At 43.3% G+C, this 60948-nt stretch overlaps 1 protein-coding gene across 1 annotated transcript; it reads left to right on the top strand.

The window, feature by feature from the left end:
* The first annotated feature begins 17911 nt into the window (after nucleotides 1-17911).
* Nucleotides 17912-31268, top strand: LOC117365109 (mucin-16-like). Its single transcript, XM_033955077.1, has 5 exons — nucleotides 17912-17953; nucleotides 18068-18135; nucleotides 25192-25340; nucleotides 29696-29790; nucleotides 31156-31268. Exons 1-5 carry the CDS (start codon nucleotides 17930-17932, stop codon nucleotides 31252-31254), a joined length of 435 nt encoding a protein of 144 aa, XP_033810968.1. The 5' UTR covers nucleotides 17912-17929; the 3' UTR covers nucleotides 31255-31268.
* Nucleotides 31269-60948: the final 29680 nt, after the last annotated feature.

The following is a 60948-nucleotide window of genomic DNA, read 5'->3' as shown; positions in this document are numbered from 1 at the left end:
AGAGGTAGAGAAAGAGAGGACTGGACGCTGAGAAGAGGCATGCATAGGACCAATCACTTGGTGTAACTAAGACTTTCAAGATGTGTCTAAAGTATACAAGTCTTAAACAGGAGATAATGTTACCATCCCTCTCTCTCTGCACTTATATAGCTGTTGTCATCTTTTATAGCAGGTACCATAACTGAAGAAGTTATTAACCCTATTACAAATAACCCTAATGAAGGAAAGTCGAATGTCACAATTCCACATACCACTGCTCCAACTACAGCGCCACCCATGAGCATCAGGACCAGTAGTGCAAGTAAGTGCGGCAGCCAAGGGGAAAGTTGTTTACCACTGCCATTGCTGAGCAGTGATCTCAGAATTAGAGAAAACTTGGCTGGAGGTTTTAGTAGATTGGCCAGACAGACATCCCTGCAGAGCAGTGGGGCACCCTAAGAGGCACTGCAGTGAACTTCACATAAAAGGACCCAGGCACACATCTCACCATAACCCCCTTATAGTTTATGGGAAGCACTCCAACACCCATCTAAAACCTACTGGACCCAACTGTATACCACACCGATAGATCTTATGTCTCCAGGTATCATCTACATGTAGGTACAGTGGGATTCGGCTGGATTTTAGAAGGCTCATAGTTTCCACCATAAGTGTAGTAGTTAGAGTGGGATTTGGGCCTGAGTCCCCATCTCTGTGGCTGACTACACCACCTAATATGCTGCTCCACGAATCTGCTTGCTGCTCTACTAGGACTGGACATAACATCAGAAACTATCATACAAGTAGGTGTATACTGTTTCATTCACATCTTTGGGAGTTGGAAGGGGGTCAGTGACCACTCAGAAAGTATGCAATGGGGTCATACATTCATCCCTCCAGTGGTCGTCTGGTCAGTTTGGGCACGTTTTTAGTACATTCTTTGTTAAAACTGATGTAGCCTCAAACGTCTAAATTGCTGCCTGGTTGGCCCGTAACTTCCTCTCCAACATCAGAATTGACGTTAGGGAGAAGGCTGCTGGCCTGTTGCAGCGTCGGAAAACAAAGAACTTGGCAACAGCGGTGTCTGTGATGGCTTGGGGGGCCCAGAAGTCAGCGGTGGGCCTGTTCCCAGACAACAGCCCCGGCAGTGGCTTGGGGAGAAAGAAAAGGGAGACAAAAAAGACAGGGAGACAGACAGGGAGACAGAAAAGACATGGAGGCAGGACAGGGAGACAGAAAAGACGGACAGGGAGACAGAAAAGACAGACAGGAAGGCAGAACAGGGAGACAGAAAGACAGGCAGGGCATAGAAAGAAAGAAAGGGGGGCAGGGAGACAGAAAGACAGACAGATAGAAAAAGAAAGGGGCATGGAGACAGAAAGAAAGAAAGGGGAGGGGGCAGGGAGAGAGGAAGAAAAAGTTGGACTCATGAAAGGTCAAAGATGTTGGTTGGGGAATGGAATGAGGTCTGGAGGAGATGAATCATGCAAGAGGCAGAAAGAAGGGAAGAAATATTGGATGCACAGTCAGAAGAAGAAAGTGCAACCAGAGACTCATGAAATCACCAGACAACAAAGGTAGGAAAAATGATTTTATTTTCAATTTAGTGATCAAAATGTGTCCGTTTTGAGAATTTATATCTGCTGTCTATATTTTGCACTATGGCCCCCTTTTACTAAACCGCAGTAATGGATTTTAGCGCAAGGAGCCTATGAGCGTCAAAAGCAGTGCGGGGCATTCAGCGCAGCTCCCTGCGCTAAAAACTGCTATCACGGTTTAGTAAAAAGGGAGGGGGTATATTTGTCTATTTTTGTATAGTTGTTACTGAGGTGACATTGCATATTTTAAAGTCATCTACCTTGACCTCTGAAAAAAATTCATAATATAAATGATAATTAACATTATCTCTGCATACAGTGTGCTTTGTGTTTTTTAAAAATTTTATTGTTAGTAGATCATTCTGACTTGGTCATTTTAAAAGTAGCTCGCAAGCCAAAAAAGTGTGGGCACCTCTGATATAGAGGGAGGCGCAACCTAATACTGCAAATCCCACTATATTTCTGTTTTTGTTTAAACTTGATATACTACTCAGTGGCATAGTAAGGGTAAGAGGTGCCCCACGCTCCTCCTGCTCTCCACACCCTGCTCCTTCTGCGCCCACCCTGCTCCTTCCCACCTTCCACTCCACACTCATGCTCTCCCTTCTGCCGTACCTCTAAATCTTCGCCAGCACAAGTGGCTTCTGTAGCATGCTCCTCGTGCCAGCATTGGATTTCCCTCTGATGTCACTTCCTGGCCCCGTGACCTAGAAATAATTCAGGGGGAAACCAGGCTGGAGGAACAGGCAGAAGTTGCTTGCACTAGCGAAGATCTACAGAGGTACAGGGTGGGGGAGGGATGGCGTGGGGCGGAGAGGTGCTGGCGCTCCCACGGTGCCTGGGGTGCTTCGCAAACCTTGTCCCCCCTTAATACGCTACTGATACTACTTAAACTTCCTCAGAACAAAGCAGTTTACATTCATAAAAATACATTACATAAAATTCAAAATCAAAACAAAAATTAAAGTATAAAAAGGAATATTGGATAGAAAAGACCTAAAGACTCGCACACTCCAGAGAGAGCGGAAATACAGAGAAGTATATGGCATACAGTACCTATCCACTAAACAGTAAAATAATCAGGGCTTTTTTTTGAGGGGGTGCTGAGTATCAGAACCTTTTCTATTGCTTGATAAAAATGGCCCATGGTTCCCAAATAGTGTACTTATAAAAGAGCTCAGGTTCTGCACACTCAGTGCTGTCTTTTCATGGATTCTGTGGCTGGTTGTAGGGAGCCTGGCTACTGTGGAATGGGTCCCTCGGTGATCACCATCCTAAAAAAATGCTTTCTTCAAAAAGAATTACTAACTAGGTTCTAATGAGAAAATATATAAATGTGAATAGGGAGAAAAGACCTCAGAGACCCCGCTGGAAACCTTGATGAAGAACAAGTGTTTTCATTGGCCCAAAACTCCCACTATATTTTAAACAGTCACTTTTGAATATCCACCTGCAGCATCACAAAAATTTTAAAAAAGGCAGCACTTAGCTTAAGCCCAACGGGGGCTCATCGTTTCACTTCCATGAATGAGCTTCCTCAGCAATCATCTTGACATTTGTACCTTTAAACAAAAAGTGAGCATCCACCAAAAGATGAGCAACTTAAATGCACCCACAGCCTGCATTCACCTCACTCCTTAAAAAAATATCTTCCCACATGTCAAAGTTCTCAAATGTGTATAGTGACTGAAAAAATTCCTATTTGAAAACATTGCATTAAAGATCCTAATGGACCAAAAGCTAGACAATGGGATAGGCTTATTTACTGTTGTCGAAAATCAAAGAAGTCGCCATTTAAGAACTCTGACATATCATTGAAATGAAAAGTGTCAAGAAAAGTGTGGAATAACTTGTAAGTTTCATGGCTCCATGTCGATCTCTTCTTGGCTGGGCTGAAAACTTTTCAGTGGCCCCTTGTATTTTGAAATTAAATATGTGCAAGAATTTTGCTTCCCCCATCCCATCTCTGCTCCAGGGATGACTTGTGTCCTCTGTTGATCACTATACCATTTTGTGAAGCTTGATGCTTATCTACCTGTCCAGCGGGGAAACATTTTGACCTCTCAGAGCAAGGTGGAAATACCTGATAATTGTCCTCTACTGGTTTTAAAGTGTTTTCATATTTGTTTCGTGGAGACAGAGCTCAAGATTAACGAATGAGACTGCTTTGTACTGAGCAAGAGAAACTTCGACTACTATTATGAATTATTCCTATAGTGCTACCAGACGCACGCAGCGCTGTACAGAGTCACAAAGAGTAAGAAAACAGTCCCTCTTGAAAGAGCTTACAATCTAACCAGGCAAGACAGACAAACAGGAAGTCATGGATACAGTTAAGGGAATATAGCATCCTTTCAGAATACTTGTCAACCACAGTCAAAATGATCATGGTGCCACCAGGTTAAGCTATGACAGGATTTTGTTCTTTATTACAGCTGTGACACCAACTAGCTCTGCTCCCGCCTGTAGCGCTAAATGCTCTGACGCTGTTCTGACGTTCATAGGAATTCTATGAGCGTCAGCTCATGTAGTGCTCTGGGCTGTAGTAGAAACCTCTACTGTAGCTTAGTAAAACGAGCCATTAATGTTCTGAAGCTAGGCTCTTAGGTTGGCGCCCTATTATCAGCTTTCAATTTTAAATTCCCCTGAATTTAAGAGCTTAAAAATTATGCTTCTACATCAGGGGTCCTCGAGAGCCGTATTCCAGCCAGGTTTTCAGGATTTCCCCAATGAATATGCATTGAAAGCAGTGCATGCAAATAGATCTCATGCATATTCATTGGGGAAATCCTGAAAACCCGACTGGAATACGGCTCTCGAGGACCGGAGTTCCCTACCCCTGTTCTACATGTAAGGCTACCATTCATTTGTCTAAATTTGATGAGCCTAGTTCTGAAAACACTATGGGGCTCTTTTTCAAAAAAGAAAGATGTCCAAAAGACGGCAAAAACCAGTTCTTGGACGTCTTATTAGGCAAAACATCCAAGTGGGCATTTTCAAAACTGACTTTTTAGGTGTCTTTCTGGTCATTTTGTCTCCAGTATGTCTAAATCTTAAAGGGGTGTATTTGGGGTGGAAATAGCACGTGAATGTTTTACAGCAGCGATTCTTAACCTTTTTTGAGTCATGGACCACTTTAAGAATCTGTTGAAAGCTATGGACTCTCTTCCCCAGAAATATTCACATATACACAACTTTGCATGCAATGAATATAATGTATTTTAATTATCAAGATTTAATTGTCTCATAAATATATGACATACACAAAGTATTATTAAAGTTTAAAGTAAACAATCTAAAAAAACACTCCTTTTTTATGCAAAAAGTAATGGCCACTCATTATCATTATGAAATATAATCCTCTTGTGCAAATTAAAACAGATCTACTACTAATATATTTTCTACTATCATTATTACTACTTAGGGTTACCAGATTTTACCTCAGTAAAATCTGGACCCCCCTAGACCCGCCCAGTTTCATCCATCCACGCCCCGTTCTACCCCAGCTCCACCCTCTGCTCCGCCCACAGCCCCCCCCACCTGTTTGTCAGTCAGGAAGGCATCTGTGCATGCGCAGATGTGATGCGATGACATCATGTGCATACGTGCGTGATGTCACCACGTTGGATCTGTGCATGCGCGGATGCCCCATCCCGATGCGACATGTCTGAGGAAATCCGGACGTCTGGTAATCCTACTACTACTATTACATCTACTCTCTCATTATCTGCAAGAAAAATCAAAATTACCGGACTATATAGTGAATATAAATGCTAATTTTTATCTGACCCTCATGGACCCACTGAAACCCATCCAGGGACCCTCTAGGTCCAGGTTAAGAACTGTTGTTTTATAGCAATAATCAAACATTTTACAAAATGCCCAGGGCACAATTTAGACATTTTGGGCTAGACCTGTTTTTACAGTGAATAAGAGCAAATAAGGTACCCAAACTGACCAGATGACCACTGGAGGGATGAAAATATGGCTCCCAAACACTCCCTCAGTGGTCACTGACCCCTCCCACTAACCAAATATCTGCATCAAACAGTACATATCTGTCTCTGTGATAGCTGCAGATAATATGGCCAGTCCTAGCAGAGTTGCAAACAGGTCTTTGGAGGAGCCTGGTGGGCAGAGAAGGGGACCCAGGCCAATATGGCATCCTAACAAATGCGGGTGGGGGGAGGAGAAGGGGGAAGGGAGGGGCACCTCCATCCCGTGGCGCCTTTCACTCTTGCTACGCCACTGGTGTGCACAGCTCCCATTGTGGAATATCTGGGTATTGTCAGTCACCTGTAAGTTAACCAGGCACTTGCTGATATTCACTGGCACCTGGTTAACTTTAATGCGTAAAGTTAGGGCCGCCTTTTTGCTGTTCTAACTGTATCCAGTTACTTAGCCAGTTAGCAGATTGAAAATTGCCGCTAATCGGCTAAGTAGACACTTCCCACGCACCACCGTGAGCTCATCCCTAACCGAACTGCTTAGGACAGGGGTGTCCAATGTCGGTCCTTGAGGGCCGTAGTCCAGTCGGGTTTTCAGGATTTCCCCAATGAATATGCATTGAAAGCAGTGCATGCAAATAGATCTCATGCATATTCATTGGGGAAATCCTGAAAACCCGACTGGACTACGGCCCTCGAGGACCGACATTGGACACCCCTGGCTTAGGAGATGGCTAGTTAGCAGTGGTATTCAGTGACACTAACTGATTAAGCCCCCTCCCCTTTTACAAAGCCGCGTTAGGCTTTTTATCACCAGCCACGGCGGCATTAGCTCCGACACTCATAGGAATTCTATGAGCGCCGGAGCTAATACCGCCACAGCCGGCGATAAAAAACCTAACGCAGCTTCATATAAGGGGCCTAAATGCCATTCAATATCACGTGCCAGGTCATTCAGCAGGGTTTAACTGGGCAGGAGAAGCTCCTGCCCAATTAAACTCTTAAATATCTGACAGATCATTATGCAAATTTTCAGCTGAAAGCTTAGGATCCAAAGTTTGATGAAAAATAATGAACAAGTTTAGCCACCTAATAAATGCCACCTAATAAATTCTATCATGGGTATGGTTTTATTATCTTCTTTATTGTTGACATGTTCGAAAGGGACTCATAGGTGCCCCTTGTTAAATTAATTTATGGAAAGGAAAATAATCTCATACTAAGTGCAATGTGGTACAACCAGTACCAACTCAGGCTTCTTCTATCCCTCCTGGTGTAGTGCTACATTTGTGAACTAAGAAAAAGAACAACAATCTATTTGTGACCTAAGGCTGCCCAACTCATGTAAGCACCATGTAACATATTCTATTAGAAAATGTAGATCCAATAAAAAAAGGGCCATAGTTAAACATAACATTCAAATAAGATCTTCAATGTAGCACTAATGGAGCTTGCTTTCTGGGATGCATCCATGGGGCCCATAATCGAAAAACCTAGATTCCACAAATCATCCTAAATCAGCACTTGGATATCCTAATCACCAGGATGTTCAGTGCTGATAAACAAAACAATCTTTCTGTACGTCTAGCGAGGTATTCCAGCCTCTGTACATAGTGGAGGCATGTTATGGGTGGGCTTTGGCAATGTCAAGGACGGGTTAGACCAAGGACGTCTTGCAGTGATAATCAAACATTTTGCATGACATCCTGGACAGAACTTATACATTTGAAACTAGACCTGTTTTAGAAAGGTCTAAGTGCCACAAAGGTGCCCAAACTGACCAGATGACGACTGCATCAAGATAAGATACCCCCACCCTCCCCCTGTGCTCACTGACCCCCTCACACCTACAAAGATCAGAATACAAACGTACATACCTGTCTCCATAACATCAGCACCTAGTATAGGAAAAGCCTAATAGAGCTGCACACAGGTGTCTTAAGTAGCCTGGTGGTTGGGCTAGTGAACCATGGAGAGGAGTAGCAAGTCTCTTAAGACACTCTAACCACTACACTTATGGTGTAAAATGTGAGCCCACCAAAAAAAACCCAAAAAACCCTACTCTACTGCCATACAGGTGCCACCTGTAGCCATAAGGACTATTGGGATTGTAGACAGGTGGGTATAGTGGGTTTTGGGGAGCTCACTATAACCTATAAGGGAGTTCTGGTGAGTTGTTTATCTGGCACCCTTTATGTGAAGTTCACAGCAGTGCCCTCTAAGGCAGGAGTGTCAAGCTCAATCACATTAAGGGGCTGAAATCTAAAATACATGCTAAGTTGCAGGCTAGACACCACCCAATCTTTGCCTCAGACACCGCCCCCATAATAGTACTAATTGTAATACCACTTTTTCCATTCAGTTTTCATATACACACACAATATAACTTTATTAACAAGACATAATGGTTAACCACAAAATTAAACTACACAAAGCGCACTGTATGCTTCTCAACATTCATTCCTACCAGAACACAGATAACCCCTATGCAAATACGGGACCACAAAGTAAAAGTACTAATATATGCAAATGAAACCCGAAGATTCAAGACTCTGCATGCAGTACAACCCCTGAGAAACAGAAACAAACACATTTCTTCCTGAACAGTGCAAAATATAGACAGCAGATGTAAATTCTCAAAACTGACACAATTCAATCTCTAAATTTCCCCTACCTTTGTTGTCTGGTGATTTTGTTTTTCAAACCATCTTTTCCCAGTCTCTGGCTGCACTTCCTTCTGCCTGTGCTCTTAACTGTGTATCCAGGGCCACCTTATCCATTTGCTGTTTTTCTCTCCTTCACTTTCTGCCATACATCCATCTTTAGCATTAACATTTAACATTCAACTTTCTTCCATTTTTCTGCTTTCTTCTCAAAATCTATCTACTTTTCCATGTCTTCCCTTCCCATCTATCCATGTGTACCATCTTCTCCCCATTCCCATTAATCCATAAGAAGCATTTCTTCTTATCTCTTCCCTTCCATTCCGTGGTCTGGCATCTCCCTCTCTCTCCTTCCCATTCCAGTGGTCTGACTTCCCCATGCATCTCCACCTCACTCCTCTCCTACCATCATGTCCAATAATTTTCTCTCCCTCCCTCTCTCTGCCCAATTATCTTCTTTCTTCATTTTCCCATGTGCAATCTCTCTTTCCCTCTCTCAGACACCCAATTCTCCCTTTCTATTCCCTCCCTCCATTCTTCCATCCTATGGCTCATGCTCCCCTCTCTCCTTCCCTTCATTCTATGTCCCAAGTTCATGCCCCCTCCTTCTTTCCTTCCATCGTTTGTCCTAAGTTTGTGCTCCCTCCTTCTTGAGTCCCAACATGCCCTCTCCCTCCCTCCATTCTGTGCCTCAAGTACTTGCCTTCCTCTGGCGAGTGTTTACATTCTGGTCGGCTCCCTCCTCCTCACTGCTGCAGTCGTTTCTGTGCACAAAGCCGTGGGCGGTGGCTCCTAAACACGTCCCGCGCTTGAACCGGAAGCCTTCTCTTTGACATCGCAACTTCAGAGGGAAGGCTTCCCGATGAGCTGTGGAATGCGCCGCTGCCTGCAGATTTGTGCACAGAAATGACTGCGGCATTGAGGAGGAGGGAGCCAGCCAGAAGGTAAACACCTGGGGGTGGCAATTAGCAACAACGCCACTTCGCCCTCAAGCTGGCCGCCTGTGGGTTGGACACCCCTGGCATAGTGTAAGGCATACAGTCACTGCGGGTCGCACAAAATGGCCAGATGGACCGGATCCAGCCTGCGGGCCTTGGGTTTGACACATGTGCTTTAAGGTATCACACTGCTCTGTTGCCTTGTCTGGGTGGCTAGTCCATTACAGGACTGGTCTCTCCCATGTCCGAATGGTCTTGTTCTGGGCGTTGGGACTTGGATGAAATTTTGATTGAAAATGTGGTATAAAGATAGATGTCCTGGCGGTCTGGATGTCCCAATGGCCTGGATGTCCAGATAGAGGATTTTCCCAAAAAATTATTTCTAGACATATTGTGGTTTTGTCTTTCAAAAATAGGCATATTCTTACTTCCGACTTTGGACATCTAGTGCTATACATCCAAATTGGACTTAGACGTATGTTTTGAAGATGCCCCTCCATGTTTACAGGTGGATTCCAAAAACATACCCCTGTCAGAATCTTTGATCTTTTGAAACTTCTGCAAATTTGTGATAAATAGGACATCAAACACAAAAGTTATTTGGGACAGGGAACCTTTATTTTCTATGGAATATAGGCTAAAAAAAAAATCAGATTTCACTAATGGTAAGATGAACGATTAGCCTAATTAGCACAACAGCTAAGAACCAGCAAAAACTAGGGTTCAAATTCTACTGACACCTCTTGTGATTTTGGGTGAGTCAATTAACTCTCTTTTGGCTCAGGTACAAGCTCAGAGGCCTTTTAATAAGCTGTGATAAGCAGATAGTATAGGTTTTTACCACTTGATAGCTGTTAATGCAGACCCATGCTAATGACTACCACATCCTTAAATCATCTTTTTAGAGGACTGTTCAGGCTCCCGGATAGACTTTCCAAAACACAACATTTGTCTAGGTTTTGGAAGGCCCTGATGAGCTCCGGCCGCATCTGGAAGGCCTCTGAGCATGTGCAGATGATGTCACACACATCCACGCTTGCTCCAGGCTTATGCTGCCCGATTCACGATTCGAATCGATTCACCGATTCATTTCAGGTGAATCGATTCGAATTGATTTACCCCGCCAAAATATCGGCCTCCCGATTCATTGACTGACCCTCCCCACTCGCCCTCTAAAGCAGGCGCGACAGCGCTGCCTTTTGCTGGCCTTCCACTCCTGCTTTAGAGGGTGAGTGGGGAGGGTCAGTCGGGAAGTGGTTTACCCGCTGCTGTGCTCTCTGTCTTCCCTCTGGCCTCCAGAATCAATCTCCCTAACTTCAGCAGCCTGCAATGAGATCGCTGGCGCTAGCGATCTTTGCAAGCTGCTGAACGGCTTCAGAGTGTCTTCTCTCTGCTGCAGTCCCGCCCCTTTTCTGACATCAGAAAGGCAGTATGTCAAATGTATTACCCTTAAGCATCTGCCCTGTGTGCTAAATGCAGTGCAGGTGCTGAGCAGACCCTCTGTTTTTACTGTACCTTAACTTGCAGAGAAGAGTGTGACATAGTGGTTAGAGCTAAAGCCTCAGCACCCTGAGGATGTGGGTTCAAACCTCATGCTGCTGCTAATGATAATGGACAAGTCACTTAATCATCCATTGCCCCAGGTACATTACATAGACTATGAACCCAGCGCGATAGATAAGGAAAATGCTTGAAGTACCTGTAAGAAAAACCACTTTGAGTGTGGTTGTAAAACTACAAAAAAGGGAGTATACAAGTCCTTTTATTGACCCCATAACTTTTAGCACTTTTTAGCTAGTGGTGGGGATCATTTTGCTGACCGTCACTGGCATTATTGCTGGTTATTCAATACTGGGCTATGTTGGCAGCTTCAGCATTGAATATCTAGTTTTTGCAGAGCTGCCAACACATAACCGGTTAAGTTAATAATCAGAACTTAACTGGTTGCTGCTTAAAGATAGGACTGTGTTTTATGAACTCCCATTTATGTGGTTACCCTGGTCCGTTAAGTGCGGAATATTGGCATTTAAACCAGCCTCTGGAACTCCCCCAAAATAGCTGTTTTTTGCTTAGGTGCAACTGCTCATTTTCAGCAGAAATCACCACTAAAAATGAGTGGATAGCCCCAAAAAAGTGATTTAACTGGTCAATGGCCAGTTAAATCATTTTGAATATCAACCAGTATGTATTTTACTAAAAGGGCCTTTTAGACTGCACGCCTTCATAGGACAGGAAAATATATATTACACTTGAATGTATCTCATCTTGTGCTACCATTGTAAGAATGTCAGCTAAATCTGAATCCTCTTTCCTCTTTAATGTTCACCAGTGTGGAAGTGATATTTTCATTTGTGACTATAGAACCTGGAGCTCAGATTTAATCAGTCAGCTCACCTATTTCCAACAATAGTGAGAGCTGATCCTATGCCTGTAGTTTTAGAGTCAAACTAAAAATCACCCCGTTGCTTCTCTTCTCTTCTTTTCCACAGTGGTGGAGAAACCAATCAACCCTGTGACACAAAATCCAATAAATAATTTGCAACCGAAAGCATTCACTTTAAATTTCACCCTCACCAACCTCCCCTACAGCCCAGAGATGAAAAGCCAACGTTCCGCAGCCTACAACGAGACTAAAATGGACATTGAAGATTTGGTAAGATTTCTTTCGCAACACAAATTAATGGTTTTCTTTGTGAAATGCAAACTTTCAGCAGAAGAATGAACTTGCGGCTCTGCTTTGTTTGCAGCTGTCCCAGATATTCAAAACTAGCAGCATAAAGGACTACTATTCCTCCTGTTCCGTGGTACAATTTAGGTAAGTTGGTTTTCATGCTATGCCCATCAGATCAGTAAAGCTTCATATGGAGCATTCAACGAGCAGAGTAGGCAAAGCTAGCACTACAATATACTTTGCCCCCTGACAGTGGTGTAGCGAGGGTGAGAAGCACCCGGGGAGGTGGTGACTCTCCCCCAACTTCGTCTCCACCTCCCCGCTCCTTCCCCAATCCTGCCTGCCTTGCCCGCTCCTTCTCCAATCCTGCCCCCTCTTCTTTTCACTTCCTTTCCCCCGTACCTCTAGTTGAAGTTGTTGCTCAGGCGGTCAGCAACATGCTTCTTGCGACCTCATCGACTCTCCCTCTGATGTCACTTCCTATGTGCGGCACCCAGAAGTGACGTCAGCAGAAGAGCAGACGGGATCACGAACAGCATGTTGTTGACCGCCGCTAACAACTTCAACTAGGGTTATGGGGGAAGGGAAGTGGGGAACGCACGTGGAGGGGAGAAATGAGAAGAGGTGGGGCCCCACCTTACTACACCACTGCCACCTGATCAGAGCTGGGCAATTTACTTTGTAAAAATAATATATTAAAGTTACTAGTTATTGCAAGGAAAAAGTACAGTTACTAGTTTAATGAAAGTAATAAGTTACTGTGAAAGTAATAGTTACTTTTTAATTCTTTGTAATAAACAATTGTTTTCAAAATTAATTCTAGCAATTGCAAATCCATCCATTCTCAAAGAAAACATCTAAAAGAAAGACCCTGCTTCTATAAAAGACTCATAATGTTAGGGCTCTAGATTGGTGTGCCAAGCCGATCTAGGTGCCTAACTTAACTTTCTTAATTGGCTAAAGCCCTCTTTTACTAAGCCGCGATAGAGATCTCTACTGTGACCCAGAGCGCTAAATGCTTTGACACTGCTCTGACACTCAGAATTCCTATAAGTGTCAGAGCAGTGCATTTAGAATGCCGGACCACAGTTGAAATCTCAACTGTGGCTTAGTAAAAGAGGGCTTTAATCGACGCTAATAATTGAAAGTGCTATTAAAAAACAATTTTTTAAAAAAATGTAAAAAAAATTAATTAGCCATTAACTCAGTTGCACCTACCACAAGTAGACATGATTAGGGACAGATTCGGTGTGGTTTTTGGGTGTGGTGCCCTCATTTAGGCCAAGAAAACCCAGGCTTAGCTAGGGTAGGAGGAGCCTTCCTCTCCGCCACCTGCCCCTTCTGTGCCACTCCCCCACCTTCCTCTCTGCCCCCTCCCACTCTTTCTATGTTCCCACACCACACTCATGCCCTTCCTTCCCACCCCTGTACCTGTTTAAATCTTTGCCAGCAAGAGTAGGTTCTCCAGCCTGCTGCTTACGTTGACTTTGGCTTTTCCTTTGTTGTCCCTTCCTGGTCCCGCAACCTGGAAGTGATTTCAGAAGGAGCCAGGCCTACGCGAGCAGCAGGCTAGAGTAGTCGCTCACTCTAGCAAAGATTTTAAAGAGGTACGGGGGAAGGGGGCAGGGAAGAGAGGGCACGAGCATGGCGTGGGGGGGGCGGAGAGTTGCTGGTGCTCCAACTGAGACAGCAACCTGGGCAGTCTGCCCCCCCTTACTACGCCACTGGCTGATTGCACACGTTTTTATATCTATTTTGAACAGTTATTTGAATGTTATGTTAATTGATGATGTTGATAACAGAGCAGAACAGCCGTGTAGTTTCAGGGATTTCCCCATTTCCTTCTTTCAGTTATGTCTTTCATTACAGTGCTACTTGATTGCTTTTGTATAAACTGATGGGCAGGAGCAGCTCCCTGAAGCAGCTTTTGTACAAACTGAAGGAAGCAGAGTTGAAAAGATGATTGACAGCATTCTGCAAGCAACTCGCAGGTTCAGATTTAAAACCCTAGTGGTCAAGACCACTAGACACATCTACAAGAAAGAAGATTACCGAGGTAAGAACCTAATCATTCTTTTTGCTTTCTTCTGAGTCTTGACAGTCAAATTTCAGTTTTAAAGGTGTCGTTGCTTATCAAACATTGTTATGGGGTTGTTACATGAGTAATGGGATAGCAAAGTTCCAATGTTATTTTTTGCTACTGCTTTTTGCAGGCCGGGCCCTTCAAGTTCTCAGACTGCAGTGGATTCAGTTTGTGTGTTTAAAGTTGACACCGTGATTGAAAGGATTCCTGTACAAGTAGCGTATGATGAATTCAAAAAGAAGACCCAAGGGGGCACTCGCCTGGGAAAATACACAATGGATCCCACTAGCCTTTATGTGAATGGTAAGCATTCTTGTGCCTTCTGGCTCGTCTGAATATTTTTTGGCGGTTCTGTTAAGATCCAAATTAAGCCACGGGAATCAGAATTTTCAGTTAATATTCAGTTTCTGAGTCACAACAGTACAGAGTGTGAAACATATCAGTGGAATGCAGGAGTAGCTTAATGGCTAGTAGCAAGCTGAGATCCAGGGAACCAAGGTTCAAATCCCATAGCCAGTGGTGTAGCGAGGGTGAGAGGTGCCTTGGACAGTGGTGCCCCTCCCCCGCCCTCCTCTCCACACGCTCCTTCCCCGCCCCCTCCTCGCTTCCCTCACACCTTACCTCTGTAACGTCCCTCGCAAAAGCAGCAACCTCCAAGCTGCTGTCACACCAGTGTCGGCTCTTCCTCTGATGTCACTTTATAGGCAGCTTCGGGGGGGGGGTTGCTGCTCACACTAGGAACATTACAGAGGTAGGGGGGAAGGGAAGTGGCGCACACGTGCGGCAGTGGAGGGTGGGGAAGGAATGGGGAGCAGAGAGGAGGACGGGTGCCTGTGCCCTCACCAAGATGGTGCCCGGGGCAGACCATCCCCTCCCCCCTTACTATGTCACTGCCCACAGCCGTGCTTTGTGATCCCTCAGCTCTCCATTGCCTTGGATATGGGCTTGGTTTTTGAGCCCTCTAAGGACAGAGAAATCCTTACTGTATCTGAATACAACTCACCTTGAGTTATTACTGAAAAGATGTGAGCTAAACCCAAATCCCATTCCCCATCACCTTCCCATCAGGGCAATCAACATGACCGGCTGCCTAGATTTGCATCTAGATCCGTGCCATAAGGAACAGGCTAATTCAGTCCAGGCTTGACCGTATCGCGTGCACGAACTTTAAGTTCTCATTTTCTTAGGAAATCAAGAGGACAATCAGAACTTCAAGTCTGCACCTGCGGCAGGTTTAATCCAAGACTGGATCTGTAGGACATGGAGCCAGACCCAGGAAATATTTGATGCAGTCCATGCAAATTTATCGTATGCATGGTCATTGTACATATCCTGAAAACCTGATTGGTTGGATGCAATGGCATAGTGAGAGTGAAAGGCACCCGGGGTGGTGGTGCTCCTCCCCCACCCTTTTCTGTGCTACCCCCCTCCCCTGCCACACATGCGCACCCTTCCCTTCCTCTGTACCTCTTTAACTTTCCCAGTGTGAGCAGCATGACCAACTTGCTGCCTGTGTTGGCACCAGTTCACCCTCTGATGTCACTTCCTAGGCGCGAGACCCAGAAGCGACCTCAGAGGGAAAGCCAATGCTGGCGCGAGCAGCAGCTTGGAGTTGCTGCTCGTGCCTGCAAAGAGCTAGAGGTACAGAGGGGGGGGGGGGAAGTGAGGCGTGCTTGTGGTGGGGAGGTGGGAAGGAGCATTGGAGGGGGCAGAGAGGAGGATGGTGCCCAGGGTGGATTGCCTCCCCCTTACTAAGCCACTGGTTGTGTGTATCCCAAAGTGGTAACACTTTTGGACCCCTGAGGAAGGAGTGTTTCTTCGAAACACGGACCGTGTCGGGTCCCGGTTCATCAACCCCTTTTGGATACAAACTGTTTCATGACTCTATTTATATTTACATTTGTTCATTAAAGATTTGGCTTCTTGTGCACCATCCCTGCAGTTTTTGCTTTTGTTCTTCGATTCAACATTTTACTGCTGTTTTGTTGGATTATTCGCTTGTTGTTGAACTCGTGGTCAAGAACATAGTTGAGATTTATTCCAGGGATATGGGGGTGGGGGGTGGTGGTGGTGGTGGAAGAGGAAACATTGAAACATGGTGGCAGTTAAAAAGGCCAAATATCCCATCCAGTCTGCCCATTCGTTGCATTCATTATCCCCTCCTCTCCTTAAAAGATTCCACATGCCTGTCCCATGCTTTCTTGAATTCAAACACGGTCTTTGTCTCCACCACCTCTACCGGGAGACTATTCCATGCATCTATCACCCTTTTTGTAAAAAAGTATTTCCTTAGATTACTTTCCCAAGGGACCCTCGGTCACAAGGGGGCACCCCCTCAAACTCAGAGGGGGGAAATTTAGTGGTGACACAAGGAAGTATTTCTTCACGGAAAGGGTGGTAGATCACTGGAACAAACTTCCGGTGCAGGTGATCAAGGCCACCAGCGTGCTTGATTTTAAGAATAAATGGGACATACACGTGGGATCCCTACGAGGGTCAAGTTAAGGAACTGGGTCACTAGCACTCAATGGGGTGGGTCAATAGAGTGGGCAGACTTGATGGGCTGTGGCCCTTTTCTGCCGTCATCTTTCTATGTTTCTATGTTTCTATACTCCTATCGCCTCTTAACTTCATCCTATGCCCTCTCATTCCAGAGCTTCCTTTCAATTGAAAGAGACTCATCTCATGCGCATTTAAGCCACATAGATATTTAAAGTCTTTATCATATCTTCCCCTCCCACCTTTCCTCTAAAGCAGTGTATCGCAAACTGTGTTCCTCGGCACACCAGTGTGCCTCCTGAGATTTCTGGTGTGCTGCGGTACACTGGGGAAGAGGAGAGGTGCTGGCGCCGGATGGCTGTCTACAGGACATGCCTCTCACGAAGAGAGGCACATCCTGTAAGCAATCTCCTGATGCCGGCATCTCTTCTCTCTGCCAGCCCTTCTCTCAAGCGCGGGTCTTTGTCTCGGCGCAAGACCCATTTGAAGGGCCTTTGCGCATGCGCTGATGGTGGTGCCAATGCCAGCACACTTCCGGGTGTCTCGAAAGGTTTAGTGTGCCCCGGCTCATAAAAGTTTGCGAGACACTGCTCTAAAGTATTCATATTGAGACCACCAACCATTTTGGTAGCCTTCCTCTGGATTTATTCCATCCTGTTTATATCTTTTTGAAGGTGCAGTCTCCAGAATTGTACACAATATTGTAAATGAGGTTTCACCCGAGGAGATGGGAGAAGGGAGAAGAGGGAAAGGGTAAAGCTTATGCTGCTTTAGTAATAAAAAGAAATAAATGGCTGAAAAAGACAATGTTGTCCCATCCACTCTGCCCAGGTGTGATTCTTCCACTTTGCACACATACTCATATAAATTCCCATAATGAAACCACTACCAGATCCCGAACCCCTATGTCCTTTGCTTATCTCTAACACACCCAGAATCTGTTGATTGACTGTTCTCAACTGGGAGGTCATTTTGGCTGTGTCACTTTCCTCTCCAACATTAAATCTAACACCCAGATCTCCCTCAATGCTGCTATCCATCTGTTATAAGTTGGCGGGTGGGATTGGTGAACTGTATTGCTGATGTGTGTGTTTTATTTGTTTTATGGTGAGAAAATGTAAATGGTGGAAGCCATATGTATGTTTTTTGATGGAGAAGACAGTGAAACAAGTTTGTAATGCTACTGCCTATGCTGTTCTGTAGTGGGATAATGCATGGGGTAAGTTTGTAGTATTTCTACCAATGCTGTACCTATTGAAGAGTAAACAGAAAACTCCATTTTCTCATTTGATTCATCCCATTTCCCAGGCCCTGAATTCTCTAAAGAAGTAATTGCATCTTAGTAATTCCTAAATTGGGGAATGCATGGTGATTTCTTCCCTTTGTACTGTTTTAGGGTATCGTAATTTGGACACAAGTACAACTGCCCCTACAAGCACCACTAGTGTTGTCATTGTGCCTTCACAAGGAAGCCTGGGTTTCCAATATAACTTCAGAATAATAAACCAGAACCTCCGAAATGAAGACCCCAATTCCAAGGAATACCAAGAAATGTTGAAGGAAATTAATGACGGAGTAAGTGGCTCATGCTCTACGTAAACTCATGTGCTCTGGAAGAGTGTAGAAAAGTTATCTAGAGATCTAGAAATTATGGCCTGCAGGGTAATGATGTGCATTTTCTAATTTCAGATGAATAAGCTTTATCGCAAGAGTCCTCTTAACAACTCATTCGAAGTGTGTGTGGTAATTGGGCTGAGGTATGTTCAGCATTAAACATTGTTTTCTTTTATCAGTTGTAATGAGCCTGTAGTAATCTGAGATCTTATCATCAAGTACTTCAAAATTTTATGTGAGTTTAAGAAAAGGCCAGGAGGTACTTCTCCACAGTGTTTGGTCATTGTCTCTGAGGGGTGGATTAGGAAGCATACAGTGGAGCCGTATATAGATGGCTGAGCACCTAGTTTCTACCACAAACTTAAAACTGCACTATGCAGAAAGCTAAATAGATGCAAATTTCATGCGTGCAGAACATGTGAGCTAGTTGGAAGGAAACCTGTTGGACATAACCACACAAAGGTTCGGCAGGAAGCAAGACTTCTTGTGAGCGTGCCCCGAAGAAAATGAAAGTGCTGACTGTTCTGTGCATAAATATTAGCCTCACAAAAAATTGAAACAGCCAGATCTCAACTTCCATTTAGTCCAGTGGTCTCAAACTCAAACCCTTTGCGGAGCCACATTTTGGATTTGTAGGTACTTGGAGGGCCGCAGAAAAAATAGTTAATGTCTTATTAAAGAAATGACAATTTTGCATGAGGTAAAACTCTTTATAGTTTATAAAACTTTCCTTTAACAGTTAAAAGGAAAGATATATAAACTATAAAGAGTTTTACCTCATGCAAAATTGTCTTTTCTTTAATAAGACATTAACTATTTTTTCTGCGGCCCTCCAAGTACTCTATTTTTTCTGCAGCCCTCACATTTAAAGTTCATCTTTTCTTTCTCAAAACTGGCACATTTCAATCACTAAATTGAAAATAAAATCATTTTCCCACCTTTGTTTGGTAATTTCATCAGTCTCTGGTTGCACTTTATTCTTCTGACTGTGCATCCAATACTTCTTCCCTTCTTTCAGCCTCCTGTATGCATCCTCTCCTCCAGACCTCATTCCCTCCCCCAACTTTTTCTTTCTTTCTGTATGTCTGTCTTTCTCTGATTCCGTGCCCCATTTTTTGCATTTTTTTCTGGCTCCCTGTCCCCACCCCACCTTCCTTCTTTCTTTCTTCCTTCCTTCCTTCCTACCCTCCCCCATGCCACCGCCGCTGCGGAATAGGCTGCTGCCGCTGCCGCTATCGGGAACAGGCCGAGATCTTCCTGCTTCTCTTCTGCACGGGGCCGACCAACTCTCGCCGCCCAAAGTCAATTCTAACGTCGGAAAGGACGTTCCGGGCAGCCAGGCAGCGATTGCCTATCCAGAACGTCCTCTCGACATCAGAATTGACATCGGGCCGCAAGAGTTGGTCGGCCCCGCAGGGAAGAGAAGCAGGGAGATCAAAGAACACGGTGCCGGCCTGATCCCCGATGGCAGCAGTGAGAAGGGAAGGGAAGCAGGTTGGGCACCACTGCTCTAGACGAGCCGCACTCTAGGGAGAACAGTGGATGCCCCCCCCCCCTTGGTACGCCACTGGAGCAGTAGCGTGTCTGGCTGGCTCATTCGTTCAAAGCCGCGGGTGGTGGCTCCTTGCGAGATCCGTGCCTGCGTCTGAAGCCTCTCTGATGTTGTGACATCAGAGAGGCTTCCGATGCAGGAGTGGATAGCGCAAGGAGCCGCCAACCCGCGACTTTGAACGAACGAGCCGGCTACTGCTCCAAAAGGAAGAGAATGATCGCTTCCTGACCGCGGGCTGCAAATAAAATCTGGAGAGCCACATGCGGCCTGGAGAGCCACATGTGTTTGAGACCGCTGATTTAGTCCCTAACACAGAATTTCATGCTAATGCATGGAAGGGCATGAGAAAGGGGCAAGGAAAAGACATGGGGACTGTACCTTGCAGTCTCAATAATATCCATCAAATACAAAACAAGTAAATAATGCAGAATACTGGTGGGGCATTTACTACTACTACTATTTATTATTTCTATAGCGCTGAAAAGGCATACGCAGCACTGTTCATTTTAACATACGATAGACAGTCCCTTCTCAGAAGAGCTTACAATCTAATTTAGACAGGACATTTCAGGGTTGGGGAGATTATGGTAGAGGAAATGATACAGTGGGTATAGGTGTCTGACAGCAGTGAGTGAGAGTTAAGAGTTGAAAGCAGCCTTTAGCTTGGATTTGAACACTGCCAGAGATGGAGCATGACGTATTGATTCAGGCAGCCTGTTCCAGGCATACAGTGCCGCAAGAAAGAAGGGACGGAGTCTGGAGTTGGCAGTGGATGAGAAGGGTGTCAGGTCAAAAGCGCGCCGGGACAAAGGCGCGCCCAGACAATTGAGCGCAGCGCGGAGGTGTGCGCCGCTCAAAATTACAGTTTTTAGGGCTCCGACGGGGGTCGTGGGGGGGAACCCCCCCCCCACTTTACTTAATAGAAACCGTGCCGTGTTGTGGGGGCGTTATGGGGGGTGTGGGGTTGGGGAAAAAGTTAAGTTTACAGTAAAATGTGGAGGGTTACAACCCCCCAAACCCCCCATAACGCCGGCGCGATGTCTATTAAGTAAAGTGGGGGGTTCCCCAACAAAAACCCCCATCGGAGCCCCTAAAAACTGTAATTTTCATCGGTGCGCGCCTCTGTCTTGCGCTCAGTTGTCGGCACACGCCTTTGTCTTTCGCGGCGTTGTCTATGAACCGATGAGAAGGGTACAGAAAAGAGGAGGTCTTGTGTCGTTATATGGTTATATGCAATTGGCAAATTATGTGAGTCAAATAAGGATATCGGGTCTTTCCCGTGGAGTTCGTGACAGGCTTCTTACTTTTTTCAATCAATTTGAGGATTTACCAGTTTCGGTATCTTTGTTGCATAAGTGGTGGTGGAATCAACTTCCAAATCGCACATACAGTAGGCTTTTACAAAACTGGAGTGAGGAGTTAGGGATTCAGATAACACTTCCTGATTTTAGTCAAGCAATTAATCGTTTACTTAAAATTATTATGGGTTTTGTATGGAGGGAATGCGCATATAGAGTGATACATAGGGCCTATTTCTCACTAATACAAGCTTTTCATGCAGGACTGGTAAATTCTCCAAAATGTATTAAATGTGATAAAGATCTCAATACATTATCTCATGATTTTTTGGCAATGTCCTTTCATTAAGGGCTCCTTTTACGAAGGTGCGCTAGAGGTTTTATCGCAGGCACCAGATTAGCGTGCGCTAGCCAAAAATCTACCGCCTGCTCAAAAGGAGGTGGTAGCGGCTAGTGCACGCGGCAAATTAGCTATTTCGCACGTTAAGCCCCTAGCGCACTTTTGTAAAAGGAGCCCTAAGTCTTTCTGGTCTGCCATCTTATCATATTTGGGTTCATTGTGGGAAAGTCCTGTGGTGGGATCTCCAAGGGGAGTGCTATTTGATAAAGTTTCAAGTTTATTTAAAATTTGTTTAATCGCTCTATCATATATTCAGGGCGATGTATAATTCTAAAAATATTATGCAGGGGATCAAAAAGTTCATATAACAAATACATGACTTTCAAAACAGACGGGACTAGTAGGGTATCTGACAGCAGTGAGTGGGAGTTAAGAGTTGAAAGCAGCCTTTAGCTGGGATTTGAACACTGCCAGAGATGGAGCATGACGTATTGATTCAGGCAGCCTGTTCCAGGCATATGGTGCCGCAAGAAAGAAGGGACGGAGTGTGGAGTTGGCAGTGGATGAGAAGGGTACAGAAAAGAGGAGGTCCTGGGTCATTATATGGTTATATGCAATTGGCAAATTATGTGAGTCAAATATGGAGATCGGGTCCTTCCCGTGGAGTTTGTGACAGGCTTCTTACTTTTTTTCAATACAATAATTGGAGGCAGATGAAACAATCAAGGAAAATTACAAGAGGAGGGTTTTTTTGTTTTGTTAAGTTTTTTTTTTAAAAAAAGGATGGATTTTGCTTTAGTTTTGGTGTTTTTACGATGTCTAGCAGTCAAATGCATCTTTAAAAAGAAAACGTTTTAACCTACTCTTAAATCTACCAATGTTTCTTTCCTCCCTTAAGTAAATTGGCAAGGAATTCCACAATGGGGGGTGGGGGGTGCCACGACGGAAAAAAATGTATTGTCTTCGTGTATTAATGGTTTTAAGTGATGGAACAGTTAGCAAATGTTGGTCATTAGATCGAAGAGTTCTAGTGGAAGCATAGGGAATTAGAATCCTGTTGATAAAAGCTGGGAGACTTATGGAGCTGGGCCTTAAATGATAACAGACATATTTTGTAAATTATTCTATGCAATACTGGAAGCCAATGAGATTTTTTAAGAAGTGGTGAGACATGGTCGAACTTTTTTGCGTTCATGATAATTTTAATAGAAGTGTTTTGAATTAGCTGTAAACGCCTGATCTCCTTTTGAGTAATACCCTTGAATAAGGCGTTAGAGTAATCGATTTTAGAAATGATCAGTGAATGGATTAATATGTTTAAGGATTTTGGTTCTAACCATTTAGAAATTGAGCGAATTTGCCGTAACCTGAAAAATGTTGATTTGACTATACTGCTAATATGATCATGATAGGACAGTTTATGATTGAATATGACCCTTAGACTTTTGATGGTAGTGACTGTATGAAGAGTAGCGCCTGTGAGTGTAATGGGGTGGTTGAATTTTAGGCCTTCTTTCCATGGAAAAAACATTACATTTGATTTGGATATGTTAAGAGCAAGTCTATTAGTAGCGAGCCATTGATGTATTTGCTCAAGTTTCTTGGTAATTGATATTGATTCTGAAGGATTCTTGGTATCTATTGGATATAGAAGTTGAATATCGTCTGTGTAAGCAAATGCATTGAATCCAATAGATTGACAAAGAGTAATTAAAGGTACGAGAAAAATATTAAACAGGAGAGGAGAAAGAATAGACCCTTGAGGAATTCCATAGCTTGAAGAAATTTTATTTGAAATTGTGTTATTAAATGAGACAGTGGCAGAACGATTCTCAAAATATGAGCAAAACCATGCACAAACATGGTCAGTGATACCAATAGCTTCTAGGCATCCGAGTAGGAGATCATGATTCACGGTATCGGATACAGAAGAAAGATTGAGGGAAATTAGAAGCACAGACTTATGATGATCTATGGTAATGTATAACGGTCGACATGCCTATTAGCGAATGTTCTGTGGAGTGATATTGTCTAAAACCTGTCTGGTTTGGATGAAGGATGTTTGTTTTTTCTATGAATTCAGAGATCTGAGTAAATACTACCTTTTCTGTTAGCTTTGCTAAAAAATGAAATATTAGCAATGGGTCTATAATTTTTTACTTCACTAGGACTAATTTTGCCATTTTTAATAATTGGCCGGATAATTGCTTCTTTCCAAGATGTAGGCAGAATACCTTGTTGTAAACTTTCCTGTGGGGTATATGGTCAAGGGAGATGCCTCTTATTTCAGAAGGCTTGTATGGTGGGTCATAAATGTATAGTTTTTGGCAATGGAGGAACTAATTACATTGTGTAATTTTATTTGAGGTTTGGGAGGTTCGTCGATCTCCTAGACAAATTCGTCTCTTTATGAAAACTTGGGACTCCTATATTCAAAAACTTTCAGCTAGAGCACAAAGTTTGATTCTTAATTAATTAAATTGAAGTTTTTGTTGCATTCATGGTATCCCAAAACCTGGCTGTATTTGTCATCTTCCATCCTGGGAGGGAGGGAGGAATGGGAAGGAGGGAGGAGGGAGGAGGAAAAGGGGGGACGAGGGTTTGTCATATAAAAATGTTTGGAGGAATGATAGTATTTAATAGAATATATGGATTCGAATTTTCTAAATGTGTGATATCATTTGTAATGAATATCTATATGTATTATGTAAATGTATATTCACTTTATTCCTTCAATTAAAATGTTAGAACATAAAAAAACTCATAGGGGAAAATCCCCGATGAGACAGAAAACCTGGAATGGATTTAAACTCTTTCAATCACTGCTCCTTTTAGAGTAGGGGTCTCCGAAGTCCCTCCTTGAGGGCCGAATCCAGTCGGGTTTTCAGGATTTCCCCAATGAATAGGCATGAGATCTATGTGTATGCACTGCTTTCAATGCATATTCATTAGGGAAATCCTGAAAACTTGACTGGATTCGGCCCTCAAGGAGGGACTTTGGAGACCCTGTTTTAGAGTGTCATTTCCAGTTTTTTCAAAGTCTCAATATTGTTTGCTGTATTCCACAGCAAAAACTTAATTTTCAACAGTCTCAGCTGCAAGTGATAATGACCTGGCTCCTCCACTGCCAACTATGATCTTCTACATCGATTTCACCCAGCCAGCCCATCTTCAGGAGCTGCAACTGCTTCAGGTTTTCATTGCAGTATTCCATCATATCATCCTTTATTTTATCATACAGCAGCATCAACATGAGCTTCAAGGTCTCCGCTTCAACCTTCCCACTCAAGGTCCAAAAGACAAACTGGAAATGACACTCTAATTTACCCAGTTGAAAGAACTGGAAATGACACTCTAAAACAGGGGTGTCAAAGTCCCTCCTCGAGGGCCACAATCCAGTCAGATTTTCAGGATTTCCCCAATGAATATGCATGAGATCTATTTGCATGTACTGCTTTCATTGTATGCTAACAGATCTCATGCATATTCATTAGAGAAATCCTGACTGGATTGCGGAGGGAGGGACTTTGACACTCCTGCTCTAAAAGGAGCAGTGATTGCAAGAGTTTAAATCCATTCCAGGTTTTCTGTCTCATCTGGGATTTTCCCCTTTGAGTTTTTATGTAGAGTATGTGAAAGTGTTTAGGTGCTACGTGTGGTTTGTTTATACAATATTTATAAATGTGTGCTATACATAAAAATTGATTGCTTGCATATTCATTAGGGATATCCTGAAAATCTGACTGGCATAAGGTCCCCCAGGATAGGGTTGAAAGCCACTGTTCTAATGGATCCAACACAAATTCTAATGTATTGACTAATTGATGTTTAATGGTACGGGTGAATACTTTTGTTTAGAATTATTAATATTTTCTTTCCCCAATACTGTGGAATTTGTGCGCTGTTGGTAGGAAAATAGGTTGTGCATTGTCTATTGACGTTGTATCCTGAGCTTCTTACTAACTTCTATTGCCCAGCAAAGATCCTACCTTGTTTTCTTTTCTTATAGGAAGGGATCTGTGCTCGTGGATTCTCACTGTTACTTCAAGAACACGCCGGAGGTCAATATAAAAAGTGTTGAGCAGACATTTATAAAGGGAACCCAAGAAGCAAAGTGGCTAGAAAACAAATTCCAGCTACAGGAATTCACAATATCACGTATGTAATGCATGGATAACCCCCCCCCAAAAAAAAATAAAAAAATGGAATAATGGAAATCTGCTAGATCACTGCTGAAAATTATTTCATTAAACTCAGCAGTGGTAGACAATGTTCACCCCCTCCACTCCCATTTTCTTGTGTCCATACTTTCTAGAGCTGTACCTAGGATCGGCATTAGGGGAGGGAAAACAGGGCATCTGCCCTGTTCCCCACAGCTCCAGGGGGCCCTGCGGTCCAGGCATCTCTTCCCCTTGCTAGTCCATCTTCTTCCCTTCTCCTCACCTTCGCAGTCTCCTTTCAGAATCAAAGTTTTCCTTTTCAGAGGAGCCCCGGCACAGCAGTCGTTCTCATAAGTTGCAGGATGCTACCTAGCTTGAAGCTTCCCCTGGGCAGATCACAGCAGAGAGGAAGCTTCTGGCTGAGCAACCACCTGCAACTTATGAGAATGGCTGCCAAAAAGGGAAACTTTGATTCTGAAAGGCAACTGGGAAGGAAGGAAAAGAAGTTGAGTGGTGCTTGAGGTTTATTGTGTGTTGTCAGGAGCATGTGGGAAAGCAGCAGCAGTGACGGGGAGATGAGGAGGCAGATACTCGATGGATTTGGGGTGGAGGGAGAGAGAAGGGGGCAGGATACTCAATGGAATTGGGGTAGAGGGAGAGAGGGGGCAGATAATGGAAGTGGGGTAAAGGGGGAGAGAGAAGAGGGAGGATATTGGATGTCAGAGAGGAGAGAGAGGCGGGAACAGATGCTGAATGGAAGGAGGTCATAAAGAAAAAGGGGCACATGCTGAATGGGGGAAAGAGTATAAAGTTAGTGAGATACTGGAAGGGATGAAAGAAAGAGGTGGCAAGCTGTGGGTAGATACAGTAAAAAGATGGAAAATGAGGACTGGATAGTAAGAAAGAATTTAATTTAGATGTAGGCAGAAAATAAATTGAGAAGGAAGACCAGGAAAGAAAAGGAAAGGGATGTGAAGGGAAAGGAGAGAAAGATGTCAGAGCATGGGAAGAGGGGGGGGGGGGAGGAGACAGAGATACCATATCTGGAGGGGGGAGAAAAGAGAGAAGGAGGCAGAGATACCAGATCTGAGAGAAGGAAATGAGAAGAGAGATGCTAAAAACCATGGTGAGAAGGGAGGGAGAGATGGAAGGGAAGGAGACAGAGATGCCAAACCATTGGGGGTGCAGAGGGAAGAAGATAAATGCTAGACCAATTGGGTGGAGGGGGAGGAGAGATGGAAAAGGGAGGCAGACAGTTTCCAGAAGGGGCATAGAAAGAGAACAGATGCCATATAGAAGAGGCAGCGAGACAGGGTTAGACAGTGGCTTGAAGGAAGAAAATGACGAGAAGATGAGGAATTCAGAAACCAGATGACAAAGGTAGAAAAAAATTCTATTTATTTGTTTGCTTTAGGATAAAGTAGAATTGTAGCTGTGATGATAAATGCTTATAAATAGAAAATATAAATAAGATGGTCCTTTTATTGGATTAATTTTAATACATTGTTGACTAACTTTCAGAGATCAAATCCCCCTTGCTCAGGTCAGGACAAGATACTTTAACAGCTATATACTTTACTGACCTAAGGAAAGAGGTTTTGCCCTCTAAAAGCTGTATTAGTCCAATAAAATGGCATTATCTTATTTTCCATTTTTTGTTTTATTTTTGTTAATTTGTAAAGTGATTTGTTATTTCTCTTTTCAAATTTAAATCTGCTATCTTTACATTTTGTACAATATTAGGGGACATGCATCACTGGTTCTGTAGCATTACACCGTATGCAGGGTCCGGCTTCGTGGTGGTTCAGTTTAACTTTTGTCTATATATTTCTCATTTTAGTTTGTGATTACTTATTCCATACTGGGTGAGGGTGTTTCTGTGTTCTGTGTGTATGAAAGATATGATTTTCTGTTAGCATTGACTGTGCAAGATCGATCTGTACTAATCTGGCTTGTTTGTTTTACATTGGGTGTATTGATATTCTAGTGCTTGCTGCAGCGTGTAAGATGCTGCCTTTTCCTTTTCTTGTGTGACTTGTGAATTACAGTGGAACCTTGGTTTACGAGCGTAGTTTGTTGCAGAAGTATGCTCGTAAACCAAATTGCTCGTATATCAAAGCGAGTTTCCCCATAGGAATGAATGGAAATTCGCTTTGATTCATTCCACCAACCCCCCCCCCCCCACCTGAGGCTACCGGCGCTGCTCCAATCCCCCCCCTTGAGGCCATGGCCGCTGTTCCATACCCCCCCGCGATCTGGCATCCCCCCCAGTGATCCAGCATCCCCCCCCCGCTCGAGTCGTCCAACCCCCCCCCCCCCGCGATCTTACATGCTCCCCTGAGCACCAAAACGATATCCCTTACCCCGATTGGGCACCGGCACCAGCCCAACGCACAGGACGTGCTGGTGCCCGAAGATCCTCCCTCTTCTGTGCTGGGCTGGGCGGTGCATCGGTGATCCTTCCTCTTGCTTGTGCTGGGCTGGACTGGTCCTTAAGCATTTGTGTGACATCATCACATAACACCTGTGCATGTGCAGATGCCCTCCCAACGTGCCTTTGAGCACTTGAGGGGGTGGGGGTGGGGCTGGGAGTATGATGTAGGCAGAATAGGGTGGGGCTGGGTGAAACTGGGCGGGCCTGGGGGCAGGGCCATGGGTCCTGATTTTACTAGCATAAAATCTTGTAACCCTAACATTAGACAATGGTGATTGGATTTAGCTCTTATAAGCAGAGCATCCCAGAAGAAAACTTGGTGCTTGCTGCCCACCTGAGGACAGTTTGCAGTGATTACAGGGGCGTAGCCAGACACCCAATTTTGAGTGGGCCTGGGCAGAAAACCCCCACCTCACAGGCTATTTGGTTTTACCTTTTCCTGCCCGCCATCTAGTCTCTCAAACCCCTCCCCCAGCAGATCTTCACTGGCAGTGAGCAGTGACTGATACACACTGCTTACACCAACCCCACAGCCTTCACTCTGCCGTATTCCTGCCTATGTGTAAACAAGAAGTTGCATCGAGGGAAGGCTGTGGAGCCAGTGCTAGCTGTGTGTATCAGTTACTGCTCACTGCTTGTGAAGATCTACTATTTAAAAGGTACACAGAAGGGGAGAGGAGTTAGAAGTTTTCAAGTGGCAGGGTTTGGTGATCACCACTAGCCACATCATAAATGTGCTGCTACTGGGACCAAGAAAAACAACACAAAAAACATTGAGAGGAGATATAAAATTAGGGAAGAAATACTCCAAGCGGTTGCAAATAAAGGCCCATGGCACCACATTGCAGCCCTGGTTCTAACTGGAAGCCCATAGAAGAAGAAGAAGGGAGCTACCAGATCAAAACAACCAGTGATATGCGGTCAGGGCTTCAGGGAATTTGCTTCATCCCCTAAAGGCCTCGAGGGCACTGCTCTGAATTTGATTGGTTGAGCAGGCAACAGGCAGCTGCTGCTCAGCCAATCAAATTCAGATCAAGGAGGTTCGGAGAATCCGCAGCCCAAAAGCCCAGTTTTTTTTTTTTGCGGGGTGCCTACTCAACAAATCAAACTGCATCAAGCACAAAGTAAGCACAAAGATATAAAAAGCAGGGCTTTAGAGCTGGAGATTCTCCGAATCCCCTGAAAACCCTCACCGAACGCCACTGAAAACAACCAAACAACATCAACAAACCCAACAGGTTTCTATTAATTACCACATTGATTGTTAACAGTAAATGCATCCTGAATGGTGTAGAATGTGGACATATAGTCCCTAGAATGTGGACTATATGTTGAAATTAATCTTTTGTTAGGGTTACCAGACGTCCAGATATCTCCGAACATGTCCTCATTTGAGGACATGTCCAGGGGCCTGGACAGCTTTTCAAAACCCAGCACTTTATACAGATTTTGAAAAGCCTCCTCTTAATCGCATCGCATTAAGGCAATCCGCGCATGCGTGGGTGGCATGCGATGATGTCACACGCATGCAAGTCTAGGATGTCCGGATTTTACAATTATAAAATCTGACAACCCTAGACATTGCACTATTTGAGCTTTCTCCTTCATTTTCCTATTTTTATTATATTACAGGTGGTCAGGGGACTGTGAAGGCTATGATGGTCCCCTTGTTAACCTCGTTTTAGTGATTACACTAAGCTACACAGGTTATAAGGTTCTGAGCACTTCACATTTTATTAAGTATATTATTTACGGTATATTGTTTATAAGAGCTGTGATTATTGAAAATATCTATTGATTCTCATCACAGAGTTAAACTAATTATTCCTCCTGATATATATTTATATAAATTTAAAAACCAGGTTCTCTTTGTGACTAACATGTTACACATCAAATATTTTTGTCTGTTTTCCCTATAGCACTACAGCCGCAAGAACTGCCATTCTGGGCAATAATCCTGATATGTTTAGCTGCGTTATTGACACTTGTTCTACTTTTCCTGCTATGCTTCTTGGTAAGTTCTCCCTTTAACCCAAAGGTTCTCAAACTCAGTCCCCGAAACACAAAATATTTTCTGTGTTAGTAAATTCGTTAAAGCAGTCGAAACACCTCTTCCTGATATACAAAATGGTTCTCCGTGGCTGCTACCGATGGCTCTCCGTGGCTCTGTGGCTGCTACCGATCGTCATAGCCATAGAGAATCCTAAGCTAATGCATTACAAGGTGCTCATTAGTATTCTAATGAGCACTCTGTGTAATGCACAGCAGGGAAACATGTTGATTCCCATGCAAACTTTAACGGCAAGGTCAGAGCTGTCGTACCCTTACTTTCCTATCAGTGCCTGAGCGCTGATTGGTTCAGGCACTGCCAGGAAAGTAGGGCTTGAAAGCTTAGACTCCATACCCCCCCACACACACACATCCTCTCTCTGTACCTCTGATCTCCTCAACCGTTCATAGCCCCCCATTTCAGTACATATACCCCCACCACCACCAATGCTGGAACCCCACCACATCCCACCACACCACACCTCCCAATACCCTCAAACTTAAAAAATAAAATTGGCATTGAGGGATGCCCACTGTCCCTCCTGGCAGAGTCCAGCCCCCTCGTGCCAGGAACCCCCCCCCCCCCAACAACCCCCCTCCATACTTTAAAATTGAGGTTCAGCAGGAGGGATGCCCACTTCTTCTGCCCGCTAGACCTGCCTCTTCAAAATGGTGGGCCTTCCACTTCCTGGTGCATCCTGGGAAGCACTGGGAGGAGCCAAAGACAGCTTCGGGGAATCCTGCTAGCTTAGTTATTGGGGATTTCCCTGCCCAAATCAGCTGAACTGGCAGGCAGGGAGATAAGGGGGAGCTTTTTTTTTTTTCCAGGCAGGAAGGAGGAAGAGCTGTGATAGCGATTGCTCTTCTGAGCAAATGCTAGGCACAGTTCCTCCCCCTTTTACCAGAGATGTTCCCCACAAATAGCATGCTTATAATTTGCATGCTATTGTGCTGAGCATCGCCAGTACAAAAAAAAAAAAAAATTCCTCCCACCATAGTATTTTTTACCATTGTGTTGGAAGTCTGTGCATCCTGCCCACAGTCTTTGATGGCTACAAACTGGTCTGGTTTTTAGTATCTCCACATAACTTCTGTATGCATACATTCTGCATGCATGCATTCTGTACACAGTATTTGGCATACAATGAAGAGAAAGCATGCAAATATACGTATCTATCTCAGGCACAGTTATCGTAGAAGCCCTCAAAACCAGGACCGATTGTGGCCCCTCAGAGACTGGATTTGGAGATCTCTGCTTTAACTCGATAATATTCTCATGACCAGGATTGGTCACTGTTGGTCACTTCTTTTTTCATTTTCTCTTGAACAGCTTGCATTCTGTCGTCGGAGAAGGAAAGGTTCCTACCAGATTCAGCAAGCTGCACATGGCGTCTACTTCCCTCACTTAGACATGAGGAAGACATACTGAAGGCAACTCAGGAGCTACTATGAACTGTGATTTATCACAAATTGATGCCAAAGAGCAATGTTTTCTTCCTTCCACTTCAGGACTTTGTTACAAATAACTCAGTTATGTGAATCGTTTGATTTTAGCAAACATTTCCTGCTTTTTTATAGCAGAGGGATAGAGCGAAATCCTGCCTGGGGTGAAAAGTTCCTTTTCCAGTGCAAGTTATTTTATTAAAAGTGACAACTGAAATAAATCTACTTATGCATGCAGAACAAATACAACTCACAATGCACCAAGGCAAAATGTCTTGCGCATTATGTATGATGTTCAGGGGGAAGAAGCCATACCCATTAATAACAAAATTCTGCTTTTCTCAACAATCAATCAAGTATGCAAGAAATTCTTTCAGATATAATTTGCCTCATATCTTCCTTGGTTCTTATTCCCCCTCCTTCTTTGATAGCTATTAGCACTGAAAAAGGACTTATATCTCTAGAAGCTTCTATCTTCATTTGAATGGCACGATATGTTGCAGGTGATATGAGAATGTCAGTTAGTTTGGTGTTTCGGAACTGACTTCAGTGTGAGCCAGTGCGTCTCATGACTTCCACCTCCCCTCCCAGGTGAAGATGGGTTAAGGTCGCTGATTCCTTCTTATTTTGTTAAAGAAGTAGAAAATGATGATGGGAAGGGTATTACCCATGTTTCAGTTTTAAAAGTTCACTGATTTAGGCCTGAGTGCGATCAAAGTGTTTCTTTTCTCTAACACCTATTGGAAGTCCAATAAATATTACTATCCTCTACTGTCTGCATTTAGAGACAGAGAACAATATCAGCATGTAGGGGGGAAGCATGGGATAGGTAAAGAAGGAAAGGGATTTGTATACCCCCTTTTGTAGTTACACAACCACACTCAAAGTGGTTTACATATACTGTATACAGGTACTTATTTTGTACCTGGGGCAATGGAGAATCAAAGGGGTCTTTAACTAAGGCGTGTTAGCAGATTTAGTGCGTGTTAACCGCAGGGCAGGATTAACCAATAGGCCCAGTAGGCACGTGCCTAGGGCCCGAAATGGTCAGGGGGGCCCGATGAAGGAGGGCATCAACATTGTTTTTTCCAAATGATGATGGGCCCCTCCAGCATCGATCGGCAATGCGGGCCTCCCCCCATCAGTAACACGGGTCCCCCTCGATCAGCAACGCGGCTACCCCACCCCATCGACGGAAAGTAAGACATACAAGCAACATGGGTAAAAAAGGCAATGGGAACTGTAATTTTGCAAGCGGTGCTGCTTGCCCAAAGCTTCCCTCTGACGCAGCTTCCTGTTTCTGCCTGGGTGCATGGTGGGATGGGGCGGGGCAGGGGGCCCAGTGTACTTGTGTGCCTAAGGGCCCTCAATGAATGAATCCTGCCCTGGTTAACCGATTTAGCGCACGCTAAATGCTAATGCTCATTATATTCTATGGATGCGTTAGCATTTAGCATGCGCTAAATCAGCTAGCGCGCCTTAGTAAAAGACCCCTCAAGCGACTTGTGCAGGGTCACTGGAAGCAGCCCAGGATTCAATCCCGCAATCTGTGGGTGCAGTGGTAGCAGCTCGACCGTTAAAGGTCGCTTCTCACCTCAGGACAAGTCAGGATAGGAAAATGAGGGGTGTGAATGGAAAAACATTCTTTCTTTTTCATTTCCTTAGGGAGTGATTGTTTTATTTACACACACACACACACCCTTTTTTTTAATCTTTATTCATTTTCAAAAGCCAACAGTAAGTGCAACAGATAAGCAAACAAATAATACAATAATCAGCACTCAATACAATCAAATAATACAATAAATATATATCACCCCCTCCCATACCCTCCCACCCACCCTTCCTGGACAGATTTAAATTCTTTATTCATTTTATATTTGCATCAAGTGTACAGAAAGAATAACAGATTAACTTAATACATCACTTGAGATATCACAAAATTTCCCCAAACTTTATCCCCTTTCCATCCACCCTTCTATCAATAATTAATATATACAATATAATAAAATCATTCATGCTCTTCATAATTAATACCCCCTTTTCACAAAGCCACGCTAGCGGCTGCCGCAGCAGTAAACTGCCACGAAGCCCATAGGGATTTAAAGGGCTTCAGGGCTGTTTGTCGCACAGCTTTGTAAAAGGGTGGGTTATTTATTTTTTGATTTGTGGGTTTAATGTGCAGTGAACTGCAGAATGTTGTTGATTTTTAGGCTGTTTGAATGGAAAAGGACTCAAAAGTATGTGTTTTGGGAAGATAGAGTGATTGCAAAACAAACTTTCTGATTACTGTCTTCAACGGGATTTTGCCTTGCTTATACCAAGATAAGGAAATAAAAACTATACTCTTCAAGAAATCCCTTAATAAAGCTTAATACCATGATAAAGCTTAACCCCCCTCTTACCATCCCCTCCCTAACCCCAGATCCTACTTTTCCCTCTCTTGGAAACCTTCTCTGATCTAACGTTGTAACCCTTCTTCCATAACTCTTTTTGTAATCCGCTTTGAACCGAAAAGTAATGGCGGAATAGAAATCTGTAATGTAATGTAATGTAATAAGGATGAACATCATTCACACACAATCACGCAGAAGTGGAAAGAATTGCGGTATATAAACAATATTCTGCAAAGCTTTCATCACTAATAATACCTGCATTTTGCCAAAGCCCCAACATTTAGGGGGATGTATCCTCTGTTTTTCTGACCCTGGATACACGTGCCAGATGAAACCATGAATCTTTTGCACTGAATCTAGTAATTATTTTGTACAGAACAAAACTGCCCAAGTAGCAAGCATGACAGCCAGTATTTATTTCTGTAAGAATCCATGGCACAATATTTCGGGTAGTTGTTATCTCACCTGCCAGAAACAAAGTGAAGATTTTGATTAATCTAGGGCGCTCAATTAAGTCTTCAGTGTCAATTGCGTCTTCAGTGTTACTTTATTTCTTCTGTTAAAACAAAATGCTTTTACTGTATAGAATATGCAGGTCTAAGACTTCTTTTCCTGAATACGTATATCATACAAAAAATATAGAAGCACTTTAAAATCAGTTTTCTTATGTCTGCCTTTGAATTTAAAAATATATCTTTAAATATATATGGTAAATATATTTTTTTAAATTTTAGCTAAGTACGGTATTTAAAATTATGCTGAGCTATTTTTGAAATGTTATTTGTGTTATTTTATTTTAATTCTGCAGTTTACAAAGCTAGCAATTGAAACCTACCATCGGTCCTTTTCTTCTTTGTAGAAATACAGTAGCTACGTGTGGTCATCTGCCACCTCACAGACTGCCCATGGTTTGCAAATGTTCTTGCTGTAAATACATAATGCATGTTACTAACATGGCAGAGCCATGCTGTATCTTAAAATTACCGCCAAATAGTGGAGTGGGCATGCAAATCCTCAAAATATTCAAAAGAAGTTCTTCAACAAACTTTTCAAAATACTGTCAAAAACCATTTCGAAAATACTACACATAATCTGCCCCCTTTTGTACGACTTAACTCTGGTGATACTCTGACGATTTAATTTTCATCTAGAATCCTTGGGTTTGTTCTGGATTCCACTCTTTTTTTGACTAACCAAATTAATAATGTATCAAAAAAAAAAAAATGCATTTTTAGTTTACGGATGTTAAGGAGGGTTCGTGGTATTTTTCTTCAACATCATTTTGCTGTATTAGTCCAGGCTATTGTATTGGCTTATCTGGACTATGCAAATTCTCTTTACATCAGTTTAAGTAAGTGTAACTTAGAGATTACAGCTGATTCAGAATACAGCTGACAAACTGATTTTTGGTAAGAACAGATACGATCACGTTACTCCATTACTGAGGGCACTGCATTGGCTCCTGGTATATTGGAGGGTTCAGTTCATGTGTGTCAATGTTGTATTTAAGAGTCTATATGGGATTTTTCCCCCATTATTTCCCCTTTCTTTCAATTCTCATCAACTTCTTTCTACTAGAGGCATACATAAATGTAAATTAGTATTCCCTTCTATTAGAGGGATTTAAACTTTAGGTAGACTTTCATGTTCTCTGGCATTTACCATGGTGGAAATCTGGAATGATCCCCCTTCAGAAATCAGACTTCTTTCCTCTTTGCCATGTTTTAGAAAACCCCTGGAGACGTATCTGTTCAATAAATTTTTAGATGATAAATAAGAGATGGTAATAGATGAATTTTCCTGTCCGATTACTGTTCCCTAATGTTACTTTGAGTAAACTTTTGTTAACCTCTGGGGAATGACCCGGTATATAAGACTAAGGATTGGATTTAATGTACTGGCTGAAAAATAACATCATAATAACCTTGGAAAGTGGAAAGACCTCAGACTCCCCCTTCCCTGCTCACAATAGAACAGCTTGTGATGGTTCATTCAATGGGATATTTTGTCAATCATTGGTCCACCACCTCTCTTAAGTATAAATTAAAGCTGCATCAAATTCAGTTAATGAACAATTAATGGCCATTATTGAAGACGGGGTATATGCAGCAGGATGAGAGCAGTTTAGTTTAGTGCGCCTTCGCTTCCGTGTGGCATGAAATATCACACTTTATTCAGCGTTGCCAAGTGAGTTATGGACAATAATTGTTGCAGATAGAGTTCTATCATTTGGAACAAGGCTGTATGGAGATAATGTGTTCTCTGATCTCCTGACAAAGCTTTAGGGCGAAATGGGCCCCATTGGGATCAGTGTCCAGAAAAGATCAAGAATCAGTTTATTACTGAAAGCTAAGTTCCTGTTTTGATTGTTCATTAATTGAATTTGATCCAGCTTTAATTTATACTTGGGGGAGGCGGTGGGCCAATGATTGACAAAATATCCCATTGAATGGACCAGCACCAGCTGTTCTATTGTGAGCAGGGAAGAGGAGTCTGAGGTCTTTCCACTTTCCAAGGTTATTATGATGTTATTTTTTAGCCAGTATATTAAGGGCTCCTTTTACAAAGGTGCGCTAGTATTTTTAGCGCATGTACCGGATTAATACGCGCTATAGCGTGCGCTAGCTGAAAAACTACCACCTGCTCAAGAGGAGGCAGTAGCGGCTAGTGTGTGTGTGGTATTTTAGCACGCGCTATTCCGCGCGTTAAGGCCCTAACGCGCCGTCGTAAAAGGACCCCTAAATGTTCATGCAAGTATTTTTGAAATGGTTTTTGACAGTATTTTGAAAAGTTTGTTGAAGAACTTCTTTTGAATATTCCGAGGTTTGGTATGCTCACGCCACTATTTGGCAGATGTCTTTTGATGAAAATTAAGTAGAGTAGTTTGTCTTCTTTTTTTGTCTAAGTATCTTAAAATTAAACATAATAAAATCAGGGAAGTATGAAATTCTAAGCACTGTGTCTGTATTTCTTTCATACCTCTACCTCCTGCAACTATAACCCACTTCATCCAGGTACATGCATAGCCTGAATCCTATCCGGAAGTGTCACTGTTGTGCAGTGCATACATTTTCCTTACCTCAATCCCCTATCCTGAGATAGATTTGGGAAAGCCACTTCCTGAGCCTAGGATGGAGTTGGTCTACTCTTTGGAATCGACTGGGTACTTCATGATGACTCATTGGCCACAGTCAGATACAGGAGAGATGGGGAGAAAAGGAACATAGGAAAATAGGGAGAGAAAGGAAGCTGGAGAGAGACACAACAGTGGAAGGGTGAGACAAAACAGAAAAGTAGAACAGGATTCAATAGATGATGGAGGGAGGCAATGTTGACACATGGATATCTGATGCCTTAGGCGAAACTTCAGCCTTATAACTCGCTCCTTAGAGGCAGCTCAAGGCCTTACCCCTCTGCAGTCTGGTATTTCCGCTTCTTTACTTACCTCCCCAGGTGTCTATCATCAGTCCTTCCCTTCCCAATACCTCTCTCATATCCAGCATCTCCCCAACCCTCTAATAGTCCAGCAGCTTCCCTTGCCTCTTCCCTATTCCTCAATTGTCCAGCATTGCCCTTTTCTTACTCCCCCCAGTGCTCAGCCTGTCCCTCTTCCTACCCTCAGTTTCTAGCATCAACCTCTTCCCTATCTTTTCAGTATGTAGCATCTCCTCATTGGTAGGAGAAGAAGCTGCTCTTGATGCCACAGATCTCCACAAGGACAGCTCTAAAAGCAAGAGCTGCAGGTGTGGGGTTTGAGTAGATGTGCATACGTAAGACCTTCCTCATCTCACTTTCTCCATACTTCCTGTTAGAAAGAGGCAGAGCTTATCACAGACCTTGAAGATGGGTGTTTTCCTCAAGACCCTGCACCAACGCTCTTGCTTAGTTTTAGAGGCAGACAAAGGCTGTAGAAGGTGAAGACAGTTGTATTGTACCTAGATTTATAATGCTTTAGGCAGATGCCTACTCTGGCACATGGTAGAGCCAGCTCTGGATAGAGGTATGAAAAAGAGGGAGGAATGGGGGACGGAGAAATGTGAAAAAGTGTGAAAGATGGCAGGTTGGAGAACCTGGAGAAGTAAACATACCCCATCTTTCTTTGACTTCAATCCCTGACTGTAAAAGGGAGATTCCTCTATATATAAATGGAAACTTAGATTCTTGACAATTAATCACGTTTACTCTCACATAAATGAGAGAAGAAAACTTGAAGAAAGAACTGACCACAAACCTGGATAAATATTTTAAGAGCAATTATATAATTAGTCACTTACATTTCTGATCCAACTGTGCGCCTAAAATATACAGAATATGTACTGACATTTAGGAGGAAATTCATCAACGAGTGTGTATACTTTCCACAAGAATGTCAAATGATATTCTACAAATAGGTGCTCAAATGCAATAATAATAATAATAACAGTTTATATACCGCAATACCGTGAAGTTCTATGCGGTTTACAAAGATTAAGCGAAGGTACAAGTTGATTGAGCTTGAGAGAGGTGGAAGAAAGTGATTAGTAGGACAAGAAAACCATTGTTGAGGAGAAAGGGTTGAGAGGGTCAGTTGTTTAGATACTTTAGGAATAGGTGTGTTTTTAGACGCTTCCTAAATTCCTCATAAGTAGTGGATGATAGCAAATGTTCTAGATCTTTACCCCATGTTGCTGCTTGATGAGAGAGAAGGTGTTAAAGGGGAAGGGGGGTGGGTGGGAGAGAGAGAGGAGAGTGTTTACATGGGCAGGCCATAGGTAGGGCAGACATTTAGCAGGGCAATTTAAAGAATTCAGTTAGGTTACGATTTGCACGATTTATCCTAATTTGACACATACTAGGGATCTAATACCAATACACATAATATGCAGGTTACAGGATAAATTTGACAGTTACAGTGCAAGATTTATCAATATAAGTTTTAATCCTAATGTGACACACAATCGATATACAACAATATTTCTTTGTAATCTATTGGCCTTGGGCAAGGGAGTTCGGTGAAGAGGCGTGTTTTTAATGCTTTTCAAATGAGGGATGAATCAATACTCCAACTCCGCAGGGCAATTCTGTAAATCGGTGCCAATACTTGCCACTGATACTTATCGGAGGTGCCTAGCTGGTATGTACTAAGCTTTTCTGTTTGAAACTGAAGAGTTGAGCAATACATGTAGTTTTGCCAGAACTCCCAACATTCTAAGATAACCTCCAAGCTGAGTGTTATTGTGCTTCACGATGCTGCTTTTTTTTCAGTGGGGATCTTTTTTTTTTTTTTAAGCTATTGGGACTGTGACTGCTGATTTTTTAGTTTAATTTCAGTTCTCACTGGGTTGGATGGGAACATACTACTTTGGTGTATGCCTCTGGGGGTGGGGGTGGGGGTGGGGGGGGCGTGTCTGGAACAGATTTTTTTCCACATTTTTGTTCATTATTGAGGTTTTTCTCTGTTCCAACTTTTCCTGAGGTTTTTTTTGAGAAACCTATGATAATAGTAACATACCCCCCTCCCTTTTATGAAGCCGCATTAGGGTTTTATATTCACAGCCTCAGCAGTAAAAGCTCTGACACTCATAGAATTCCTTGGAGTGCTGGAACTTTTACTGCTGCAGCAGCAATAAAAAAAAAATGCTAATGTGGCTTCATAAAAGGGGGTTATAGTAACATATACCTCCTTTTACTAAACTGCGATACTGGTTATTAGCGCAGGGAGTCGCGCTGAATGCTGCATGCTGCTCCCGACACTCATAGAAATTCTAGGAGCGTTGGTAGCAACGCGGAGCATTCAGCGCGGCTCCCTGCGCTAATAACCGCTATTACGGTTTAGTAAAAGGGGTGGGGGATAGTAAATGACAGCAGATAAAGACCTTCTTGGTCCATCCAGTCTGCCCAACAGCCACACTCATTATTAAGGCAATGTCCTTGTATTTCTAATCTAATATAAGATTTGTGAATCGCTCTAATACTATTTAGTTCAAGGTGGTTTACATTAAAAGGCCATAATAATTCTATGGGAAAATACAATGCCTTGGATAACAAAGATATCCTTAAAATAAATGGCATTATCTGGATGTCAATCAAAATAAAAAAGGCTCAGTACAAGAATATTCATAGCGGTGCAAGAATATAATATTGACATTGTAAATGATTTCCAATCGACCCAAATGTATACACCAAGGAATCAACCAGGAGACCGATGAGGTGAAGCAGAGTAATCTAAAAGAGGGGCCCAGAGTTTTTCAAATTTTCGTACTGAACGCAACCTCTCTGCCACAATGCGTTCATACTTGGCCACCAAACAGACCACGTTCCACCGAGCAGTGTAATCAGCTGCAGCTAAGCTCTTCCAGTTGGAGAGAATAATTTTAATAGCAATGAGGATCAACATATGTAATAAGTTATTGTTCTCCTCAGTGAGAGGTAATCGGGCCTCAACACCACCAATAATAAGGACTGCATAAGACAGAGGACTACTTATTTGAAGAAGGGCGCATATATCTGCCCATATTTGCTTCCAATATTCATGAACATGAGGACATTCAAAGATCATGTGACGCAGCGTACTTGTTGAGTTTTTACAGGACCAGCAACTACCGTCCATATCAGATTGTTTTTGTCAACCATTTTGCTTTATTTTATTCATTTTCTCATTGTGATGAATGTATTGTGGTGCTATTTTCTGAAACATACATTGAGCATATGCATTTGATGGTCCGCACCATTTGTTTTATTTTATTTGTGGTTTTTAAAAAAATATAATAAAACATTTCTGAACTTAAAAACCTAATGAAAAGATATCCTTACAATTCCTTAACTAAGGGCTCCTTTTACAAAGATGCGTTAGGACCTTAACGTGCGGAATAGCGCAGGCTAAAATGCCATGCGCGCTAGCCGCTACCGCCTCCTCTTGAGCTAATCCGGTGTGCGCGCTAAAAACGCTAGTGCATCTTTGCAAAAGGAGCCCTAAAAGTACTAACTTTACAATTTATCATATAGAAATATTTTTTGACATTCTGTGGAATTTCCAATGACTAACTTCTGTCCTTATTTGCATAGTAAATCATTCCAGATAACAATAGCAGCATATGTAAAAGAAAAGTTAAATTGACACTTAAAATGTATACCTCTAAAAGGGGGAAACTGCAATAAAAATGTATTATTCAGTCTATTATATGAATAATGCAAACATGAAAAGATCAAAGTGAGATAATCAGAAGCCTCTGCCTGTATAATATGATGAATCAGACAAATAGTTTTAAACTCAAACAATGAAGTTTCTTATCTAATATCGTATCGCTTCAGACCATATATCAACCTCACTGCAGTATTCTGAATCAGCTGCAATATATTTTTTTTTATTACCCTTTTTGAGTTTATAACTATTGCTTATGTGCTACGGAAGCTTTCAGGCTTCATTGTTATTTAACTGAGTGAGTTCTGTGTTCTCTTCATATCCTTAGAGTATGCACACACTAGTTGAAAATTTATTACTATAAAGACGTGTTTGCTCCCCTGTATTTTTGTTTCTATCATAAAATTGCCCCTTGCGGGAAAACTATTCATCAATGCTGATGAACTGTGCTTTTGTGCTAAAATGCATTAAAAAATCAGTTCCACAACTTATCTTTCTCCAGAGATTTTTTAAAACTCATGATAAGGTTCTGGTATTCTTCAAAGTGACTTTGGAGTTCTATCAGTGCAAAAATGCACTGACAGAGTTACTGAGGACCAGAAATGGTGTGAGGAAGACTGATAGGGTTAAATTTTCTAAGGCTTTAGATGCCTATTACTATTATTTAGAACTTTTACAGTGTTACTTGATGCTGTATGCGGTTTTCTTTCTTGCTCCTCTACATGGAACAAAATCTGAATATTCATTGAGAAGAAGCTGGAAATCAAGCCTGTCAGTGGCCCTCAAGGAGCGGAGCTCCACATGCTTCATCTCATTGGCCTCAAATCAAGACTTTCTGGCATCTGCTACCAAGGCCTACACAAGCCCTGGTGAAAATTTTGTCCTGGGTTATAAATTCACCAGTTTGTTTTATGCTGAGTATAGGTGAATATGTTTTGGTACGGAGCTATCATACTGGACAGTCTGAGCCCAGACATGCCTGGCACTGTCTGTAATTACTTACTTTACCTGCAGAGCCTTGGTTGGGAGGGACCAGAAGTAGGATTACCAGATTTTTGCTTGAAAAAAGAGGATTCGTGGCCCCACCCTGTGCCACCCACAGCCCTGCCTCGTTCCGCCCCTGAACCCCGGCCCCACACAAACCATGTCTCTTTGGGACCTTGGTGTGGAGGACATCTGCGCATCCGTAGATGCAGCGTGATGACATCACACGCATGTGTGTATGCGTGTGACATCACCGTATCACATCCGTGCATGTGCTGATGTCCTCCAGACACGGCCCTGATCTCAATGCATGGTTTTGAAAAGCCACCCGGATGCTGAGACAGTCTTCTAAAAGAGGACATGTCCAAGTAAATCCAGACGTCTGGTAACCCTAACTAGAAGGGCTGTGAGCAGTCATCTGATTTCCACAGAAATCATGACTGCAATTCTACAAGTGTGCTCTCCTACCCTTGAACAGTGAGCTGAGAAAACTTCTGAAGGCAAAGAGCCTGGTATTCAGCCACAAGAGTAGCCTAGTGGTTAGTGCAGTGGCCTGAGAACCTGGGGGAACTGGGTTCATTTCCCACAGCAGCACCTTGTGACTCTGGACAAGTCCATTAACCCTTCATTGCCCCAGGTACAAAATAAGTAGTTATATATAATATGTAAACCACTTTTGCTTTAACCACAGAGAGGTAGTATATCAAGTTTTATCCCCATCCTCCATGTATATGGTTACCAGATATCCGGGAAAACCCAGACTTATCCTCTTTTTGGAGGACTGTCTGGGGTCCCAGACGGACTTTCCAAAACCTGGCAGTTTGTCTGGGTTTTGGAAAGCCCCGATGAGCACCGGCCGCATCTGGAGGACATCTGAGCATGTTCCAGGTTCTCCAGACACATCCGGAGCTTGTTGGGGAAGTAGAGAGGAGGTTTGTCTGGGCGGGACTGGAGGCTGAACTGGGAGGGGCTGGAGTGGAACAGGGCGGAACTGAAGGCAGAACTGGCTGGAGGCAGAGGAGGAACAAGGCAAGTCCATGTGTCTGGATTTTTGCGGCCTGAAAAATGGTAACCCTACCCATATATGACACTGAATTTTCGGGTATACATAGCTGCAAAAATATAGGGCCGGATTCTCAAAACTTACCATGTCTTTAATGATGGCCACAGTTTCATCGATTTAACATGCCAGTATTTTACCGCCGGATTATCAGAATAGCTCACTGTGGTCTTTTCCAGGCTTCTTAGCAAACTCTGACTCTGCTATGCAAATGTAGTACAAGGTCATTACAATTAAAATGGTAGTAAAATGGCTCATTAATATTTAAACAAGCACTGGGTGATTCTTTTAATGACCAAAAATTAAAGGCTGGTCCAAGGGTGCCAATACTGTGAAAAGCACATCTCAGGCGTGTTTTTCTGGCTGTGGCTCATGATAAAAATTTTTTAAAACACACTATTCACATAAATTATAGTAATATAGTGATGGGGAAAATATTTCAAAAGCACGTGTCTCAAGCACATGTATTAAATTCATGTATTAAAGCTGACGATTGCACCTCCCCTCCCTTCCCCTTCATCCAATAATGCTGGCATGCCTCTGATTGACACAATGACATACTGTTTGCTGGTAGTTCTCCGCCCCTCCTATCCACCCATGCCTCTTTCCGTGAACTAGTCTGCGTATGTTCCAATTGCTATCACCAGCGACTGATCTCATGTAATTTTGTCGACCCTCCGCGAATCTCTGAGAACCTCATTTTCATGCGCCGTTCTTTGAGAATGGCTCATCTTTTTGAATCGATAGATTTACGGTCATTACAGCAACCTATCAGATTTTACTGTTGATATTAGAGAATCCAGTCAATAGACGTTTAAGTGCAATAATCAGCACTTATCTGGCTGTGGCAAACTGCGTAAAGATAGGACTGACTTTTATGTGGTCCTATTTATGTGGTTACTTTGGCTGATTAAATGCTGAATTATATCAACACTTAACCCACCAGTGTTGATTCCACTCTCAGAATGTGCCCAAAACAGCAGGTTTCGCATTGAGCATTAATTAGTCAGACATTTTCCATAGCATTATCTGGTTAAGTGCAGCTGAATATGACTGGTTACATTACGACTTTTATTCCGCCTTAACCTTGTGGTTCAAGGCGGATTACATAAGAGGTTATCTGGACAATTCCAGAAGAGTTACATAGTTGAGCAGGTTACTTTGGGGGATTGAAATGCTTCCTGTGGAGTTAGTTTATCTTGATAGATTTCTTGAATAGCAGGGTTTTTATTTCTTTTCTGAAAGTTTTATAGTCTGGTGTCGTGATTTAACCAGCAAGGAACCATTTCTGGCTAGAAAAATCACTTTGAATATCAACCCCCAATTCTTCTGAGTGGCTCTAGCTACATCTGGATTAAAAAAAAATATATATATCATAGAGGCTTTATAGGCGCTCCACTATCGCCAAATATTTAGGGTTTTTTAATGCCACGGAAAGTGTGTAGACCCAATGAAGGCAGTATTAGAACAACTTTCAAAGCAATTTGCCTACTTAACTCAGTTGTTACCCTGGTTAAATTTCTTAGACTGGACACTTCTTTCTACTTTTAATAAACTGGGTATATTTGTAGTAGTTGTCTGATCCAACCAAATTTTCAAAGTGAAATTCTGTCTGCTTGGCTGGCACTTGATGTATAAGAAACAGGCTTAGCCTCTTGCATATACAGTAAGCTTATAAGTGTTTGTCAAGAAAATTAAACTAAAAGTGCGTTTATGCAGTAGGGTAATTCCAGGACTGGAATAGCTTGTGTCTTATGACAGATAGGGTTTGTCATTTGGCTCCATATCTCCTTTTCTTCTGGTTGTTTTTATAATCTCATGAGTGTAAACTGCTCAGTTGTCCGAGTGGTATATCAAATGTTAATAAACTAAACTGTAACTGTATAACAAGCTCCCCATTAGAAAAAGACACAGCCACATATTGTGTCTCCCTACTCCTCTTTCAGGGAAGAGCGTGACATACTGGTTAGAACTATAGCTTCAGTACATAGGGGCCAAGTTTTCAAAATGATTGGGGGTGCTAAACCCAATGGAAAATACCCCTCCCTCAATATTGGGGGTGCTCAAGCACCCACAGAGCTGGCTCCTATGCTTCATCACCCTGAGGTTGTGGGTTCAAATCCTGTGCTTCTCCTTGTGACCCTGGGCAAGTAACTTAATCCTCCACTGCCCCAGGTACAATAGACAGACTGTGAACCCAGCAAGACATAAGAACATAAGAATAGCCTTACTGGGTCAGACCAATGGTCCATCAAGCCCAGTAGCCCGTTCTCACAGTGGCCAATCCAGGTCATTAGTACCTGATTTGTAACCCATTCTGATCTCCTCTGGGAGGACAGGCTAAAAAACTAAATGAATAAATAAATATACTCTGATCTTACAGTTTAAAAATAAAATATTTCAATAGCAGAAGAAAAGTTTTAAGTCCCGATTTTCAGATCGTGGGAGGCAGCCCGGCTACCAACCATAGTCGGCAGCAAACATGGATATTCAAAGTCAGGGCCGTATCCAGTTACCGGCATTGAATTTCTGGGTTAAGTTTTGATGCCATTGGCTTAGCTCAGTGTCTCGCAAACTTTGCAAAGCCGCGGCACACTAAACATGGGGGCCACAGCTCGAGGACATCCAGAAGTATGTGGATGTCGACGCGATAATGTCATCACGTTGACATCCATTCATGCATGAAGGCCTTCTAGAAAGGGTCCTGAGCCGCTAGCAGGGGGTGCTGGAAGGGAAGAGGCACGGAGAGATGGAGAGGCGCTGGAGTCGGCTGACTGCCTACAGGATGTGCCTCTCGCCACAAGAGGCACATCCTGTAGGCAGTCAACCAGTGCTGGTGCCTCTCCTCCCCCCGGCTTCTCGCGGCATACCTGGAATCTCAGGCGACACACTAGTGTGCCGTGGCACACAGTTTGCGATACACTGGCTTAGCTGGTCAAGCCAATATTCATTGGCTGGCCAGATAAGGCCTAGTGGCTTTTTAGGTAGATGATCTATCTGCCCACTAGATTTAGCCAGCGAGTAGATGAATAATGGTAGTGGCTGGCTATGGGATATTTAGCAAGAGATAGCTAGCTGTCTCCTGCTGAATATCAGTGGTTAGCCAGATTAGCGATACTTAGGGCTCCTTTTACTAAGGTGTGCTAGTGGTTTTAGCGCATGCTACAATGCTGTGCATGTTAAACGCTAACGCCTCCATAAAGCTTGCGTTAGTATTTTTCATTTAGCGCATGGTTTGCGCGTACTAATCTTTAGCGCGCACTAAAAACGCTAGCGCACCTTAGTAAAAGGAGCCCTTAGTCAGCTGGTTATAGTGAAATGTGTACCTGAGACTTTTAAATGTAAATACCACTCAGTATTGGGCAGTTAATATCCAATCACAATTAGGATCCAAGATATAATTAACTTTCAAAGTAGCAGAAGCAGCTCCCATAATTTCATCTTCTAAAGACTGAATCAGATTCATTCAAATATTTTAAATTGAAATTTTTAACATATTACAAAAAAAAAAAAACCCCAAAACATCTGTAGAAATATCAGTCACAGCTTCCCACCTTCCTCTTTTAGAAATTGTGGTAAACAGAGGATAAGACTGCTCTGGAACTGTAAGAATTTGCAAAAGATAACGTTTAAATGTTTTCATTGGGGAAAAATTATAAAGTACAATGTCTTTCACCTCAATACATTATCCAAATTTTCTATTTTATGATAGAGCAAGATATGGCCTTTAATAAGTACAGCTTGTTTTTCATTAATCTTTTTAATCTCTTCTTCTGTCAATTCAATTTGCTTATCCAAAGCTATTACCTTATGTTCCAGAACATTAATTTGATTTGCAGATGCTTGAATCTGAGAAGATAAGATTACAAACTTCTGAAATAAAGACGTTTCTAATTTTGTCTGTGTCCTGCAAACAATCCATAGTGATGGTAGCAGGATTATCAAAAATATCAGCTTACTCGGTTTATCATTAATGGACACATTTCCAGGTTCCAGACATGGAAAGCCTTCCACCAATCTTCTCGCTGTACTGCCATTAAAACATTGAGCTGTGCCTGGGTGGATTTTCCAAAGTTTGGTTATTCCAGACCTGTGGAGGGCATTTTCCATAGGGCATCTAAGCCCCAGTTTGGGATGTCTTGGGAAAGAAATCCAGTAGAGAAAATGCCCATTTTTGAAACCACAAGATTTTTTTTTTAATGACCTATCTAGACCTATCTATCTTTTTTGACCATTTTCGAACACAAAAACATTAGGACGTCCAAGCAGCCAGCATTCTTAGCAAACTGGCTACACTGACAGCTGAGCAGAGCAGAGGGGCACTCTAGGGAAGGGTTACCAGATTTTCCAAATGGAAAATCCGGACCCATGGTCCCGCACCAGGCCTACCCTGTTCCAGCCAGCCACACTCTATTCTGCCCAGCCCCGTCCAGCCCCTTTGACCTGCATGAGCAACGAGCAACGTCAGACAGCATTCGCGCATGCGCTGGTGTGATGCAATGAAGTCCCAACGTCGCTCGTTGCCAGAAGTTTTTCAAAACCCAGACAAAGTGTCGGGATTTAAAAAGCTGTCCGGTTCTCCGGACATGTCTTCAAAAGGAGGGCATGTTCAGGGAAATCCGGATGTCTGGTAACCCTACTCTAAGGGGACACTGCAGTGGACATCACATTAAAAAGTTCCAGGTACACATTTCACTATAACCTGCTTATATTGTATGGTGAGCCCTCCAAAACCCACCCAAAACTTACTATATTCACCTGTACACCACAACAATAACCCTTAAGCCTGCAGCTGTCATCTTTATGTAAGTACAGTAGGTTTTGGGTGGGTTTTGGAGTAGAGAATGACACGGTGACAAAAGTCATCACCATTCCCGTCCCCGCGGATAACCGCGGGAAACCATCTTCATGTCATTCTTTAAGGAGAGAGGGAAGAATCAGAGTATGAATGGCCACAACCACTGACCCACAAGCTTTGTTTTGAAGAATGCTGGTGTAGAAGGACCGAGGTTGAAACAGTCACTACAGAATGACAGTCTCTGGTATCCAGAGCAGATATTGTGATGTCATAATGCCTCATTCCACCAGAGCCTAAGAACCAATCACATCAGTGATGTCACAATGGCTTCATTATCCTTGGCTCACATAAGAATCAGAGTATGAATGGCCACAACCACTGACCCGCAAGCTTTGCTTTGAAGAATGCTGGTGTAGAAGGACCGAGGTTGAAACAGACACTACAGAATGACAATCTCTGGTATCCAGAGCAGATATTGTGATGTCATAATGCCTCATTCCACCAGTGCCTAAGAGCCAATCACATCAGTGATGTCACAATGGCTTCATTATCCTTGGCTCACATAAGAATCAGAATATGAATGGCCACAATCACTGACCCGCAAGCTTTGCTTTGAAGAATGCTGGTGTAGAAGGACCAAGGTTGAAATAGACAATAGAAAATGACATGGGATTATTTCCCGCGGTTATCCGCGGGGACAGGAACGGTGATGAATTATGTCACCATGTCATTCTCTATTTTGGAGGGCTCACCATACAATATAAGCAGGTTATAGTGACATGTGTACCTGGGACTTTTTAATGTGACGTTCACTGCAGTACCCTTTAGAGTGCCCCTTTGATCTGCATCTGTGTGGCTATATGAAGCTATAATACAGGCTGGAATGTACTATTTCTCTCACATCTTTGGGTGGTGGGAGGGGGGGGTCTGTGACCACTAGGGGAGTAAGGGGGGGTCATGCCTTAATCCCTCCAGTGGTCATCTGGTCAGTTTGGGGACTTTTTTGACCTTTATTCGGTGTCCTGGATGTTTTGTTAAAAGTTTGATTATCCCTGCAGAATGTCCAAGTCCTAAGCCTGCCCAAATCACACCTCTAACATGCCCCCTTATGATTTAGACTAGAGAATGACACGGTGGCGGTTTACCCGCGGCCACCGGGTTTAGCCGCGGGTAACCCGCCAAAGCGGGGAACGAAAACTAGCAGTCGCTGCGGCGACGGGGACAAGGCCATTCACCGCCCCGTGGAGCGGTGAATGGTCTTGTCCCCGCAGTGAGGCATGAAGGATCGCGCGGTCCCCGCAGCCCACACCCGCCTGCCCAATCGATCCTAGTGATTAGCCAGCTCTCTCCCTTCTCCTCACCTTAGTTTGTAGGTTTTCTTTTTCGGCGACCCGCACACTATCAAAGATCCGCGCACCCGCTGCTGCTCAGTTTCGATCTTCTGCTCTGACGCAACTGGAAACAGGAAGTTGCAGCAGAGCAGAAGATTGAACACTGAGCAGCTGCGCATGCGCGGCTCTTTGGGAAAGTGTGCAGGTCGCCGAAAAAGAAAGCCTGCAAACTAAGGTGAGGAGAAGGGAGAGAGCTAGCTAAACACTAGGATCGATTAGGCAGGCGGGTGAGGGCTGCGAGGACCGTGCGATCGCCCGTGTTCCCGGCTCAAACTGGAAGGAGGGAGTGAAAGGGAAAAGGATTCTGGGCCAAGGGGATGAAGATGGAAAGAAAAACCCACATTAGGAAAGAAAGGGAAGGATAGGCAGGTGAGCCAGATGCTAGAAGCAGGGGGGGAGGAAGAAAGAAGGAAAAAAGCTAGATGGGGTTGAAAAGAAGAGACACACTGGTATGGAAGAGGAAGATAGGGGAAATCTGGACAGAGGAAGGTAACAGAAAGAGGGGAAATTATGTGCATGGGGCATAGGGACAGAGACATAAAGGGGACATGCCATGGGGATGGTATATGGACGCAGGGGGGGGGCAAGGGCAGATACATAGGGGAGATATTAGAAATGGGGAAAATAGGAGCACAGAAGCGAGATGGTTTGTGGGGATGGGACAGGGACCGAGCTCGCAGGCTCCAGTGGCTTGCACAAATTACATTGTAACGTGCCATGAAAATAAGAGGAAGGAAGGTAGATAGATAGGCCACACGAGAGGAGCTGAAGGGTGACAGGAACAGATGGTAAAGGAGGGAGGGAAGGGTGGTGGTGGAAAGGAATAGGACAGACATTGAAGGAGGGTGGAGAGGAACAGACTCTGAAGGGAAATGTGGAAGACAGAATGGGAAGAAGACAGATGCCAGACTATGGGGGAGCGGAGGGAAGAAGATGAGTGCTAGACCAATTGGGGGGGGTGGGGGGTGAAGGGAGAGGCACAGTAATAACAAATGGAAAACGCAGAGAGAAGACACACAGTGGATGGAAGGAATTTAATGAGAAGATGTGGAAAGCAGAAACCAGACAACAAAGGTAGAAAAAAAATTCTATTTATTTATTTTTTGCTTTAGGATAAAGTAGTATATTAGTTGTGTTGATAAAAATTTATAAACAAAGCCCTGCCAGCTGAACATTTTTTCTCTAGTTCAGCAGCAGGAACTTTGATTTATAAGAAAGGAATAAACTAAATATTACAGTACTAAGGCTTATATGGATACAGCGGGGACGGTGACGGGGCGGTGAATGGGATGGCAGTAGCGGTGACGGGGCGGTGAAAGGGATGGCGGTGACGGTGACGGGGCGGTGAAGGGAACGGCGGTGACGGGGCGGTGCAGAGGATGGTGGGCCGGGAACGGGGCAGTGACGGGGACAGATTTTTTCCCCGTGTCATTCTCTAATTTAGACACACTGGATCCAAAACAACCAGAAAGACGTCTAGAAAGAGTTTTGAAAATGGCCGCTTGGCTGCTTTGACTAGAAAGACATCCAAGTGCCAGTTTATGCTGTCTTTTGGACGTCTATCTTTATTGAAAATGAGCCCCATTGTGACATAATAACATACCTGTAATAAAATGATGGCAGATGAAAACTTGCATGGTCTATCCTGTCTCCCCAAGCTTCAGGTTACCATATGGTTCCAGAAAAAGGAGGATGGATTGAGCCATCCAAGTTTTACTTCCATCGCTTTCAATGGAAATAAAAACTATCCTCCTTTTTCTGGAGCCATATGGTAACCCTACCCAAGCTGACTGCAGCATAGCTTAATCACACAATGTTATATGAAGTTAGCAAGCAAAAGTATGTGTCATTTATTAATCCCTCTAATATGCCTAATTCCAAGGTAGACTAGCCCCAGAGTCACAATAGCGGAAAGCTGCTAACTTTTGGATTCTTTGCCAGAATTAAGTTATAAATGTTTACTCATCCCACAATCAAGACACTTATCTGCACTCCCCGTTTCGTCTAAGTCCAGGGGCAAAAAATTCCCCCCCCCCCCCCATCACCATGCTCTGCCTTTGGTCTTCATCCAAAAATGCTAGGACTAAGGAGCATGCAATGAAGCTATTAAGTAATAGACCACAAATAAACTGTAGAAAATAAGAACATAAGAATAGCCATACTAGATCGAACCAATGGTCCATCTAACTCAGTAACCCGTCTTCAGGGAGGCCAATCTAGGTCACAAGTACCTGACAAACCCCAAAAGGTAGCAGCTACCGATCCAGGGCATGCAGTGGCTTCCCTCATGTCCGCCTCAATAGCAGTCTATGGACTTTTCTTCTAAGAACTAATCCAAATCTTTATTCACTTCACGAGTACTTAAAGAATGTGGTAAAAGCAGTTGTCTTAGCAGGATTTTTAAAAAGGTTTGAACAATTTCGTAAAAGAAAAGTTCATAAGCTATTATTAAGATGGACTTGGGAAAAATCTACAGCTTTATTTCTAGGATAGATAGCATAAAATCTGTTGTACTCTTTTGGGATCTTGCCAGGTACTTTTGACCTGGATTGGCCACTGTTGGAAATAGGATACTGGGTTTTATTGTCCTTCGGTCTATCCCAGTATAGCATCTCTTATGTTCTTATCTGTAAAAGATGTGGGCTGATTATTCCACCAGCAAATTCATACAACTTTGATAAGTGTGGCTTTAGCCCCTAGATAATTTGCGCAATTTGTGGCCAGAGCTTTATCTGCTGCACCATGCAGCTCACACCACTCTATGCTCTGTCTAAAGTGTGAAGGTCATTTAATTTTGCTTTGATTCCATGCTTTTTCTATGTAGGGTTCTCTGGGTTTTTTTTAATCACAAGTGTTTTTGAATTTAGTTTCTATTTTTGTTTCCACCACTTCCCTCAACAGGATATTCCAGGGTATTCCAGGCATTAAGAACATAAGAATTGCTATACTCGGACAGACTGAAGGTCCATCAAACCCAGTATCCTGATCCCAAGTAATAAAACAGATTTTATGCTGCTTATTCTAAAAATAAGCAGTGGATTTCCCCAAGCCATCTCAATAATGGCCTATGGACTTCCCTTTTAGGAATTTATCCAAATCTTTTTTAAACCCTGCTAAGCTTACTGATTTCACCATATTCTCTGGCAACAAATTCCAGAGTTTAATTACATGTTGTGTGAAGAAATATTTTCTCCAATTTGTTTTAATTCTACTAAGTAGTTTCATTGCATGCCATCTAGTCCTAGTATTTTTGGAAAGAGTAAACAAGCAATTCACATCTACCCTTTCCATTCTATTCAGTATTTTGTTTATTCCTTTTGATATGACATCTAAATCTGAGTTTGGACAGTTTGCAGAAGACACACAAAAATTGAGTACCAAACATGTCCATTTTCAAAACTGCTAAAAGTCTATCTTCTTTTTTAAAAAATAGCCATTTTTCAGATGTGCTTCTATCTTTTATGAACCATTTTTGAAAGGAAAAAAAAAAAACAAAAACACGTCCAAAACCCCCCTGCAGAAAACAAGCCACTGGGATGTAGAATAGGCCAGCATTTGTAGTAGACTGGCCACTCAGACATCCCAACAGAGCAGTGGGGGCACCTCAGGGGGCACTGCAGTGAACTTCACATAAATGTTCCTAGGTACACATAACCATAACCCCTTATATTGTGTGGTGAGTACCCCAAAACCCACTGGACCCAACTATATACTACCCCAATAGCACTTATGCCTACAGGTAGCACCTTTATGATGGTCCGGTAGGTTTTGGGTGGGTTTTGGTGGATTCACATGCTCTACCACAAATGTAGTTGTGAGAGTGGGATATGAGCCTAGGTCCCTTTCTCTGCAGTCCACTTCACCGACCACCAGCCTACTCCAGAAACCTACTTGCTGCTCTCTAGGACTGCCCTGAATATCTGAAGCTGTCATATAGACAGGTATGTACTGTTTCATTTAAGTTTCAAGTTTATTTGGTCTTGATATACCACTTAACTGTCTCCTTGTATGCTTCCACCAGTATCCCCTCTTCCTTTTTAATACTTTTGCCCTCTGCAATCCCTGTCTTTAACTTCATGTCCTCCTTCTTCACTGTAAATGTCATTTTGTAACCTGTTCTGAGCTGTTGGGAGGACGGGATAGAAATCTAAATAAATAAATGTAATTATACAGAAATTAAAAAAAACAAAACAGGAAACAGACTGACATGAACAGTACAGACAAAACATGCTACATAAGGGTAAGTGGGAAAGATATATTGCATGAAATAAAAAGAGAGGGGGAAGGAAAGAACGAAAGGGGTGAAGGGAGTTTTTAATGTTAGGCCATTGTCTGAGTCTCATGAGCAGTAAGTCCTAGGAATAGATCTTTGAAGAGAAATGTTTTAAGGCTAGATTTAAAGTTGTTTAGGTTAGTTTCTTGTCTCAGGGCCAAAGGTAGGGCATTCCACAATGTGTGGGCGGATACTGAAAGGATTGAGGAGTGGGAGGGGATCCAGTGGCGTACCAAGGGGGGGTGGGGGGGGAGATCCGCTCCAGGTGCAGTCTTAGGGGGGGTGCACAGCCGGCCAGGTCCCCTTACCTTCGTGGCGCTTTCCCCCGTCTGTCCACCCGACCGACAATAGGCCCTGTCCGATAAACCTCCCTGCCCTGTGGCCGCAAGTCTAAATTACTTTTTAACAGCAGCTGGAGTACTGAAGCTGCATGTGGCTGCCGTAAAGGTCATCTCTGACGCAACCGGAAGTTGCATCAGAGACGACCTTTACGGCAGCCATACAACGCTCGGCTGCTGTAAGAAGGTAATTTAGACTCGCGGCCATAGGGCAGGGAGGTTTATCGGATTGGGCCTGTAGTCAGTCGGGCGGGCGGGGAAGCGCCACGAAGGTAAGGGGCAGGGAGGGAGAAAGGGAGGTAAGGTGGAGTGGAGAGGAAAAGACGCTTAAGGGAAATGGGTAAAACAGAGGGGGGAGAAGGACGCTGAAAGCACTGGGGAAGACAGAGGGGGGAGAAGGACGCTGAAAGCACATGGGTTAGACAGAGGGGGGATAAGGATGCTGAAAGCACATGGGGTAGACAGAGGGGGGAGAAGGACGCTGACAGGAAATGGGGAAGACAGGGGGGAGAAGGATGCTGAAAGGAAATGGGGAAGAGAGAGTGGGGAGAAGATGCTGAAGGGAAATGGGGAAGAGAGAGTGGGGAGAAGATGATGAAGGGAAATGAGGAAGAAAGAGTGGGGAGAAGACGCTGAAGAGAAATGGGGAAGAGAGAGTGGGGCGAAGACGCTGGCAGGGAAGAAGACAGAGATTCCAGACTATGGGGGGAGCAGAGGGAAGAAGATGGGTGCCAGACCAATTTGGAAGGGGGGAGAAAGGGAGAGGCATAGTAACAGAGCAAATGGAAGATGCAGAGAGAAAGGAGACAGTGGATGGAAGGAATTGAATGAGAACATGAGGAAAGCAGAAACCAGGCAACAAAGGTAGGAAAAAAATTCTATTTCTTTTTTTTTTTTTTTGCTTCAGGATAAAGTAGTATATTAGTTGTGTTGATAAAAATTTATAAACAAAGCCCTGCCAGCTGAACATCTTTTTCTCTAGTTTAGCAGCCAGAACTTTGATTTATAAGGAAGGAATAAGCTAAATATTGCAGTACTGAGGCTTGTATGGATGCTGCGGGGATGGTAACAGGGCGGTGAATGGGATGGCAGTGACGGGGCTGTGAAGGGGACGATGCAGTGACTGGGACAGATTTTTTCCCTGTGTCATTCTCTAGTGCTCACGTGAAAAGCTTCCCTCCGACTCAGCTTCCTGTTTCCGCTTTTGACTGAGCACCACGTTGCCGATCTGAAGTTCTGTTGATGCCAGGGGTAGAAGGAGGCCGGTTGCCAATCTTGTATCATCGCGGGGGGAGGGGGGGTTGCAGATCTTGTCGGAAAGGTGAAGAAAGGAGAAAGATGGGCCTGTGGTGGATGGAGAGATTGAGAGAAGGGGGCAGATGATGGAAGTGGGGAGAAAGGGGAGCGAGAAGAGGACAGATGATGGAAGTAGGGAGAAGGGGCAGATGATGAAAGTGGGGAGAGAGAAGAGGGCAGATAATGGGGGAAAAGGATTGAGTTAGGGAAATACTGGAGGGGTGAGGGAAAGAGGTGGCGAGCTGTAGGTAGACAGTAAAAAAGGAATTTGATGAGAGGGTAGTAAGAATGTAATCTAGATGGATGCAGAAAATAAATTGAAAAGGAAAACGAGGGAAGAAAGGGATTGCAGAAGAAAGGTGTGGGAGAGGGAAGGAAAGTAGAGAGATGCCAGACCAATGGAGGTGAAAGGAGAGATGGAAGGGGGAGGCATACAGTTTCTGGAAGGGGAATAGAAGGAGAAAAGATGCCATATAGGGAGGGGCAGAGAGATGGCAGACAGTGGATGGAAGGAAGACAGTAACAAGAAGATGAGGGAAGCAGAAACCAGAGAAGACAAAGGTAGAACAAAAATTTTCTATTTATTTATTGCTTTAGGAGACATGTGTCACTGTTTCTGTGGTGTTGCATTTTATGCAGAGTCCAGCTTCTTGCTGGTTCAATTTAACCTTTGTCTATGTATTTCTATTTTATCCCCCCTTTTACAAAACTGTGGAGCGTTTTTTAGCGCCAGCCGTGGTGGTAGCAGCTCTGATGCTCAGAATTCTATGAGCGTCAGAGCTGTTACCACCGTGGCTAAAATCCACACTACAGTTTTGTAAAAGGGGGAGGGGTTAGTTTGTGATGACATATTCCATACTAAGCGAAGGTCTTTTCTGTGTTATGTGTGTTCGAAAGACATGGTTTTCTGTTAGGATTGACGGTGTAGGATTGATCTGTACTAGTCTGGCTTGTTTAGTTTTACAATGGGTGTATTGATGTACTGCTCACTGCAATATGTAAGATGCTGCCTTTTCCTAGGTACTCATGTGTGACGTGTGGCTTGTTACTAAAAATCATGTTTTTCGTACAAATGGGGGGGGGGGGGTGCCAAAAAATGATGGGCCCCGGATGTCACATATGCTAGGTACGCCACTGAGAGGATCAGTGACCTCTGGGGGAGTGTGTGGTCACATGGTCAGTTTGGGCATCATTTGGTTAAAACAGGTCAAGCCCCAAATGTCCAAATTGTGCCTTGGACATTTTCTAAAATGTTTGATTATGGCAGAAAAACTTCCAAATCATACGGCTGCCCTAGTCCTACCCACACCAAACATCTAACTCGTCCCCTTCAGATTTAGATGAACAGCATGGATATCCACTGAAGAAACAGGTTTCAAAAATAGCGAATTGGAAGGGTTTGGCAAAAAAAAGGTCCATCCGCCTCTTTATGCCACTTTTTGGACTTTTTTCTTTTTTTGAAAATGAGCCCCACATTCATATGTCATGCTATTCCAATGAAAATGTTATATATTCTGACCCACAATCCTTATTTTCTGAGAATGGGTGTTTGCATGAAAGGTTTGAAAACATAACTGAAATTCCACAGCCTGCGCAAAAATATCTGATCTTGGAGGTTAATGTCATGGTTTTGTATTGGTGTCCTTTGTACACAGTTAAGAACACACCCTGAGAACTATTTCACAAGCTAACAGATGGTATTTTGTATTTATTTTTTGTTCTTCTTAATTTTTTTTGTCTGTTGGGGTGTGGCACCTGACAGAAACATTCCTTTGATTGAACAAGTCAGCCAGGTGAGATAGGGCTAGGCAGAGGTCCTCACACCCACAACAGGTAGCGAAAATGTTACGCAGTCTACTTTGTATTAATCAGGTTAAACATTGTCACTGCATATCTGGCTCTTTTTAGTTAGTTTTTAGGAAGAACAAGCAGGTGCAAGTGTATTTTGGGTTACTAATTCGTGCTATTTTAGCACAAGTCCTGTTTTATGCAATGAGATCTGGTTGCCAATAGTTGGGATTAACAGTAGTACACGTTGAGAACGTCCCCTTTGCCCCCACTCTACCAGCTGAGGAGATCTTGGTTTGATCCCCATTCTTCATTTTGGCAGGGTCTGACTGCTGTAGAAATGGTAGTCACAGATAGAGAATGACACGGGGACACATTTTTCACGTCCCCGCAGGAACTCATTTTCCCATCCCGTCCCTGCAAGTTTTTTCCCCTGCCCATCCTTGTAAGCTCTATTCTCATCTGCACAAGCCTCAAACACTTTAAAATAATAAGTGTTTGAGGCTTATGCGGTTAAGGCAGAGCTTACAGAAAAGGGGCAGGGGAAGGGACGGCGACAGAACTCGCGGGGACGAGACGGAGAAATTGAGTTCCTGCGGGGACGGGGACAAATTTGTCCCCGTGTCATTCTCTAGTCACAGAGGAGGAGGAGAAGGAGTTCACCGTGTTCCTCTCAGCACCAACACCTGGTGCTCGGCTAAGAGCAGCAGCGAGCCTGGTCTTCAAGAGACAACAGAGGGAGTTCATTGTAATACTGAAGCTACTGCGGGAGAAATGGGAGAAAAACCATTTTAAAAATGACGGCAATACAGTCAACTCCACCTAAGTGCACATCGGATAAGCGTACGCTCCGGTTATCCGCACTCTACCACCACGGTCCCGTTTTTGTTTTCTTTTACATTAAAGTCAATGGATGTAAACTCTGGATATTTGCACTTCTGATAAACACACAATCCGCTTATGCGCACTGATGTCATAGGTCCCACCTCTATTCTTTCACATTCCATTCACTCCGGTTAAATGTAATCACAGGTCCTCTGTATTTATTGCACCGCATTTACTATGCCCCATCCTCCTCCCCGGAACGTCACAGCATCGCAAGCCGTCCTACGCGCCGAGCACTCACCAGCACCTTCCTCTCAGCACTGCTTGCTGTTGCCGCCATCACCCCAAGTAGTTGCCGATAATGACTAAATGACCGCCTGACTAAAAAGTGGTACTCCTATTAAGGTCACACTCCGCTTAAGTGCATGTGGCCAGAGGCCTTGCACTTAAGTGGTGTCAACTGTAATTGATAACTCCACAGCTGCTGCTTTCTCTTTTTCGACTGGACCCTAGACACAGTGGCACAGTGAGGGAAGGAAGTACCCAGGGTGCTATAGTCCCCTGGGATCTCCTCTCCATCCCCATTGCTCCTTCCCTGCCCCACACTCGCACCCTCCCTTCCCCCGTACCTCTTTAAATCTTCACCAGCGCAAGCTGTTGTAAATGCACCAGAGTCCATAGGAATTGAATAGGCTTTGGTGCATTTACAAAGGCAGTATCACTACTGCAGCTTTGTAGAAGACCCCATAAATTATTCTAGGGGGTAATATTTAGTGTGGTGGTCTGTGTTAAAACCATCACATTAATCAAGAATATAATATAACAAAAAATAAAATGATTATTAGTAAACCACAAGGAGAGATTTTTTTTTTTTAGATCAATAAGTGATATAGGAACTGATTAAGCATTAACATTTTTATGTCTGCTTTTAGGATTTCTGAGGTCTTTTTCCTCCTTAAAGTTGGTTTATGCATGTGAATTTAACTTCTTGCCACAGATCCTTTGTTCAAAGAATTACTCCCATATTGGTACTTCTCACTCCATTTTAACAGCCATAAAATATGTCTTAACAAAGCAGGCAAAAGCTCTTAGAAGCATGCAAAACTTTTATGGCAGTCAGATCTGCAGCGCCACTGTTTTAATATAAAGATGATTGTAAATTAAATTAGTCACTACTTATAAATGCACAGATGTGTCACTGCCCAGAGCGAATGAAGAGAGGAAGCCAAAAGTTCAATATCACAGATTTATTAAGGCGCTAAGACCCACACTCCTTGTTAATACAAACATAGAGAGCCAGAAAGCTCCCTCTCAGCTAGCATACACTTACTGCTTCCTAGTGACCAGAGTTAATACAGTACCTATATGCCGAGCTGGACATAATACTGTGAGTACCAGGAACTGTTTGGTGTGTTGCCTGGAGGCTAGAGCTTATTCACACTGAAAGAATGTTTGATTTACCTATAGAGGGTATTCACATTTGTGAAACGCCTTTTTTTCCTATTATGTATTAACTGTAACACAGCATCCTTTGAAATCCACCTGCTCTATTTTTGGCTAGATTGTATGGTTGAACTCCAGAACACTATACATAAAAATGAATCAATTTGATGAACAATGTTTTAGTTCCCATGGGGCTTTTTTCTAGTGATTCCAATCGTAATCATTTTCATCTAACTGGCTTTTTAATAACAAAGCCTTTATTAATGGTAACTTGAATTGCACTTATAAATGTAAAAAAGAAAGCAAACCTTGCAATATCATGTCATAGAAAATCATGTGTGATGTAATCACCAAAGCTGATGCTCAGGCTACAACTTCTGTCTCTGTGCAGACAGAAAATGTTGCCCAGGCAGAGGGAGTAGTTCCATGGAGAGAAGGTGAAGTAGTCAGGTGCGCAGGTCAGGGCCAGGGCAGAGAAGCTCGCATCCTGGAGATGAATGCGTGGCTACGTGGATGGTGTCTTTGAGAGCATTTTGGCTTCCTGGACCATGGGATGATCTTCCAAGGGCTGCTGAGCAGGGATGGTGTGCATCTATCAAAGGAGGACTTGAGAAGGGCGGATGTGGTCCCTCTCCACAAAAGTGGAAGTAAGGAAGAAGTAGGGAATTACAGGCCAGTAAGTCTGACTTCTGTGGTATACAAATTAATGGAAATGCTTTTAAAACAGAGAATGGTCAAGTTTCTGGGTTCCTGTAGATTATAGGATCGGAGGCAACATGAATTCACTAGAGGTATGTCTTGTCAGACAAATCTGATCAATTTCTTTGACTGGGTGACCAGAGAATTGGATAGAGGATGTGCGCTAGATGTGGTGTATTTAGATTTTAGCAAAGCCTTTGACAGTGTTTCACACAGACGTCTAATAAATAAACTGAGTGCCCTTGGGTTGGATCCCAAAGTGACAGGCAGGGCAAAGAACTATTTGAGTGGAAGGCGACAGAGTGTAGTGATCAATGGAGATCGCTCTGAGAAAAGTGATGCTACCAGTGGTGTGCCTCAAGTTTCTGTTCTTGGGCCTGTTCTTTTTAACATTTTTATAAACAATATTGCTGAAGGATTGTTGGGTAAGATTTGCCTCTTTGTGGATGGTACAAAATCTGCAATCAAGTAGACATGCCAGATGGTGTGAATAACATGAAGAAAGACCTGGCAAAGCTTGAAGAATGGTCTGAAATTTGGCAGCTAAAATTTAATGCTAAGAAATGCAAGGTCATGCATTTCGGCTGCAAAAAACAGAGGGAACAGTAGTTTAGGGGGTGAAGAACTTATGTGCATGACAGAAGAGCGGGACTTGGGTGTGATTGTATATGATGATCTTAAGGTGGGCAAAAAGTAGAGCATCTTGCCTTGGGAGATATGAAGTCAAACAAAAAGGCAAGGAAGGAGTCTTTCCAACCAGTGATAAGGCAGCAAAGATTGACACTACCATCTCCAATCTACTGATCAAATCAACAGACATTAAAGTATTCCGAAAAGAAATCAAAACTCATCTCTTCAAAAAACACTTCCCATCATCTTAACCTCACTATAGCACTAGAAAATACTCTCATGAACACCACCACCACCACCATAGCAATACCTCAACATTGTACAACTCACTTCAGTATCCCGACTGTATTATTTCTATTCATCACAACAACCTATTATATATCTACTATTTGCTTTCAATTTCTCCTGGAAATGTCCAGACTAACAATTGTAACTTGATACATTCTTGATTCTATGTACTGTAACGCTCCTGGAAATGTCCAGTCTTCTAACTTGTAATCCGCTTAGAACCGCAAGGCACAAGCGGAATAGAAATCACTAATGTAATGTAATGTAATGTAATAAGTCTTTATTGTAAACAATGGTGGCCAAACAGGTTAAAAAGGTGACGGTGAAAGTTAGAAAGATGCTAGATTGCAT

The sequence above is a fragment of the Geotrypetes seraphini genome, chromosome 8 (assembly GCF_902459505.1).
Source record: "Geotrypetes seraphini chromosome 8, aGeoSer1.1, whole genome shotgun sequence".
In the NCBI taxonomy this organism is placed as follows: Eukaryota; Metazoa; Chordata; class Amphibia; order Gymnophiona; family Dermophiidae; genus Geotrypetes; species Geotrypetes seraphini.
Note: the sequence above shows the minus strand (reverse complement) of the source record. Positions and strands in the feature narration are given on the sequence as shown.

Bases quoted from the DNA above. Each gene is read 5' to 3' on its own strand.
- LOC117365109 (XM_033955077.1), top strand. From the start codon at position 17,930: ATGTTGAAGGAAATTAATGACGGA. The intron at 17,954-18,067 runs GTAAGTGGCTCA...TTCTAATTTCAG, and splicing joins TGAAGGAAATTAATGACGGA to ATGAATAAGCTTTATCGCAA. The intron at 18,136-25,191 runs GTATGTTCAGCA...CTTTTCTTATAG, and splicing joins TGTGTGGTAATTGGGCTGAG to GAAGGGATCTGTGCTCGTGG.